General features: G+C 41.9%; 6 protein-coding genes and 1 non-coding gene across 15 annotated transcripts; 4 read left to right on the top strand and 3 right to left on the bottom strand.

Moving 5' to 3' along the window:
• The first annotated feature begins 11,915 nt into the window (after positions 1-11,915).
• On the top strand, positions 11,916-11,992 carry mir23a-2 (microRNA mir-23a-2). The gene has a single exon (NR_105288.1). It is a non-coding gene; the product is annotated as a microRNA mir-23a-2 (primary transcript).
• Positions 11,993-20,197: 8,205 nt separating this feature from the next.
• Positions 20,198-21,038, top strand: LOC101072733 (ATP synthase subunit g, mitochondrial-like). Its single transcript, XM_003975456.3, has 3 exons — positions 20,198-20,375; positions 20,626-20,786; positions 20,856-21,038. Exons 1-3 carry the CDS (start codon positions 20,213-20,215, stop codon positions 20,952-20,954), a joined length of 423 nt encoding a protein of 140 aa, XP_003975505.2. The 5' UTR covers positions 20,198-20,212; the 3' UTR covers positions 20,955-21,038.
• Positions 21,039-21,773: 735 nt separating this feature from the next.
• On the top strand, positions 21,774-28,296 carry plxdc2a (plexin domain containing 2a). Its single transcript, XM_029831333.1, has 15 exons — positions 21,774-21,952; positions 22,070-22,194; positions 23,071-23,270; positions 23,484-23,615; positions 23,820-23,889; positions 24,025-24,147; positions 24,249-24,367; positions 24,433-24,532; positions 24,634-24,729; positions 24,901-24,982; positions 25,470-25,530; positions 25,603-25,831; positions 27,019-27,054; positions 27,219-27,373; positions 27,536-28,296. The coding sequence occupies exons 2-15, from the start codon at positions 22,098-22,100 to the stop codon at positions 27,749-27,751; spliced, it is 1,716 nt and encodes a 571-aa protein (XP_029687193.1). The 5' UTR covers positions 21,774-21,952; positions 22,070-22,097; the 3' UTR covers positions 27,752-28,296.
• Positions 28,295-41,824, bottom strand: myripa (myosin VIIA and Rab interacting protein a). Of its 5 annotated transcripts, XM_029831329.1 has the most exons (19): positions 41,725-41,824; positions 41,084-41,128; positions 40,427-40,546; positions 39,237-39,405; positions 37,463-37,684; positions 37,018-37,154; positions 35,561-35,641; positions 35,108-35,205; positions 34,692-34,775; positions 34,404-34,526; positions 33,819-33,948; positions 33,246-33,730; positions 30,253-31,866; positions 29,840-29,896; positions 29,536-29,712; positions 29,293-29,454; positions 29,128-29,220; positions 28,989-29,049; positions 28,295-28,865 (listed from the first exon to the last, which is right to left on the bottom strand). In XM_029831329.1, exons 4-19 carry the CDS (start codon positions 39,344-39,346, stop codon positions 28,849-28,851), a joined length of 3,651 nt encoding a protein of 1,216 aa, XP_029687189.1. In that variant the 5' UTR covers positions 39,347-39,405; positions 40,427-40,546; positions 41,084-41,128; positions 41,725-41,824; the 3' UTR covers positions 28,295-28,848. The 5 variants fall into 5 exon arrangements, with proteins under 5 accessions (XP_029687189.1, XP_029687188.1, XP_029687190.1 ...); XM_029831328.1 differs by lacking the exons at positions 41,084-41,128; positions 41,725-41,824 and having other exon boundaries at positions 40,427-40,881; XM_029831330.1 differs by lacking the exons at positions 41,084-41,128; positions 41,725-41,824 and having other exon boundaries at positions 34,692-34,772; positions 40,427-40,881.
• A 5,470-nt stretch (positions 41,825-47,294) lies between these two features.
• Positions 47,295-49,308, top strand: ackr4a (atypical chemokine receptor 4a). The gene is made up of 2 exons (XM_029831666.1): positions 47,295-47,363; positions 48,108-49,308. The coding sequence occupies exon 2, from the start codon at positions 48,123-48,125 to the stop codon at positions 49,224-49,226; it is 1,104 nt and encodes a 367-aa protein (XP_029687526.1). The 5' UTR covers positions 47,295-47,363; positions 48,108-48,122; the 3' UTR covers positions 49,227-49,308.
• Positions 49,309-50,672: 1,364 nt separating this feature from the next.
• Positions 50,673-56,018, bottom strand: e2f5 (E2F transcription factor 5). The gene is made up of 8 exons (XM_011616206.2): positions 55,673-56,018; positions 54,387-54,496; positions 54,026-54,187; positions 53,538-53,646; positions 52,768-53,092; positions 51,781-51,918; positions 51,572-51,610; positions 50,673-51,485 (listed from the first exon to the last, which is right to left on the bottom strand). Exons 1-8 carry the CDS (start codon positions 55,799-55,801, stop codon positions 51,409-51,411), a joined length of 1,089 nt encoding a protein of 362 aa, XP_011614508.1. The 5' UTR covers positions 55,802-56,018; the 3' UTR covers positions 50,673-51,408.
• Positions 56,019-56,138: 120 nt separating this feature from the next.
• lrrcc1 (leucine rich repeat and coiled-coil centrosomal protein 1) lies at positions 56,139-66,967 on the bottom strand. Of its 5 annotated transcripts, none has more exons than XM_029831098.1 (20): positions 66,870-66,967; positions 66,581-66,748; positions 66,214-66,419; positions 65,994-66,059; positions 65,747-65,914; positions 65,151-65,317; positions 64,581-64,796; positions 64,012-64,250; positions 63,422-63,596; positions 62,646-62,794; positions 60,729-60,933; positions 60,352-60,491; positions 59,492-59,693; positions 58,767-58,952; positions 58,412-58,586; positions 57,815-57,978; positions 57,518-57,726; positions 57,116-57,253; positions 56,820-56,955; positions 56,139-56,423 (listed from the first exon to the last, which is right to left on the bottom strand). In XM_029831098.1, the coding sequence occupies exons 2-20, from the start codon at positions 66,622-66,624 to the stop codon at positions 56,313-56,315; spliced, it is 3,096 nt and encodes a 1,031-aa protein (XP_029686958.1). In that variant the 5' UTR covers positions 66,625-66,748; positions 66,870-66,967; the 3' UTR covers positions 56,139-56,312. The 5 variants fall into 5 exon arrangements, with proteins under 5 accessions (XP_029686958.1, XP_029686959.1, XP_029686957.1 ...); XM_029831099.1 differs by having other exon boundaries at positions 66,581-66,736; positions 66,870-66,954; XM_029831097.1 differs by having other exon boundaries at positions 66,581-66,967.
• Positions 66,968-68,937: the final 1,970 nt, after the last annotated feature.

Genomic DNA, 68,937 nt, shown 5'->3' with positions numbered 1-68,937 from the left:
ATGATGGCATGAGACACAAATCAATAGCCCAACATTTAATTTAATAATGATAATTTTTGTCTTCACTTAGTGATTAAAAGCACTTTTCTCTCTTTAAATCACTACACGTTGCCGAATTGGAGGAAGGAATTTGCCGCCTACGTCTGACCTTTCTGCCTTTTGCCAGTAACACACTATGGAAGCCTGATGTTCTCTGGCAGCAGCACACAGAGACAACAAAATAACCGCATTCTTTGAGTCAGCATGTTTGCAGAATATTAACGTTCTCGTAAACTTTGGTTTGCAGATCGGATCAGGAGGATTTATTAACCCTGCCATGCTTTAGGGAAGATTCCTCACATCCAGTTCATGTGCACTGCAGGCTACAAAACTAGCTTGAAAACAAGCTACCCGACAACAAGACTAAATGTGCATAAAAAAAAAACACCCATCGGCATATGTTCGTTGTTTCTGTACTCTTCTGTCCCATTTGGTTTGACTGATAATGACCTTCAAATAATGCAGTACACGTGTCCAGAGACAGTCTGCTTTTGTCAGCTTACTTGCAATGCATTTAAAAACGTCCCACATGTGGAACAAGTAGCTGTTTTGTCGACCATCTCATTCAAATAACTACAGTCTCTCCAGGACAGATGCAAAAGATTAAAGAAAGAAAAAATTACAAATGAAAGGGTCCACAACAGCAGTGAGAAATGGGTCGCGCCGCTCCGTTTTTTTGTTGTTGTTTTTTTCAAACTGGGGGCCTGCATGAGGAGAAATCAAGGATTTGAGGGCATTGTGGTCATCACACAGGTAACTGTATCCGCTTCTGTTGAGCAGAAGGAAGCCAAAACAATGAAGTGGCTCATGCACATCCTGGGAGCATCGAGGGTTAACACCTGCCACATTCACCTTGTGAGTGTAACAGTACACCAGAGCATGACCTGACGCTGACAGGTCAGGCTTAATTAAAAGGCATGATGCATCATGAGCATGAATGAAATGAGGGCTTGATATGACAGATAATATCAGACTCGCTCCCCTCATAGCCGATACAAAATCCACCGTGGATTAGAAAAGGGAATTTATTATTTCTGTATCTTATGAACGAGGATACGTTCGGAGTTAATTAGTCCAGCACCTGAAATGACCAAAAAAAGAGAGAGCTCGCAATAATGACCATCTATCGTCAACTTTTAAGTTTTATTTTCAGTAAAATAAGCATTTTTCAGTAAAATAGGCGTAAAACCTTCAGAGGTTTCAGTAAGATGAAAATCTCTTTGCTGGGAGATGTAACAGAGCAACTGTGTATTTTTGTCTGTCAAACGTTGACTCATAAATGTTAAAAAAAAAGAGCGAAACAGTTTTGTTCCACAATTAAACAGAAGGGGAAAACATATTAACACCTGCAGAATTATGTCTTTAACCGCATTAAATTCACTTTTTGATCCTTCAACCCCAATACAAGTCAGTGAAACATTCCTTGTTAATTGTGCTGTTGTTGCTGTAATTGTGTCTGGATTAGTCAGGATAAACCCTCAGTTGACTGGCTTGTGGGTGAAAATATGATGTTCGTATTTGTCATCGTTGCCTTTCCCTAAACGCTGGGAGAGGGATTACAAATGTAGTAGTCATAAACAGTAAATAGTGTGGTTTTCACCTGGATTCACCAAGTGGAGATTCCCAATTGGCCTTGTATCAGTTGTTCTGATACTAAGATTGATAGGCAGAACATAGTATTAGAGTGTGTCAGACTTGGAAGCTTGGTTCCAGTACTTGGTATGAACCTACTGGGCTGTGATGCTAGATAAATATTTAATCTTAATCGAATCAGGGCATCTGTGTATGCATGTGTCAACAGTGTGTTGCAAATGGTGTTAATAATTATTGACCAGCCCACTCATTTCCCAGTGAAGGTACCAGAGGCACATTTTGCATGTTTTTTCTGGTGGCACTCCTGCTACTTTAATTATTTGAGAGGGTGGGAGGGAGAATGCGTGGGCACTGGGGACTGTGATTTGGTACAACTTGATCTGGCTGGAGTGTTTACCCCTGATAGTAACAGCTGCATCGGCTACATGTGTGTAGCATCACATCACATCAGTGCGATGCTGTTCACAAAGAACCCGATGCTAAGGACAATCTGTATTTGTCCCAGGAGGCTTTTTATGCACGGGTGTTTAGTCACTTTAATCAAGTGTAAATCATGTCAATGCAGGCTAAGCTAAGTGGTAGATATTCTTACTGGGCCATTTCTGGGTGACTTTCAATGTCACAGACTACAACATAAGTCAATAGCGAGCTAGCAAGTTAGCAACAGAGCTGGTCTCGTCAATCATCCAAAAACAAACTCCAGTTCTCATCACATTCAGCTAGCTTATTCTGTTAAAGCTCCTCTGTTTATTGTCTATTGTTGCTCAACTTCCTGGTCGGGATTTCAATTCAGTTCAAGATGCTTTAATTTTCCCCAATGAGCAATTGAAGAATTTGGTGCAGCACATGTGTGGTACATCTCGTCCCAGTCTAGTCTGACTGGTCTGCTATCTAGGTTTGTTAGCGCGACTTAAACCTTCAGTCTCCGTCGAGCTGATACGTTAACATGCACTTTAGTTATTTCCTTCCACACTCCAAAAACATGGTTGAATTGGAGACTTGAACTTCCTGATAGGTGTGTGTACTTGTGTGGGGGATGGGGGGATGTGCACGTGCTTGTTTGTGTGCGTGTATGTGATTCTTGATCAACCAGATGTTTGTAGTGTGTCCAGCATCTGGAAATGTGAAAAATTAGAAAGATAGGGTTTAATTAATTTTGTATTCTTCCCGATGTTTGATCGTAATCGCTGCGGAACTGAACTGAACCCAAACGAGGGCTGAAAACACAATTTTATCTTTGTAGCTTTCCCCTGTTGAGCTCTCTGTCGTGTATCACCTGAGGTTGAGCCCGCATGAGAGGTTGACGTCAGAAATGATCCCAATCCCCAAGAATAAAAGAAGAACCCGGGATGAAGATGGATTCCAGCATTTGCGAGGACCACTGTAGTGCTGCTGCTGTTGCTGCCTCGGCTGAGCAGGAATAGACGGGTTATTGTGAGGATAACACTGGTGTGGATTATGAGACACTAAAACCCAACTTTTGAAACCACAAATATTCTAGTAAATACTTTTAGTTAAGTGGAGCAAGCCACTTGTGATTTAAGAAAAAAAAAAAAAACTCACCAACTCGATTCCTTTCCCATATAAAAGTCTTTCTAGTGCACCTAATGGAAATCATTTATAAAAAGACAGTTTTACAGGACAATTCGCCTGTATGAAAATAAACATTCCTGCAAGACTCTTTCTGCTTTTAATAAAGTGGAGCTAATAAGACTTTGGCAACAGACAGGATGTGGAAAATATAGTTTATTGAAGATTAAAAAGGTTTAAAAGCGAGTCCCGACGGCTCACGGTACCAGTCTGCCATTTAGCGCCGCGCATGTCGCGATCCGTCATGGCGGAAAACAGAAACAAAGAAAGAGGCATCGGCGGGATTCCTTCTGTTGCTTTGAGAGGAGTGACATTTTGGAACAAAGAGGCCAGTTATGAGAGCAGCTCTGTCTGCGACGGGCAGACTGACAGAGGCCAAATACTCCCGGCCAAATTAACCGCCCACGTAGGGTGGGGCCACCTCAGGATGATTCATTCATACCCTCACAGGAAAACAGGAACACACACACATGTGCAGACTCACACGCACACACACACACTATACAGTATATTCTGAGACTTTTAATATCTATAACGTGTTATTCTGGGAGGAATTATTTAATGGAAGGAAGAGGATTGTGAATAAATGAATTGTGCCGGTGCGCGCTGCATTCTTCTGTGGCACAACTGAAAGTTTTTCTGGAACGACCTGTCTGTTCTCTGGCGGCGTTGTTTTTACTTGCCGCATGGGCAGACCTCCAGTGCAAATACCTTCTCTTGTTTTTAAAATCCCTTTCCTTCGTCTATATTTCAGCATCAGTTCGGGGGAGTATGCAGTGCTGGTCAACCAACAGGTACGCGGATGGTACCAGTGCTGGTGTGGGGTTGGTGCTGGTGTTCGCTGAGCTTCCAGCAGCAGCGGCTTTGGAATGTCCACATGCACCTGTCATCCGTCAGGACTCGGAATGAGGAAGATGATAAGGTTGCTGCCAATGTGAGGAACGTTCGTGTAATTTGATAACTTTGTCAGCGATGGCCGAGGCCCAACCGAGCCTCCCAACATTATCACTTTTCTGTTTTTATCAACCATTTTGAACAGAATTGCGTCTGAAAATCAAGCAGCCGGCCGGAAAATGGCTCTTTATCTTGCAAAATAACCAAAATAGCTTTCCTTAATGGAGTACTAGTTTGTGTGGAAGGATACAGAACCCGATAGTGATCGCAGCGAGTCAGCTTCCTTCATTTCTTATTCTGTTTTAATTTCTGACCCGTCCTTTTGGTTCTGGGCCTGTTCCTGATCCAAGATGGAGCCTTTGCCTAACGACTGAGGTGAGCTTTTTATTTTTTTACGACTTGCTGCTCATCAGGGAGGCCAAAAAGGCTTGTGTGGATATAAAACTGATCACAAAGTAACAAAAGGGGAACACCTGCAGTGGCGATGACCCCTCCCTGGAGATGGACCAACTTACTGGTCGATATGGTTAATGGACATGAATGGTCTTTTGTTTTCATTTTATTGACGTAACATCTTCTTTATCTTTGTGGGATCACACAGGCACGCACACACACACACGCACACATACACACACACACACACACTTGCTTGGCAGTCCAATAAACACGTTCAAGACATCAAGACTGCCTCACCTTGGGCGTGTTTTATAGTTACAGAGGAAGAAAAGATGATCGCACAAGCGTGCGCTCATGTTCCCCGTCTGGAATATTCATTTCCAATCGCATCGTGCTGAGGATCCACTCGCTCATTGCAATCAGAACTATTCCCACTGATATTGAGGAGCGTTTACTACACGTGACACGGTATATTAGATCTCCACCATGGAAACCATAACAGAATTTGCTTATCAGCTCCAAACAGATTTCCAGTAACCTTCTTGTTGCATGGAAGTTCAGAGCACTAAAAAAAAAAGAAAGATTATGATGCCAGGAATAACCTGAATCATATTTTTCACTTATGGTGTCATAAAACCTGTCCGGTGGCGAGCAGCGTCCAGACGGCCTTTTGTTATAATAAAGTGAGATCAAATAAACAGCAGGCACAGAGGAATTGTGCCGGGACTCTGCACGTGTTCGGCTAACCCCGACCAGATGTAGGCATAGTGTATGATCACTGCATGGATTGTATACCCACTCAGACAGGAAAGAGATGGCAGCTGTTAGCCATCAGCGCGGCGGCGCAGGCGGGCCTTGAAAGTATAGGCCACAACCGTGCCCACTCACACACACACACACACACACACACACACACACGCACATGTTGCAAATGTGCAGCCGGATGTGTAGATACAGAGGAGCATGTGGAGGCATGAAGCAAACACCACCATGCTCGCCATTTAATCCCCTCTATCTGTAATTCCATGTTTAAAGTCACAGTCCACAGCGCCTACGAAAAATCGCACAAAAGCACCCGTTTGCCAAATAACGTAAACATCCTGGATTGATTGCGGCTCCCTTTCTATACTTGGATCTATTTCACCCTAAAATCAGAAGTTTCCTCACTCGTTCCTCGTGTTATTTAAGGAGAACTCTCTCTCTCTCTCTCTCTCTCTCTCTCTCTCTGTGTCTCTCTCTCATGCTGGGTGTGGTTTGTAAGAAAGCAAACTGGTGTGAATGATGTGGACTAGAGTCGTAGTCATAGCTCTGACTCTGTCCACACCCTTGAAGTTGAAAAGGAGTTTGGAGGAGGTGGAGCGACAGAGCGCTCGGAGCTGATTTTTTTTTTTCCTTTTTTCAGGCTACACGTCGACGCGCACGCTGTGACCTGTGTTGTCTTTTGTGCTGAACTCTGTGACTTTTGGATCTCATCAGTGTGAGCGTGCAGCGGCATCAGGGCTTCCTCCTGTTCCCTTTTATAAAGACATGCATGTGAGCCTCTGAGACGCTCATCTCTGCCTCACGCGAGTTTCAAAGGTGAGTGAAATTTGCACTGTTGGCTGAAATAGTGGGGAAAAATGAGAGATGGCAGGTTAAGGATGTTGAGGAAGGCTGTTACTTTATTGACTTTTTTTCTATGAGTTAAAGAGTTGGTGCTAGATTTCAGCTAATAGGTGAATATTGTGATTTGGTTGGTGTTGGACTACAACAAGTCAAGGGGTCACAGATTAATTAATTCCAGGACTCCTTTTTATATCATTTTTCAGTCTTAACTATGCGGCTCCTTTACATTTACAACAGTTTTTGAAACAGTGGGCACTTTTTGCCCGCTAAATCGAAGGGTTCGTATTCTTTGAACCCAGGTTCCGAATTCTGTCTCATATTTGAAGGTGTAAAGTTTTATGCGCGTAGCAGCTTCTGTTCATCTGTTGCATTCCTCCCTCCTCTTTAAAAAAAATGAGAAACCAACAATGACGCTTGGGCCTCGTGGTCTCTCTCTCCCACTTTCCCTCTTGTTTCTGTCTGGTTCTGGCTTCCTTCCTCCCTCCATACGTTCAAAGGCGTCGGAAGCAGACGTTCTCCCACATCTGACAGCCCAGACTCACAGCTGCCCAGTCGCCGCAGCAGATCTAACTGACGCTGTCCAGAAAAGTGGAGTGAAGGGGGGAGAAAAGCACCTGCTTTTGACCATATGTCAGACAGAAAACCAGACCAGACTTGGTTTAACTTCGCTGACAGGCTGCAACTCTCAACAAAGGAGCGGCAGGAGCAGAAGCGTGACCCTGACAAACTGCTTCTGAAATTAAAAAGACCGGAAGTGATAACAATATTCTGAATTAACCAATTTTTCCCCAGCTTTTTGAAAGAATTTTTTAACTTAAAAAATAATTAGATTTTTTTTTACCTTATAGCCACTAAGCTAGCCTTGATAGTGATAGTTAACTGCTTTATGGTTGATCAAACTGTGGGTCTACACCAGATTGGCTCCACAAGACTGAGTTAAATGGGACAGGACGTAGCTCAGACCTGCGAGCAGCCCTCTGTCCTGTAAACGACATTATGTTGGTTCTGGATCGGTCGAGGTGTCCGGAGACGATGTCCAGGCCTGGCTCATTTCAGTTTATTGAGTCTGACAACCAGAAGGAAGCACGGCTAAACGAAGAGGCCATTTTCCAGATTAGGGCGCTCGTAGCGACGACAAAAATAGAGACAGCGATATTTAATTCAAAAATAACTTTCGCCATTTTCAGCAACAATACTAAAGAAGCAGAGAACAGTGAGTGTAGTTTACATTTGACTCAAAGAACAGGAAAATAAAGGAGTTCAGGAAGGTTTCACTGGGAGGAAAAAAGGAGCAATGACGAAGAAAGATTGAAGAAAACTGACGCCATCAGGCGAGACGATGTGAGAGAAAGAGAGCGCCGAGCAAAAGACGGGAAGAAAACAAAGATGAAAGGCTGATTCCAGGCAGTGGCAGAGTGCTGGACGAATGTTTTCTTCTCCCCGGTTTTGTTTACAGGAAGTTCTTTTGGGAAGACAGATGGTTGCATTCACTGAAGAGCTTTTATTGCATTTTCCCAAAGCCTATAAACTCCCTATACCTCCATTTATGTGTGGGGAAACTTTGATTGGCACTGCTACCACTGCTGCAGCGGCGGCAGCGGCTCCTGTTGTGACTCAAGCGCGGTCTCGTCTTCAGTTGTCGGCTCGCACGCTCGCTGCTGGGCATGATTTGAAGACTTGTTGTCACCTCTTCTGCTGTCTGCCACCACTGTGCTTCAAAGATGTGGAACTCATTGTGTCTCTCCTGTGTGTAGCAGGAAACGCACCTCCAAGTCAAAAAGTAACTTCAGTCTGACATCTGGATTATTGATTATTTAGACTCCACAGCTGTAATTTTGGAGCGTATGAAATTAGATGGAAATGTTAACAGTTTTCAGCAAAAGATAATTAGGATTAGTGTTTTTAGTGGAACTTTCTGAGGCCTTTAATTACTCTCCGGCCATCCATTAACTGCAGCTTATTGCTAATCGGGGTCGCGAGGAGTCCTGCAGCCGGTCCCAGCAGGCTCCTTTTAACCGGCTTCGTAAAAATAATAAACAGTTTCACAGCTGAAATCTTTGCAAAATCTGTTTTATGACACCAGACTCACTGTTTTGTAATTCCCCCAATTATCTGGGATTCTAGGTTCAAACGTCTTGCTCGGGTTCGAGCATCGAAAGCCTTCATTTGATTATTCGGCGCAGGCCTGATCCAGGACCAAATGTCCAACCAGGATGTTTTAAAGGCCTGCAGATGCTTATGGCTCCAGGCAGAACGCAAAATAAAGTTAAGGACTTCTGAGGAGGTGTTTGGCCTCCAGACTTGCTGGGAAGTGGATCTGAGAGAGAGCTGCAGAAGTGATTTCGCTCCAGTGGCCAAACCACAGCAAAATTGGGCTCATTTTTATTGATTTATTTTACAGGCAAACTTAAGCCATGGTTCTTTTGGATTACTCTCACTTTGGTACACATAGAAGCTCAATCTGATTTACACTTTTACTGACAATTTACATGATTTTTGGAAATTAGATGTTAGTTCTATCTGGACTTTTGGATGTTGTAAATCTTTAATAGTTGCAAAAGAGAGAGAGACAGAGAGAGAGAGAGAGAGAGAGAGAGAGAGAGAGGAGCTGTGAAACATGGATTTCATTACTGTGTTCCATAGTTACTGGACGGGAATTTATCTGCTCTGGATGAAAGCTTGAAAAATATTAAAGACTAAAAGAGCTGTGTTTTTAACAACTGGTAATTTAAAAAAAAACATTTAAATTAATTAACACTAGCCATTTTTTATTTTTCCCAAATTGTATAACATACCAAAGCAATGCAAACTTTGGGTATATGCTACACGTCTCCGTGGATTACGTGAATATTGAAAGATGTGTTTTGGCATGAAGGGGGAAAAATGTCTGGGGTGTCATCACGTGAACAACAAAGCCCAAACTGTGATCGCGTGGATTATGGAGTATCGGCTTGATTTCAAACACATGTGGCAAAGGTCCCATCAAGGCTTCCTGTCTGATTTTGAGAATTCCGAATTCTCCTTAGTTTAGTCCATTGTCTTTGCCTCTGCCTCCTCCTCGAATCCCCACTCAAGCTCCACAATGAGGTGGCGCCGCACACGAGTTCTTCTCGCATAGCTCTGCACGTCAGGAGAGAAGTGGTAAAACATATCCCCTGGTTTATTTGCGGTGCCTGTTAGTCAGCACAGAAGGTCAAACCAGGACGGGGCAGGCATTTGCAAACTCCAGACAGACCTTAACCAATCATGTGTGCCCTTGGCTTCGTCCCAGAATAAAGAAATGTGTCTGGCCAGAATACAGCAGGGCTGAAAATGGCAAAATCACGGGGTGATCACAAGAGAACAATTCTGGCTGATAAAGAGAGAGAAAAAAGGTAGTGAGGAGGAGCGAGGGCGCGCTGGAGTGTCAGGTTAACGCGCTCCAGAATGAGGAGGCAGCTGCGGATGTTTGGGTGCTACAGAAATGGATGTGCTTTGATGCAGGCTTTTACTGCCTGTTACGGTGAAACACAGAATCCCCTGCTAGAACATTAGGCAGGTGTGTTGAGAAAGCATAAAAAGTGCTGCAATTCTCAAAAAAAACCTTATGCTTCAGAATTGTGTGTGTGTGTGCGTGCGTGCGTGCGTACGTGTGTGTGTGTGTGTGTGTGTGTGTGTGTGTTCCTACTTCCTGCTGTTGTTTGGGTAGCCTGGAGCTCAGCCAGCTTAATTGTTGTGCATGTACTGTCAAACATGGGTAGCCTCGGGTGAGGGGGGGTTTGAGTTTTTTTTTTTCAAACCCCTTTGAGATTTTTGGGTCTGTTCTTTAGTCCATTCGAAAAATCCCCCTTAGGTCCCTGCAGAGGAATTTTGTCGCGTTGGCCCGCCCTAGCATATGTCAGGACTGCATTAGCACTCATCATTATCCAAAAGGACTACTTTAGGTTGGCAGCTGATGGGGAGCGTGAGAGGAGGTGGGAGCATTGATGATGACATGCAGATAGCGTGCTATGAAGTTACCCTGAGTGGTTCTCGAATTCAAGCGCAGGAAAAAAAGGGCTAAGCGTAGGCTTTTTTTTCTGCTCAGACACAGGAGGTCACAAATGTTTGAGATAAACATGACAAACACCACAAGCTGAAGCACAGAGGCTTTCATGTTGTGTGTAGATGATTTGGCCACCAGGGGAAAGCAGAAAAGGGTGTGCGTTTCTCGTCAGAACATTAAACATTAACATTAAATCCAGAGGGATAACATCCATAGCCAACTATTAATCCCCATTCACCAGTTTATTTCAGACTCTGACGATGATAAATATCCCTTTGCATGCAGCCTGACACTGTAATTTCACAACTTTTACCCAAAAATGGTGAGCCAAAACATGACTTGACTTGAAGGAACAATGTACACAACAATTAGAAGTCAATTATTTATTCATAGCAGTGAGAGCACTTTGGTGTTCTTTTTTTTCTTTGACCACTGGATAGTGATTACCGGTATAGCAGCTTTACAACAGGTTTTAAAATAAACATTGTGAGCAAATGTTATTTTTTTCCTCTGACAAGCTACTGGAATAGAGGGAGAAAGGCATAGCCTAAAGACGTGTGAGATCACGGCGGCTACAGATAGACTATCTAACTCTGCTCAAACACACAAGTGGATTTAAGTGACGGTCTATAATATTATTGCAACATTTCCAACCAGAGGCAACTGCATATCAGTCTCAGAGGAAGAGGGAGCCTGTTGTTTACTTTGGATTTGTTAGTCATATTTTCTCTTCCTTCAAACACCGTCATGAGATAAATATTTGTCAAGGCCAGTCACATCCACCCACCTCCTGCTACTGGGCTTCAGGATAAGAAAGAAGCAAAGGTAACTCAATCAAATGTGCATATTTTAATATGATTTGCGCATGACATGATGTGCTTGTGCCGTATTAAAGATTAGGATTTTGTTTTTACTCGGTTGCTGCTAAACGTCCTCCTCATTCTTGTTCTTCCTGCCATTGGTCCTTCAGGTTTGAAGGTTTTTGTCTTCTATGTTTTTTGATTCAAATGCAGGTAGCCCCTCAGCAGAGTTCCAGCCTGAATTTGTCCTCCCCAAATGCTCCTCGGCACTGAAAGTTTTCAGGATAGAAGCATTTAAAGCTTGAAATACACAGACAAAACCACTCAGAAGAGTTAAATGAGATACGGAGTTATCAAACACTGACATTGTTAGAATATTTGACCCCCAACCACCAGGTTGTGATTCAGCCTGTTCTTGGCAACTGTTTGCACCTGCAGGCCAAACCCAGCATGTGAAGTGCGCTTCCTGAAATGCTTTTAGCTAAAACTCCTCCTGCTCTGCCCTCAGATTGCCTGGTTTGCCCGTGCGGGACTGAAGAAATGTGAGACGTGAGCCTGTCGCCACCGTGAGCCCAATCGATCACTGACAGAACGGCGCGGCGCGACACACCTGCGTGTGCTCATGCGTGCCGAGTCTGTGCCTTCAATTGTGTTTGTACAGGTGTGCCAGCAAAAGAAAAGGCTCCACACGTGATGCGGGTTCACGTGTTAGCAGAGACGGTGTGTGTATTCCCCATAATTACAATGTGATGAGGGGAGTAAACGCTCGGCTACTCCGATGTGCACTCAGATAGACACCTGCTGCTAACACGTTTTTTTTCCCTCCCTCAACTCAACCTTCCCTCATTATCACATCTTTCCCTCTAGGTATTTACTCTGTTTTTTTTCTGCCTCCCTCCCACGCCCATTCCCTCCCCCAGCCCCTACCGCCTCTCGTCCCCGCCTGCCCAGTCAGGGCGCAGAATGGTGGATTTAGCTGGAGGGATTCCTGGCAGAGTGATTTGGCTGTGATGTAATGTAAATCACATTGCCAGGGATTTCCAACCAGCTGGAGCTGAATCCGTCAGGCCCCAACACCTGAAGACCCACTCTAGCTGAGGTCACCACGCCAGAGCCCGCCGTCTGCTGCTGGACAGATTACGCCCTCATTAATTTCTCTGCCATTAAGTTCAGGTTACAACAAGGTGTTTGGACATTTCATCACAGAATCTGCATTAAAATCCAAATGACTTCTCTTCTTTATCAAGTTTAGTTAAACAGCTCTTGCAAGAAAGAGTTAGCTCTTCCATTCAAAAGAAAAGGTTGCGTTTTAATTGTGTATTTTAAAATAATATTCATTTTTCTTATTGACAGCTTACTCGCTGGTGTGTGCGTCATCTGAGCGTCTGTCCTGTGTTTGATAGAGGGGCAGGACTTGGCTCGCTCCGTGAACAGTTCAGTCAAACCGGTGTGTTCACAGTGGCTAAGTTCCGCTCCTCACAAGCTTTACCAGCGTCCAACATCAAGGAGTCAAGGGTTCGTTATTCAGTCACGTGCGAATGGTCCATCAATCCATTTTTGTTTCCTCCTCTGTACGTTCCAAAGGCTGGAATCACTGGGTGAGAGGCCAAAGACACCCTTGGAGCCCCAGAGCTTCATTTAAAGAGCGTCACACTGCGGATTATTCCCATTACCTTCTCCCAATATGCGCAGCGCTTGGTTGGAAGCAGCTGGTACAGATACAGATGACAATTATAATAACTACATGTCAACAAAGCATATGTTTCCTGTCAAAGCACTCAGGATAATAGTGGAGCACAAATCTGTAATCTCTTCAGTAACAGTGTGTGTGGGTCTGTATGTGTGTTTGTGTGTATCTCTGCATATGTATATGCGTAAGGCTGTAAATGTGTGCGACTGTATATGTATCGCTGCGTGGGGGTGGGAGGGGAGGGTCTTTTCCTTTTTTTGGTGTTTTTATTCACTGTGAGGCCCTTTGTGCTAATTCAATGTATTAATGGCCATATGAATAAAGTTTGAATTGATTGGGAGTCAAGTTGTTGCATTAGATTAGATCATTTTTGACTGTACTGGTAATGTACTACGGTACTGTTGTTGAATCATTTAGGAGTCATTTAGGAAAGCATTTTCTGGAGAGAGAAACAAGAGAAGACACCACGAGGGAGGGGGAAGGAGGGGGGTAGGGAGGACTTCCTTATCCAGGAAGGAAGTGGAGGAAATGTCCTATCAGGAAGCACGAGGCAATAGATTCCTGAGTTCATTTACTGTCTGGGTGGTCATAAAAGAAACGGTAATGACTGTCTGTATCCGCGTGTGTGTGTGTGTGTGTGTGTGTGTGTGTGTGTGTGTGTGTGTGTGTGTGTGTGTGTGTGTGTGTGTGTGTGTGTGTGTAAAGAGAGAGAGAGAGAGAGTTGTTTTACTATATTCATTGTTTCTAGATATGGTGTGTTTTCAATTGCCACACAGTTAAAATTGCAAATTACTTTTAGCCACTTTTTTTATTTTATTAGTTGTGATTTTTCCCCTCTTTCCCCTCCCCTCCCCTCATTCTTATTTTAAAAAACGTATTTCAACACTCCAACCTTAATTTAGAACAAGCAGCACTTTAAAACGATAGAGTTATACTCTTTCATATTATGTCTTAACCTAATTTATTTTCAATTTTTTGTTGTTTTTTTATTTTAATCTTGTTTTATTAATAAATACCATAACCTGTGCATCAAGAAGTCAACATCTCTTCAAATCAACAAACTGTTTAAAAGAATAAGCCTGTGGTTCAGTTGTTCTTTAAAATTTCTTTAAAATTGAAACATTCAACTCAACATTGTTTTCTTACAACAAACTCGTTACAGTGCCGTTACTCTCTTATGTGTTGCTTTTGTGATAGTAGAAACTGTTTGGTTGGTGATCCGGGGTCAACCAGGTTAACCGGGTCACTGGTGCCGCTGATTGGGCTGCAGTAACTCCGCTCTTTTCTGCCCCCTGTGGTAAATGTGAGGTGGTGCAGGTGTCTGGGCTCAACCTCCTGTGCCTACTGAGCTGAAAACAGTTGGATGTCAGACACTGGCTCAGTTCAGCAGGAACCGGAGTTAGGCCTTCTAGAAACAGCGTCCATTGCTTTAACGTGCTGGCCAGTGATTCGTGTTTGCCACAATATTGGAACATCCTAGTTTTTGCATCTGCGCAAGGGTTTATCAGTGTTTTTCCAGCTGCAGTCATCATCAGATTTCCTGTTCTGAAAGCCTGCCACTGTTTTTCCACCAAACCTCATCAAGGCCATTCTCCAAATAAAGGAAGCTAATCGTCCTATAATCAGAACAGTGGTTGCACAGAAGTCATCTAAATGCGGGGCACATCCTCTCTGAACTGTAAAATCCTGTGATGGAGGAAATCTGCTTCTGTAGGTTTGGTAATATGAAAAGATCACAGGAGCAGAGTTTTTCCAGCTGTATGTTCTACTGCACAAAGCATTAGAGAGGACCACGGGGGGTGTTTAAAACAGCAATTAATATAAAATGAAAATCAGTGGCTAAAACACCAGCAAAGTCACTGAATGACATCACACACATACACACACACACACGCACACACATATATATATGTATATATTCGGTATACATGCAGAGTTATATTACTTTTTAATCATCTATGTGCAATATTTGCCAAGTTTTTATTGTTTTTACAATGTTGTTGGTGGTATATTTCTTAGCTGTTCTTCTTATGACTCTTCCATAAGAATCATTTGAGCTGTTAAACAAACTATATAAGGATTAAACAAAACAGATGCTTTGGAGTGGATGTTTGCTTTGTATTCAGAGGTTTCAGCCTGCTCAAGTGCATCAGGGAAGACTCCATTTGCATATCTGACTGAGATTTTACAGCTATAAAGACCAGATAAGGAGGAGAGATGGAGCTACCCGGGCGTCACCAGCAGCAAACTCCGAAGACACAAAGCAAATTCATGACTCTGCCCCGAGTCTCATTGAAAAATCGGTTATGATTTTTTTTTTAATGTGGAAATGAATAAACAAACAAAGAGAATAAATTTAAAAAATGGAATGTGTTTTCTGTCCCCCCTCGGTCTTGTTATAAATCCAAAGACGTGATTAAATAAACGATTCAGCAATGACAGCGCAGTCTAGTGGCCATAGTATGCAACTGCAAATGTTCCTTTGCCTCAACGGCCCCATCCACAGTTTGTTCATGAACTAAGTGATTCATTGGAAGAGATTTCAGTCGTGTTGATATAAACCTCAAAATCCCAAGTCTCCGCCATCGTTGCAATTTTTGCTGCTTGCTCTGAAATTTTTTTGGTGTGTTTTGCAAAAGCAGTTGCGTAAATCTGTTCTCCTGAGGTATTAAACAAGTATAGAACCATTCTAGCAGGAGCACAATTATTTGTGTGCTCACACAACTCTGAAAGAGCCACATCAACAGATGATCACATTGTCATCACAGTGGTTTTGTTTAAAGAATGTGCACATTTTTATTCCCATTCAATTGAAGAGAGCTAATGTGATACTCAGTTACTAGTGTATATTAGCCACAATGCAATATACAATATACAAGATTCTGGTAATTTTAGACCCAGGAATTCAAACATGTTTGTCTTCAGCAACCACTGAGCAGCTGGAATGATTGGCGCAGAACCAGCTTTTTCTCCTCATATTTCCATGGAAGAAATTCAAGCAAACACAAATAAGCACAAATGATTAGACTTAGCAAAATGATCTAAAACCAAATGTGATCTCAGTGGGAACATATAAAACGCTTTCAGCCAGGCGGCTCTTTTCAACAAAGAAAGCGACATTCATCACATGACAAAAGAAGTCTGTAAATACTGATTAAGAAAACCCAAACCATGTTTTGGGTCTTCACAGGAGAGCGACATTGTTCCTCAGTGGGCAGCATTTTACCCTTCTGTCATCCAGGAGTCATCCATCATTTAGCCAGACGCCCTCCATCCTCTTCACATTGAACACCTTCACAGTGTATGTTCCCGATTATTTCTTAGTTTTTCAAAGATACATAGACTTTTATTTTTATTCATGATTTGATTTGATTTTGTACTGTTTGTGCTGTCATAGAATTAGAGCTCATGGACAGGGCTGGTAATGGTGACTGCAACCGTTGTGGGTCAGGACCTCATCGCTTCCTCCGTGCAACAGAAAGGAGAGATGATGATTTGATCCAAAATGACAGACGGCAACCATCAACGAAGTCAGAAACATATCAGCCTGCACAGATGGCAGCTCAACTAGGAAACAGCTACTTGTGAATGAGGGTCCGGGGAAGGATGAGGTTCAGCCGCTGGCTGGGAAAGATGCTTCTGAAGACTGAAATGCATTTCGAGGCATCACAAGTGTGTTGGTAGCTTTGAGTGAATAGACCTCGAGGCCGGCATGACTGCACAATTCTGTTTTTGAAGTTTTCCTCCATAGAGATGGCGGAGGCCTAGACAGGTGCTAGATGAGCCATCTACCAGAAACAGCTGCTTGAAGCAAACATAGACGGTATTGTTGAATTCTAAGTAGAAAGAATCATTGTTGAGTGGAGGAGTTTGTGTTGCAGGGTTCATGCCTTCAACTGCTCCTGCCTCCACACAACAGAAAATTACTTACCAGCAAGCGAGAACAGGTTTTTCTCAACATATTTACCTGCCAGGAAAGGAATCATCTGTCCGGCTGCCACCAACGCTGGTGATGCTCAGCTGAGGGAACCAAAAGAAGCAAAGTGGATGACAGGATTAAGAGAGAGAGTGCGCTATATGTAAGTAAATCTGAATTTCTTTGAAAGCTTTTGATGCTGAATTTTTGTGTCTATCTTTTTTTACATAAATACAAAATATTAAAATATATAAAATATAATATTAAAAAATAAACAAATCCAGTCACTATAGCATATTTGCTTCTGTCCTCTTCTTTATTTGTTTCATCCATCATACAAACAACCACTGTGTTAAAAGATAAAATTGTCTGTGATAATAGAATTGTCATGTCTGATATTTTGCTTCCAAATCCACAAAAGCCTTTGCTCCGCTCAGTAAAGGCTTCCTCCAGGCTCTAAATGACGGTGTTAATCATTTTAGTGATTTAGCCCTGTGTTTTATACATCATTCATCCAGGGGCATCAGCCTGATTAAACAAAGCTTCTCACCATTTCAAGAATGGGATGATACAACAGATGCAACAGATTAAACAGTCCAGTTTACCCCTGTCATTCTATGAGGCCCTTAGGCATCTTATGTCATTCACATATTATCATTTTTCAAGCTGAATACTGGAGTATTCAAAGCCAAAGTCATTATTGGGTTTATTTTCCTCTGGTTTTCAGCAGCCACAGAACCAAATCAGCTTTGCTGAAGGTTGCTACATAAATCAAGTTATAATTATTATTAATTTGTAGTTGATGGTAGATGTCGTATATTTGCTGTCACTTCCTTTATTCTTCCTTACTTCTTTACTTCCTTTACTTTTTTTTCTGTTAGGAGGTTTATCAATGTTTTCTTTTTCTTTTTATTATAATTTCATTATTATTCTCTAGTAGTCTTAATAGCTGAAGTTGAGCAGCTGTAGAATCAGTCAATTTAAATCATATGAGGGATGCATTTGTATTTAATCCATACTGTATATAAAGTAGTCGGTGTCACAATTGTACCTTTGCTCTAAATTAAACATATACACGTTCACATTTTCCAAATGTAGTATTACATAGTTTGTTTAATTTGATGGGAAACCCATGCAGAAGCTGTTTCTGCCTTCTCTCCTGTGGTCTCATTATTCCAATACTGCAAAGGTGTTTTCTGTTCTGACCTCCAGGTATAAAAAGAACCTTCATCTCACAACACCAACGTCAAAGACTGCATAATTTACTGAACTATTATGGACTTGGTTGGTACATGTAAACAAAATATGAACACACTTAATACTAGTGATAAAAAATAGAACCAAACCTTGGTCTTTGGGGGAGTAACAAGAGAACTTTGTTTTACCAGTAATGTAACTGGGATTGCAGTTTTATCATCTCATATCATATGGATCTTGTCTATTTATAAAAACCATTGTACTAAATTTTTCAGCACTCTTAGTTTGAGGGGGGGGGAAAGAGCCTATTTTATTGTTAAGAGCATGAACTGGAAACATGTTTTGACCATTGGACAGAGATTTGGAAGGAGAAGCAGCTCAAACACTATGCTGGATGGTTAAGACGCTAAAGTTAAAGTTGTTAAAGATGCAAGAAGGCTGCAGTCGATCCAGCAGAGTGAGGAAAGAATGTTGAAGCTGAATTTCTCCTAAGTACAATTCTCTTTGTACCAATAAGCTGTTACAACTGTCAAATAGTTGGACCCTCAGCAAAAGTGTGTCACGTTTTAGCTCCCGAGTTTCCAGAGTCCCAGGAGTAAATATCCAGCTCTCCATCCAACGGGTCGGAGGTTCAGAGTCACTCTGTTAGTCAGACCTACCAGAGGAAATACTGACATACTGAGGCTTCTCTAAGCTGTTGGTAAGAAGGTCTGTCCAACCTCAGACCATCTTCGTCCAGCTCACCCTGCTTCCTTTGACAAGACCTCAATCAGCGGAGAGAAAACTGAGCATCTGCATCAAAGAGGAGCTCTTCTCTGATGCTTTACTGCAACTGCAAATGTTAGGTTAAAAAAACTGAAGCTGATAAAAAAAATTGAAGCTAAGCCCTCAAGCTAATAGAGATCAAGATAGAGAGGAGAGCATAGAAAGTGAACAAGAATGTCAATGCCGTGACAGCGAGGGGACACTTTTATTTCCTAACTCTTACAATCCTTGCAGGAAGCTGGAGCTGCCTAATACTAATAACAGGCATTAAATAAAAATTTAGAAGTAATAGATGAAACGTTGAAGTTAAGTCAATACTGGACGCTGCTAATCAATCAAGTTCTAAAAGTAAGGGAAAGTGAAGTGAAAAGCAGGTCAATTGGTGGAGAGATAAATGTAACTGGGATAGGATTTCTTATGCTCAAGCACTACAGAGCATCAGAAGAACTATTAGGTTTACATAATAAATAATGGGAAGTGGGCTGAATGGAAAGAGGCACTGTTCATTGTTATTATAAACCAGGGAAGGAAGCATCAAATCCACTAGAGCCCAGTAGTTTTGACTTTAAAGCAGAAAATACAATGGAGAGAATGATTACAGAAAGAATCATCTATTGTGTTGAAAGCAGAACAACTCATCCAGGCATGTACCTTGCCTTCACCCATACGTGTACCCTCCCTATGAGGAACATCATGCACATTGTAAAAAACAAAACTACAAGAAGGTGTCAAGGTGGTTGAGAATCCTTGACCATTGGGGGGGGTTGTGTTCTCTGTACTGTATACAAAAGTAAACCAGAGTTCTTGAGCGGGAAAAAGTATGCTAATATTCAAGATTTGAGGACAACTGAGCAGGGTCAAGTCAAAATTTCTGGGTGTGTGGTGGAACTTATAACTTACTTGGGGAGAACATAATAAAAGGATAAATAGAGGATATGAAGAAATAAAAATATTGAATGTGATCAGATGTTTAGGAGGGCTGGGATGGGGGAGTAAGCAGAGCTGCAATCAAAAATATCTTTGTGCCAGTGATCAGGTTTGTGAATGGATGTGTTGTTGATGGATCAGCATCAACAACACATCTTCTGTGTCTGCTCTAAAGGGGGAAATTTAAACCTTCAAGATCATTCTACAGAAGACCATCCTACATTTCGAGCACTTGTCCCAACTTTTACAGGGAGAAAGCAATAACCTCAAAAGCTTTGTTTGGATCAATAGGAAAGCGGTTAAGAGATGTGTTTATTAGATGTGATTATTATCTATAACACCTCCTTGGCTGTTTACTCCTTTGTTTATTGACCATTTGATGTGTTAAATTATTGCAATTTCCATGGCTTTACAGTGGACGGAGGTGAGTCGAATACAAATCAACATATGCACAGATTTTGCATTACAAAATTTAATACAGACCCAAAAACTTGAACATCACAACATTTATCATTACAAGCATCCAATATGTCTCTGTAATCACTATCTGCATTTTTTTTTTATGTTGGCAATGTAAGACAACCTGCTCTACTCTTTCCTGGCTAAGTGAAATAAGGGAATTGGGAAGGAAAATGTTAAATTAAAAAAATATTATATCCACTGGGTTTTAATTGCATTGTCTGAGAACAGTACAGTTTGGGATTTCCATTCTTTTCCATGATCTTTTTTTGGGAAGTAGTATGATTCCGACTGTAAGCTCCGCTCCAGCCCAGTAGATGGCGGTACTGCACCTTGAATACACCGCTTGGGTGCCCGGCATTAAAGCGGAAAAACAAGAAGAAGGACACACGCTTCGTCCACTTCCGGTGTCCTGGTTGACTGTCAACATGGCTCAGGCAGTCCAGAAACTTGTTTCTAAAGTACCAGCATTGATTGGAAGTACGTCAATTTGCCTTCCTCATGGGTTTTATTCGTAGTTTTAGCTCTGGAATAAATAATGCAATAATTTAGTACCGGTTTGGTCATTTTAGCTTATTAGCATCTGAATAACTTGACACCCAGGTGTTCTTATACGCGTTATAGCACCAAGTGATTCACTTAAAAGATTTTTAGTATTTCAAAACTTTGTTAAGATAATATTTCAAGTTCGAACGTTTTTGTTTCTAAGAGCTATCTCAATTGTTTGCAGGCGCTGTCACATACTCCAAACCCAGACTAGCAACCTTCTGGCACTATGCTCGGGTCGAGCTCGTCCCACCGTCCCCATCTGAGATTTCCAAGGCCATCGAGGCCGCATCTGGTCTTGTCAAGAGCTACCAAGCTGGGCGCCTGGGACAAACCACAGTCAAGGTGAGATGCGTTTATATTACCAAAAATGTTATGTGTTCTGAACCACATGACCCATTTCCTTTTCTTTAGGATGCCTTGAGGAATGGACTTGTAACCACCGAGGTGCTCATGTGGTTCTACATCGGAGAGTGCATCGGCAAAGGCGGCATTATTGGATATGACGTCTAAATGCTGGTTTCTTTCTTAATTTGCCCTTGTGATTGTCATATTTTCAGACGCCAGTTGCAGACAAATAAAAATATCTCTGTTGAATGCGTGTCTTTGTCAAAAATGTTGATCTACCCTTATTAATTCTTACAAAACATTAACAGGTGAAACCATTAATGGATGGCTTGTAAAAAGTGAAAGTGGGTTTTGTAAATGTTGCAAAAACAGCATTTTCCAGATATCTGGTGAATTCTTGTGTCACAAGTCCTGGTTCCTTTTCCATTATGGACTGAATAAGTAGTAGTTTGCTCAAATATTAGGCTGCATCATAGTCTGACCAACAAAACTGCTGTTGGAGTCCTGCAGGGTGCATATTGCAATCTTCTGGTTTTAACTTAAGTCAGGGTTCTAGTGAGCAGCAAAAGAAGCTATACCTTTAACCCTCATGTTAAAGACGTTTAACATGAAGTTAAAAGTGACTATAGTCATTATTACAGGCCAACATGATTGAATCTATATCGATAATAATGGTCTTTCCAAGCCATTTAAAGAGAGCTTAAGTATTTTTTTTTCTGATTGTTTTCTCTTTTTTTTAAATCTCCAGCATAGTCCTGAACTTCAACCCCCAAGTGTTGTCTCTTCCTGCTTTTCTCAAATTTACGGTCAATGTCGCCATCTAGTGGCAATAAACAAACGAGCTAAACAGGTCTAATACGGTAAACATTTAAAAACTATTTTCTATGCTATAGCATCATATCAGAGAAATTCTTTTTTGGAATAACATATATTTGCCATTAGTACACCCCATGCATCCATATTATTTATCTACTCCAACACCATATATTCCCTCCTTTCGTGGTTTGTGTACAGTTTGACTAATTCCGGCAGCACTTGAAGGCAGCAGCGGAGACAGCCCGTAACATCCAGACAGAGCGGACACATGGACACATGGACGGTCTATGGAAAGTTTCACATCAGGACCAACAGTGCAAGAAGTCTTAATTTAATCTGCATAAATGGTTCGTTTAAAGACTTCAGTTTTCCTTCCTTCCATTTTTTGATGTTGGACCAGCTGTAACATTAAGATTGCGCAGAACTATTTTGCGCTAATTAACTCTTGTTCCTTCGTACCGAAGATGCACAACGAACTAAACGAGAGGAAGGATGGTTGTGACACTGAAAAAGACTGTAAATATATTCACGGGCTTGGCCCTTCTTTTCCAGTTTCATCTAAATTGTATGAAGCTAAAGTCTGCTTACGGTAAGTCATAAATAGTGCTTAAGCAAGATGATCGTAAATAACCAACTATTAGGGAAGAAAAATGAAGTGAAATTCAGGTTTGAAATTTAAAAAATATTGATTATTTTACTATTATCACGTTATTGTGTTTTACAAACTGTTTTTTGTGGTCATTCATCCATTCGCTCACATTAGCATTATGCGTTTATAGTTTCTAAATCACTGCTTGTATTTTCTACGAACATTTTTAGTTTTATGCTTTAGATTTGTGTGCAAAATTAAATGATATTATTTTCGTTTCTTCCTCCAGCCACTAGGGGGAGTTTTATATTTTAACCGTTAGAGATTAAAACAATTTGACAAAATCTGCTTGAGGAAGCTGGTTTGTTTTTCAGATTGTTTTGGACAAAGATCTCACAAAGTCACACTTTTCCAGTGTCGATATAAATGTTCTTCCAGCTCCGTCCTCCCGACTTCTGCACCACACACGAAACCCGCCCACTTCCCACATCACACCTACACACAGGTGGATCCTGCAGCCACAGGACCAACATGTGACAGATTTACAGACACAACACCCACCGCTGCCCCTTCTCACATGTCTCCTGGAGCTGCTGGTGTGAGGAATGTGAAATATTCTTTCGCCCTCTGCTGTGAAGAGTAAAGTTAGGATCCTCTGTTGTCATTGGGAGGATGGAATGACATCATATGTTTGCTATATGGTCACACAATCCCCAGTTTGTTTGTGTCCTGCAAGGAAAATATGCACGAGTTTAGTTGTTAATATTTAAGACGTCATCGTCTTGTGTTGTGTACAGATGTATTAATTTTTAGGTTTTTGAATATACTCATTGATGTATGACTGAATGGAAAATATACTTCTGCTTGGTTTTTCAGGTGTGTACCTCACTGACTCACAGGAGCTGTCTTCTCCAGAGGGGCCATCAAATGTGGGTCACAAACCCATAGAAAAGGCCCGGTGGCCATTGAGGAACAGGTCTGAGGCTCCCAGGGGACCTGCACATAAGAGGGGCCCCGACAAAGAGCAGCATCATCCAGAGGAGCAGAAAACAAATCACATACCTACACAGACTGTGGTAATACTTAAAATGCATAGTTCTCATTCATGATATTTCAGGATTTTCTTAAGGTAATAAAAATATTAGAATTATAATTGTTTTTTAATTATTATGTTTAGCAATGTGAGTTTTATAAAGCAGGGTTTTTGTTGCGTGAACCAGATAATCAGCTCCTCGGTGTGTTGCTTCTTATTTTCTCCACCTCCACCTTGCTTTCTTATTCTTGCACAGGATATTGATCACACCTACTACACATCTAAGATCTACGGTCCTGGAGATGCTGCCAGTAAGGAGCTGTGGGTGAAGAGGGACGATATGTGGAAGGTGTGTTCTTTTCTGTCCAGCAGCTACAGACAAACCGAGGTAGGAATCTGCCAACCACTCACACTAGTAAATAAAGATTTACATTAACTTTGAGTCCACGTGACAAAGATGTTATATTAAAGGGATGATCACTGGAAAGCATTTCAGCAGACAAAGCAGTAACAACTGTGAAATTTGTGCATTTTTTTTCCCTGTGTATGAATGTGACCTGTCCTCTTTTCCCTTTTTGCTTCTTATTTGCAGAGAGTGACTCTTTCCTTTGAATTCCCCTTCTATGGTCACATACTGAAAGAAGTCACAGTGGCAGCAGGAGGTTGGTCCTAATGTAAAAATACGAGCTGCAGATTTGCTTGTGAACAGTTTCTGGCTATTTAAAACACTGACATTTTGTTGGACCCGTTGCACGGCGACATGAACATTGTGAATCGCGGCACGTTTTGTCTGACAGGCTTCATTTACACCGGAGATGTGATCCACCAGATGCTAACAGCCACCCAGTACATCGCACCTTTAATGGCAAACTTCGATCTGCATCTGTCTGAAAACTCTAATGTGCTTTACTCTGATAATGGTGAGAGAGACAAACAAATCTGCCCTCTGTGTCCTATTGTCATTTAAAAAGTACAAACGTATATGTGTGCATGTCTGTGTTTATGTGTTTATACTGTCCAGGCACTGCACTGGTGGTTCAGTGGAACAGGGTTGTCTTACATGACAACATCCGCGTGGGTACTTTCACCTTTCAGGCCGTTCTGCACAGCGACGGGCGCATTGTATTCGCATACAAACAGGTGACTCCTCTTTTCCTCTTCATCATTTTCTTTGGAACGGTGTTGATTGCAGTTGGTTGGTTTAGATCCCCGTGGACATCGCTGTCATCAACACAGAGATGCATCCAGTCAAAGTGGGCCTAGCGGACGCTTTTGTGGTGCTTCATGAGCTTGAGCAGATCCCCGGTCAGTGACTGTGACTCTGGTGTTATTGTATAGTTATTGTTAAATCACTGATCTAGGATCTTCCCCCCCACTCCCCCTGCGTCTTTTCTCGCGTGCCCCAGATGTTCGGCGGAGAACCATTTTTGAATATCACAAAGTCGACATCATTAAGTCAAGAATCTGCAATTACACAGTGGTGGAGATGGTTCCTCTCCCAAGTGAGTGACCCGACACACACTCTTCCTTTATTATCTTGGTTGGAGCTCTGCAGAAAATGAGCTTGCGTTCAAAACAAAGGGGCAGCAGATGGCCTGTGTAATGCATTAAAGTTAATTTAGCTAATCCTTCTCCTCCTCCTCCTCAGCCTTTACCTTTTTCCTTCCTCTCAGCATGTCTCCAGTTTACCAGCTGTGGTCCATGTGTCACCGCTCAGATCGGCTTTAACTGCAGCTGGTGTAGTCGTCTTCAGAGGTAACGAGGAACAATAACCGCATGCACAAACACTCTAAAGAGAGAATATGTCTGGCCCAAGAACGTAGAATGAGGTTTACTTTAATTTACTAGAACCTGTGACAAGATCTACTTACTGTTGGGGACTTCTCCCATCAACATGCTGCATTCACAGCATTATTTCCATTTTTGGTGTGTGTGTAGCAATATGAGAGGATTTTAGAGCACATGATTTTGTCATCACCACACTAACATTTACTCCATTTTGCAGTTAAATTATGCATTTAAAACCTTTTAAAATAAATTATTCCCATGTTTGCTAAAAAGAAAATAAAGCATTACAGTTCTGTGTTTTCCACAGTCATCAACTCCCTTTGGCCTGATAACACGAGTGTTTCGCAGATACAATGGCAGATCCTTATTTCAGTCCATGATAGGCAACAACAAATAAAAAGAGTTGGTGAAACTAGACTTTTATGGCTCCACTCTTCCCTCTCTGTTCCCACAGATGCTCCAGCGGGATCGATCGTAACCGTCAGGATTGGGTCGACCTCGGCTGCCTGGAGGAGGTTCACATCGCCGTGATTCACTCCTAACGCATCCGCCTGCAAAGAAGAGCTTACCGGTGTTTGTTTCCCCAGAAAAGGGATCCCCTGTGTCTCCGCACAGCTGACGTCACAAATGCCGCGTCACGCCACCTCGGGCTCACCACCCCTTCGGTTACTCCGACCGCAACCCAGCAGAGGACTTCCAGTCTGGCCTCCACCCCCTTCAGCAAAGCATCCGCTCACACCAGACTCTGGACACACAGCAGCACTGAGGGAAGAGTCATAGCCACCCTGAGGCCTCCTGCTGGAAGAACAGCAGATGGTATGATCAGGAATGCTCCAGAAGCAGCTGTAGGGGGAAGGCGACAGATTGCTGATCAGCAGCAGCACGTGTATGGCTACCACCATGCGGAATTAAGAGCTGTAGCTGACTAAGGTGCGCACGCAGTGAGTTGTGTAAAGACTGACAGTGAGGGGGTCAACTGGTCAGCTATTTCCCAGGCCACTGTGAGCTCCTTGCTGAGTGCATACAGTCTCATGTTAAATACTGCATAGTGTCCTCAGCCGCTGAACAGTCACTCAATGTACAGTGGCCTGCTAAATTTGGGCAGTCCTGATCAAAATATCTGTAAATATGAAGAGTTTAGCAAGTAGAGGAAGCCTTATTTTTCCTTGTTTTTGCATTTTCAAAACAATAGAAAAGGACCCACAATAAAAGGTTGTCCTTCCTGCAAAGTTGGTACTCAGTAGTGCCCCCTGTGGTCAGTATCGAAGCTCGTTAACACCTTTTTGTAGCCAGTCAGGAGTCTTTGACTTCTTCTTTGAGGCATTATGCCCTCATTATTCTTCATAATAGTCTTTCTGATCTTTGGGATTCCTGGGCCACCTCGCACTGCTGTTTGAGGCGGATCCACAGATTTTGAATGATGGTCAGGTCAGGAGGCTGTGAGGGGCCGCGGAAAAACCTTCAGCATTTGCTCTCGAGGTCGCCCATCGCGTTGAAACCATTTCATTTTCAACTTCAGCTTTTTTGATGCCATTTTCTGCAACATAACCCCCAAAGCATCATGGGTCTAACCCACGCTGCTTGGACGGGTGCTTTTTTTCCCTGTGTCCTTTGTTCTCCTTACACGACTTTGCTCTTTGGGACAAAGAGTCCTGTTTTAATCTCAACTCTGATGACTCTTCCATGCGCAGGTGTTGTAGTCAACAGAGGTTCTGAATCACTTTACTTTACAGTCTGATGTGGACAGAAACAGGCAATTATGAACTTTACTATTTCAATTCTGAGCCACACCAGTGTGCTGTAACTGTTTATTCTGTGTTGCTGTTTAACACACCTGTAATAGTTTAATGAGAAGTGAAGGTAAAATTATATATTTCCTGGTAAATTTGAAGAATTTTATGACATGTTGTTGATATGAGTGTCTAATTGTTTATTGACAGTATTTGAGAGTAAACCACATCTGTGTTTTGTCATTTCAGTGACTTATCTCTTTTCTTTTGCAGATGGCACAAAAATGTCCTTGCACTCCAATGAAACATGTAAGTCGCCCCTTCCCTTTGGCCAAACTTCCCTTTGAATTTGAAGTTGAATCAACTATTGGAACAGATCCGGCCTAAATGCATCCCTCACTTTTGATTTTGTCATCTCATTTAATGTTGGAAAAATTGTGGCTGATCGGAGTCTTTTCAAATGTCTTCTATAGCAGAAGAACAGGCGGCAGGACAGAGAAACAAGCGGCATCCTTTCGGTTTACTGGCAGGCATTGTCATGGTGACGGTGATCGTGATGGTGGCGTTCTTCACGTCGGTCTACATATACAACCATCCCACCTCCAGTATCAGCCTCTTCTTTATAGAGGTCAGTCATTCGAGCCCACCTTCATCCTCTTTTGTCAAAGATGTTTATAAAGTAACATTTATTTATCTCCACTGTGCAATTTAACAAACACGTTTAGCACTCCCAAACACACGAGAGAGAATTCTGGGATGTTACACTGCATTTGTCATTCTCCCCACTCAGCGGAGGCCGAACCGCTGGCCAGTGCTGAAGTTCAGGCGCCGCGGGGACTGTTCAACTTATACTGACGTGGAGTCTCTCAGTCAGGACAGAGACACGATGGTGATCATAGACCCCAAACAGTCCTTTGTGATGTCAGACCGCAGAGAGAGCGAACAGAAAGAAGGATTCATCGTTCCTGATCAGAGGGAGCGCTTCCTGGTTGCAGACGCCATCTGATCAAAAACTACATATCCCACAAGGCTTTGGGGCAGAGTTGCAAGGAGTTCTCCGAACACACAAACTTGTTCAATTCTTTGTGAGGAAAACCTCAGACATTCTCAAGGGAACTACAGAATATTTCTGCAATATTTTGATCTTAACTGGATGAACTGATATTATGGTTTTGTCCTTCTTTTTTTGCTAAAGTCACAGGTTTACGACACCTGCGGTGTCTCACAGGAGACCCTGTTTGTTGAACATTTCTCTCAAACTGTTGTTTTTTTCTGCCCTGCTGGTACTTGTTGTTTTTACACCTTCATGAGGAGGAATGTCATATTGGAGTGTCGTTTCCTCATTTCCAGCACACCAACTAAATTCTTCACATTGCACCAGCTGTTTTGTGAAAGGCTGCTGGGGTTTAGAACAAAGTGGAGCACAATTTATACACTTCACTTTAATAGCATACTTTCTTAAGCTAATGAATAAAGATAATATGCTAATGAATAAAGATATGAATAAATATATTACGCTACAACATAACAGATATATGCACATCCCGTGTCAGAAAAATACAGATTTTTATTTATTTTATAATACAATTGCTACAACTGTGTAATCTAACTAAGGGAAACTAATTTCCATTAATTCTAGTTACACCTTAATGTTAATGTTAAATCAAATGACTAAAGGCCACTGTGAGCTCCTTGCTGAGTGCATACAGTCTCATGTTAAATACTGCATAGTGTCCTCAGCCGCTGAACAGTCACTTAATGTACAGTGGCCTGCTAAATTTGGGCAGTCCTGATCAAAATATCTGTAAATATGAAGAGAAAGAAATTTGAAAGAAACTTGAGCTGTGTGATGATCATTTTAACAAGAAAGGATTTGGAAATTAAAATGTGTCCTCTCTTTCTTACATATAAAAGATTTTCAAAAGTGTTTAAGCTGTTCCACAAAGTCAGGACAACACATGGTGCTTTACCAAAGTATTTCAGGCATATTGAGCTTTAAAATGAACTGAAGGCAAACAGTTTTTGAATGAAGACCAGACGGAGGTGGGGGGTCAAGGCACTTATGTGTTGGAACAAGGACGGACATTCTGGGCATATAATGTTTCAGGTCTTCTTTGACTCTGTAAAATAATCAAATGTGACAGAAAAAAGATCAATTTAGAGGCGAGAGTAAATTAAAGCTTTTAAAAAAAAGATTCTTTATTGGGTTGAATGCAGTTATACTGTATGAATATGTTTCTGACCTCTTGCGGGCGGTGCAGGTAATCGCCTCCTCTGCTGCCTAGAAGAGTTCAGGGTGACAGGCTGCAAAAAAAGGTTTTTCAATTCACTTTTTACTGCGCAAGATACATGATACTTGTGATATGTTAGAGGGTAGAGCACCATAACCGGACTTGTCCTCGTCTTAGTGACATGTGTGTCCACATTCAGGCCCGCGTTCTTCAGAGCAGCAATCCTGGCAGAGATGTTGGAAACCTATAGCGCAAAAAACACACTGGACTGATGCTGCACACTCATGTTTAAATGAGCTTAAAGATCAGAACTCACCTGTAGATCGGACTGATGGACTTTGGCGGCTGCCGATGCCACCTGCTCCTCCAGGAAGGACAGCTCCATGTCAGATGTAGTGCTGCTGATGGCCCTGGCGCATTCTTCCAGGTCGCTAAGCTCCGCCTCCAGACCGTACGCTGTGCCGGCTGCCACGTACACCTAAACCATAAAGATCATCGCCAACATCAGAGGCCAAATACCTCCATGGTCATGATTGAGGGGAAAAAAAGGTGATCTTACGTTCTCCTCCAGCCTGGAGAACTGTTGATCCAGTTTTTGGGGGTCAGTGTTGGGGGGCAGCGAAATGCTGGAGAGCCTAGGGTCTCCCCCCTCCACTCCCTGCAGCAGCTCTTCAGTAGCATTAAGCACCTTCAGGACTTCAGTGGTGATGCTGCGCAGAGACACTGCAGAATATCTCTGCACCACATACAATAGGGTGGACCCAATAAATAAATATCATCTTCAATTATTTCATTTAGGCATAAAAATGAGACCTTCAGGAACAGGAAAGGAACAGCCAGGTTCAGGAACAGCCAAGTTTTACCTGCTCTAGAAGAGTGGAAAGCAATTGTACAGATGAGTAAAGCTCAATTTCAGAAACCTACAACACAAAGAGAGAATAATGCGCAGAAGAGAACAGAGCAGATGTAACAGAGAGCGTTAGTGAGTTAGAACGCCGGGCCAGCTGGGTTAGAAGTGGCACGAGCTGGAGAAAACAGTGTGAGCAACAAAAATGAAGCAGTGAGACAGAGAAGTCTGTCCAAGCTCAGTTTGTTGACAATTATTCATTCTTTAAATGTATCAGTGAACAGGTAAACCAACTATAATCATCTTAATAGAACCTTAAAAAGACCCAAACTTCTCACTGAACTAAACGTAGCTCATAGCCTCAACTGTGATTCCTGGCATCATGGTCAAATCCGCGATGCATTTTCATGCATTTTCATATTGTCTTACCAGCTGAATCTCCTGTGGCGTGAGTGGACCCTCCGGGACAGATGTGTCCTCAACCACAGCTGCATTTTCTTTTTTGTCTTCCTCAAGGCTTTCATCTGTTCTTTCGTTCTCTCTGACCACTCCCACTGTCCCATCTCGATCTTCTTTGACGGTCACAACTGCAGCATCCTCTTGTCTTGAAAGCATCACCTCTCCTCGCTGTGACTCCGTTTCCTCATTTTTGTTTCCAGATGGAGGACTTGCTCCAACGGTCTCCGTGACCGTTTCCATGACAGCTGACTCTGCTCTCAAACCCTCAGACGTACTTTCACTCCCTTCCTTCATCTTTCCATCCAGTTCTTGGTTTGTTTTGTCCTTTTCCGGAGCTTCTGCGTTGACTTCCCCTCCCTGCATGTCTTCCAAAGTCATCGTTAACATGCTGTTGATCATCCTATCGAACTCTTCATCCTCCTCATTGCTCTCCTCTCCCCCTCCTCTTGTTTCTGGGCTTTCCTCCATCTCCTTTACTGTCAGGGGCTCTGTTTCTATGTTTTCATCCCCAGGCTCAATGTAACCACTCTTCTCCTCTTCTTCTTCCTTTTTATCAGTTCTTTGGCTGTCTAAAGAGTCCCATGTTTCTTTTTCACCACTGTTTTCGATTTCATCCCTTAAATCGAACATTTTCACATCCAGATCTCCAAATGATTCTCTCCTCTCCCAGTTTGGTCTGGTCGGGCCCTTCACGTCTCCTTCGCCCTTCTCAACGTCCTGCTCGTCCTCAGTGGACGAAAAGCGAGAGGTCCTGACTAAACTGGACAGATGAGCCGCTCGGGCGGCCTTCTCTGTTTGAAATGTCCAGAGCGACTCTTCCTCCACCTCCCCCATCTCCTCACCTCCACCCGCTCCGTCCAGCTCCTCATCCGTGGAGGAGAACAGCGTGGCGTTGGCCTGATGGGCTAATTTGCAGACTTTCACAGCCAGCTCCTCCTGCTCGCCATCGTCCTCTTCCTGGACGCCGACTCTGTCCAGCTCGTCCTCTGTGGAGGAGAACTGACTTGCCCTGACTTCTTTCTCCAACTGGCAGATTTTTAAAGAGAGGGCCACTGTCTTGTTGTTCTGCCGCTCTTCATCCTCGCCCTCCTCCCATTCTCCCTCACTCAGTCCAGTTTTGTCCAGGTCGTCGTCCGTTGACGAGAAGTACGTGAACCTGGCATGTGCTACGAGCCGGCACAATCTGTCTTTCACTGCATCTTCATCCTCTTCCTCATCTTCCATTCTCCCTTCATCCAGCTCTATCCCCCAAGACTGCTCATCTTCTTCACCTCTGTCCTCACTCTCCTGACTCTCTCTCCTCATCTGCACATCACTACAATCTCTCACTACCTCTTTGTCTCCTTCTTTTTCTTCTTCTTCCACTACTTCTTCTCTGTCTTCATCTTCTTCCTCACCAGTTGAAGACTCAGCGTAGTGGCCTGCTAGCTGTTGCCGTGCTACAGTGCGTTCCTGATTCCTCTGATTGGCTGTTACATCGCTGTCCAAGTCCAAAAGATCAGCGTTTTTGGCAGCTGCAGTCAAAGTGTCATCGGCCAAGGCATCAGAATCAAATACGATCTGATCGATTTCTTTTCTGTTATCCTGTAACAAATTAGAACAGATTGTTTTATACATCATGGAGAATATGTTATAGATTATCCACCTTCTGACATTTGATTTGACAACAAATCATTTATTTGATTTTGCACTAATTAGGGCCCGAGCATTAATATTTTGATGCCTCGCCATAAAACAGGAAGTGGACATCACTTGGGACATGTCTTGTTTGATCAGGGCCAAAGGTCATGTGTGATTGTGGTCTGGACCTAAACAAATTCAGTTATATTCAGTTATTGATATAGCACTACCTGCTGGTGATAGGGGATGTCATGTCCATAGTGTGATAGCCTGCTCAAAGGATGTTGAGCTCAAAACTGGGTGAGGACCTTGATGACGCTCTGTTGCAGAAATTGCTAGTTTTCATCAGAAGGCGTGGCCATGACGACGTGGAGAATATCATTGGCTCGCCATTAATGAAAAAGTGCATATATTTTCCTATCTCTTCATAAGTTTGACCATGTTTGGCCCGAACCTGGGTAATTTTCAATATTTGCTTAATGTTACAGCGCCCCCTAGATAAATTCAACAAAGCATTTGACCTATGCATGTGACAACTTGGTACACATGCGCAGCATCCAAAGACCTACGAAAAAGCTGCAGGGGGCTACCCAATGTCACGGACCAGATGAGAACCCAAATGCGACACCAGAGTTTGGCTGAACACCGCTTTATTGTCAGAAACAGACAACAGACGGGATTTACCGAGGAGCGAGCAGAATAGAGTAGTCAAGATCGAGATCGGGCAGAAGGCAGACAGGGTTTACCGGGGAACAGGCAAGGTCGGAACCCGGCAGGCAGTCAAACAGGAATACGCTGGAAAGTCATCAGGAACGAATAACGATCTGGCAGGGAGCAGGTGTGCCTCCGGGGATTAAGAAGAGTGCTCATTAGAGTCCTGATGCACAACAGGTGTGCGGGGCGAGGCATGATTGCCCGCAGCTGTGACACCCAATTGTCATAAAATTGCTCTGTAGGATGCCCTACAGATTCAGAAGTAGCATTTTTTGCTTGATTCACTTGCAATTGATTGCAGCTGATTTTCTTTCTCCATTTGCTCACTATGGCGACTCGAGTTTGAACGTCCGGCATCCAGAGACCACATCTCACCCTCACTGATGGGTGTGGGGAGATCTATCAATGCTGCTATAGCAGCTTTAAATACCCAATTAAATTGAACAAATTACACTGTTTGTCCCTGAAAATCAAGGTCATCATGACAACACAGACATTTTGGCAACTGATTTATATTTTTTTCAGCTCTACATGAGTTGTCAATTTCTTCCTAATCTGCTGTGAAGTTCACCCAAAACAACCTTACAGCAAAGACTACTGCAGTATTGTAGAATATAAATATTTCTTACTGGCAGAGAAGAAGGTGCTAACTTTTCCTCCTCTTCCTTCTGCTCGGCAGCCACCTCTCGCTCATCTTCCTCCACATTTAGGTTCACATCTACAGTGCTGTTGCTGCAGGATGGTGACGTTTGTGTGATCTCTGCCGACACCTTCTTTAAAAGAGCCAGCAAAGGTTCGTGGGAGGTCCAGTTCCCCTCAGAGTCTCTGACCGCCTCGCCTCCGCTGCCTCGCTGGGACGGCATCCAGTCGGAGCCAGTAGAGTCTGCGATTGCTTGATGGATCTCCTGCAGTGTGTCGGTCCAGGAGGTGTTGGGCTCAGCTTCGGTGTCGGGGGTTGAGCCCTGGCTTTCCTGGGTGGACAGCGCGGCCGGCTCCCTCTCCAAAGTGCTGGAGATCAGACTCTTCCTTCTGTTTATCAGGCCGGGATGTGACATCTTGGCACTCTGGAGGGCAAGCCAGTTCCCATCTGAGCTCTTTAGCACTGAGGACACACCTACACACACACACACACACACACTCTAGTAAAACCTGAAGTAGCCATAGATAGCGCAGTAAATATTGTGAAGTGTTGCTGATCTCACCAGTTTCATCCAGCCAGTCTACACTCTTCCAGGTGGAAAGAGCTGAGCTGACACCTTCCTTATAGAATGGCTGGTCTCCGATCAGACTCAAAGCCTCATTGTCCAACAGAGAGAAGGCCGAATGTGATCTCTGAGCAGAGGTATTAATGACCCGCGTTAATCATTTGAAACCAGCAAACGTCAGCAAATAGCAATAAAATCTTCTGAATGGGCAAAGAAATCAAAAACACACTTCTACCAGACTAGCAACATTTATCATTGGTGGCTGCCTAATCCTGCTTTCAATTAAAATGAAGTTAAATAAAGTTAATTTTAATCTCACACTTCCTTATCAGAGATCTTTCTAATTTGTGAAAAAAAAAGTTTTGACATTGAAGCCTTCAATCTGAATCGAGCTATAGATAAATAGAATAAAAGGATAAATTAAAAGAAATTGGAAAAACATGCACTATTAAATATGTCTGTCTCTGTTTTCTGTCTAGAAATTAGAAGTTTCCATTTTGAGTGTACCCTCAGGTGCGGGTGCTCCAGTATTACTGTTGCTATTACAGGTGTTGTAAAGCGGACTGAGACGATGTCTTTTACCCAGAGGTTCTGTTTTGGAGATGCTTCATCACAAACCAGCTGATGGTCGGTTCTGCGCTCACTCAACAGTTCCTGGTCATATTCCTCCCTCATGTCAGCCAAGGTTTTCTTCCTGTTGATGATCTGAGAGGAACAGAGTTGTGGTTTACACCCAGAGCTGCGTCAGCCATGCGCTCCACACAGGAGGTTCAAATAGGGCAGCAGATGCTGGATTTTGGCGTGCCATCAAAATCAACCTAATTCTGCACATCTGCCACTCGGTCAGATGGCAATTCAGGCGTTTCTGACCTTTTCCACAATCGTTTTAGCCAGTTCCTCCACAAGCTCTCCTCTGTGCTCCCGCAGATACAGCGCCTCATTCTGCTTCTCCTGCTGAACACACACATCGAACAACACTTTTTCAGCAAAAGTTACACACATTCTAAACACAGATTTGTTTTAGCTGATATCATAATTTCTCGCTTTTCTAAAGTGCTTTTGATGTTAAATGGCAGCCACAACTGGCACCTTAATTGTGGTTTTGTGTATTGCTGCATCTGATTTGCATCTTTTTCTAGTTATTTCAGCCATGTGACTTATTAAATAATGATGTTCTGCAGTCATCACAGCTTTTATCACCATGTTAAAAATCAAATGGACCATTTGAAATGAGTTAGAGATATAAACAAAAGTATCCTTTGTGAGCCATGACGAGCATAAATAACCTGGCTGCTGGCGGCGACCTCGGCCTTGGAAATGGCCTCGTCTATGGCCTCCTCGGCCACCCGCAAAGCCACAGAGAGCGTCTCTGCCATGCTGTGCTCTGGACACACACACACAAAGCAGAAACACACTCTTTGCTATCCTGAACAGAGAAAGCAGGTAGGCCAACAGCACCTGCTGCTTATCATTCAACTTCAAGGTCACTTTAAATGCATCAACTCAGCAGAGAGAAAATATTGAATAAATCTGAAATATTTTTATTGGACACGTGTTTCAGTCACTTGCCCTAAAAAAACTGTACTTTATTAGAAGGCAAAAAGGACAAATAATAGAATAAATACTTCTAGTTGCTGAATATTTTGGAGATCAAATACTTGATCTTTCAAATTATAACCAGCAAATTCAATAACAAATCATAATGAGAATCAGCGATGGACTCAAAACTATCTTCAAACCTTCAGTTTGTCTGTAGAAGGCTGAGTCACTCCCACAGATGCTGCCCTCATTGCAGACGCTCTCCTCATAGGTGCTGCCCTCTGTGCATGAACACACACGCACACACACCAACACATATTTGTAAATGGAATGATTGACAGAGGAAGTACAGATTTCAGTCAATAAGTTGTTTTTTGTCCATCCAGCTCCACGCCCTGAGCTCTCGTCGCATCTTGTAAATTTAGGCAACAATGTCGCCATTTACGGTTGCATAAGTGCATTAGCGCGGCCACGTCTTTGGCATTACCGAGCGACCTGATCTGTGCGCGGCAGGCCCTGGCTTCACAGGCAAAGCAGAGCACGTGGGGCCGCAGGCAATCATTTTAACAGACTCCGGGGACTTGGATCACGTTATATCAACTGGATTACTTTTAAAAGTCAGACAGTGAAAATCCTATAGGCAAGCATTAGTTTAATGTAAGAGATTATGTGAATTAAGCAGAAATCTATTGTTCCCACTGTGTTTCTATGAGAAGACATCTGTGTGTCAGGACACATTTGGCCACAGCACATGGACATGAGACTCACGGCCAGCTGCCTCTCATGCAGTGACTAAAAGTCAGAGCAACCCCGAAGGCATCGCAGAGTGATATACCCGAGTACGCGAAGCACGATGCTACAATCCTGGCAGTGCTAAAAATGGTATATAGAGGAGCTGCAAAGGGACTAAAAATCAGGCTCGATGAAAGTGTACAAAGGTGTTCAAAGAGCACAACAGTTCGACCCTTTTTTGTGGTGCCATGTTGTTTCTGTCAAAAAAAAGTACAGCTGGAAAAACACTTTCTTTCTCCTCTTGTTTTTTTTTTATTCCTGATTTCACCTTCTTGGTTCCTTGTTACCCATCGGGAAGGATGCATTCACGGGGTGGGGTCGGGAGCCGATGCCTTTACAGTCGATGTTCATCCTGTTGGCCCAGCCGACATTACTCTTCGGTATGAGTTATCAGAGTTTTTTCTGTGATGCAGATCCGATATGTCGGCTGAATAAACATTGCTGTTCATCCAGGGCAGGTCTGTCATATTCAAATTAAAATGCATCACCCTGTGTGTGTGTGCGTGTGTGAGAAAGAGAGAGCGAGAGAGGGATAGGAGAGGAATTGGAAAGAGAGCTTGTGAAGCAGAAAGAGATGATGAGTGGTGGTCAGATGGAGTCTTAACTCCCACGGGGGGGTCGTCCGCCTGCAACCTCCCCGACCACAAACACTCATAATCCCTCGTCTGTTCGCTCAGATCAGAGACTCTGACCTCTTGGATGGACATAAACTCTCTCCGTCCGAGAGCAGATGAGCACGCTGGAGCATGTGCTGCTGCATGGAAAGTGATATTTAAAGAGGTGAATTACATCAGCACGGCTGGCTCTAGCAGAACCGAGCACCAAATGAGGTGGATTCAGCTAAAGAAACGTTTAAAAGCTTTACCTGTTAGCTCTGAAAGCGCGCTGTGCTCCACCAGGTGCTTCCGATAGAGGGTCTTCAGCACTTTGGCGCTCCCAAACCTCTTAAAGCGCTTCCTCACGTTATTGTAGAACCACTCCAGCGTCTGTGTCTTCAGCAACCTGAGAGAGGCTCCAATATATCATTGCTATTTATTCATTTTTACTTCGCAGCTTTCAAGCATTCATGCAAGCGCTGCATAGTCAGACGAGACAGACGAGAAACCAGAAAAAAAGGTCAGTCGTTGAAAAGGTCACCGAAAAAAAGGAAAAAAGAATCTAAATTACATTAATAAGACTTATCAGTTTCACCAAAAGTTCTTTGTGAGGGTGTAATAATACCTAAATCCATCACCTGTTGATGGACGTCCTAAACTTGCCCACACAGACACGCACGCACGCACGTACACACACACACACACAGACTTTACCTGCTCTTCTGGCAGGCTGAGCACAGCCAGCTTCTCTCCTGCTTGTTGTAGGCGCGGCAGGCCTTGCAGACGTTGTAGCGGCAGTCGTGGCACTGGCGCTTGGGGTTGAGCAGGAACGTGAAGGGTGAGCAGCAGCGGATGCAGCAGCGCTGGTTGAAGCAGCGTTGCCGTGACAGCAGGAGGCAGCGACTGCCCTCTTCATCCAGCTCCTGCCTCAGTTCACTGTGGGGAGGGAGGCAGGGAGGTTTAGAGGGTGTGTGTGTGTGTGCGCGTGTGTATGAGAATAACACGCTTTCTCTCCTGTGCATCAAACTAAACCTGGGATTCAAATAAGACGATTCTACCAAGGACAAAAACTGCTCACAAAGGCTCACCTGGTCTCACTGATCCTCTGACCCTCTTTCACCAAAATGGAGCAGAAATTAAAGCCGTTTAACAAAGTCGGTCATTTCAGAACAGCGAGTAGTGGCAGTGGCATAATGTAAATGATGGCAGGAGAGATACACTCCTAAATGTCAAATGATAACAGAGCATTTGAACATTGATCTAAAGCCCCCTCCTGCTGTGCTCCTAAAGGTTAAAGGAGGAAGCTGTCATGAATAATACATTCCGGCATTTCTTCAGCAGCAGCACTTTTTTTTTTCCTTTTCTGCTCCAGAGTTTCAACATAATGTGCGTAGGTTTTCAGTTTTATCCTACTTAATTTTTAATCGCCTAAATTTGTCACATTGAGGAACTTTGGCTACAATTGTGATTGAGTAACTCGCACCACATGATTGACATAATCACAAATTTACTGTTACATGGTTTCATTTATTTTTAATTGGGACAAAACAAAGCAGTTCAAATGTCCACACAAATATGTAATTACGCATCCTGTACTTGTATTGTTGATTTTAGATCTTAAAGTTGCTGAAGGAGCACAAAGGAGGGACAAGGTTCTAATTTAAAAAAAAAAAAAAATAGTTGAAGTTTTGGTTACAGTAACCCTGTTAAGCATGTTGTCGTGGATACCTTGATTGAAATGTAAGTATATTTTCACATGTAGCATCATGCAGCATCCAAAAAAATCCCAGCGGCCTTCAGCTGAGAGGTAAGGTCGACCCTGAATAAGTTGCCAGCTAAGATAGCCGAGATACAAAGACATTCGTACCTAAGATCAATTTACCAACCTCCTAAATGAAAGTCTTTGAAGTATGGAAGGAAGCTGAGGTAGCCACAGAGAACCCACACAGACAACGATAAGGGGACAACATCTAAACTCCCCCAGGCCCCCAGGGAGAACCTTCTGTGATGTATTAGTATTAAAAGTATTAATGGGGGAGACAGTAAATGAAAGTGATAACGTCAAGGGAAAATGCTAATAAAAGCTGAGTTATGACATGAAATGAAAAGAAAATCAGTTCTTTCTTTGTATTCAAACAAACTGTGATCGGGCTGTTTTGGAAGCTGGTTCGAACAGAAAAGGGAAGGGAGGCTACTTCCTGTTTGTTTTTAACACTGCAGAGGCAGGATGGGAGCTGTCTCCAGTAGTCTGCACAGGCACTCTAAACACTCACCGAAACATGAACACATGTCCTGCTGCAAGTGGACAAGTATCATGTAGCTGGAAAATGAAAGATGAGATGTTCTCTGGAACATTTAGGTGTTAAAGCAGGAACAATGGCTGCACCCGTGATCAGTTCTACCTGCTTGTCATCACTTTTACACCAATGGAACTCATTCTGTGGCCTAAACCCCTGCGGAATTATTAACAAATGTCATTAGATCTAACCTGAGACGCGCCTCCTCTTTCTTGCGGAGCTTCATGTCCCTCTGTACCACCTGCAGCACATGCTCCGCCTCGTTGTCGGACAGTCCCGACAGATCTAATTTACGGCCCATTCCCGAAGCTTCTGGCTGTGTCTCAATCCCCCGATGGATCAATCAGTCGTTCGTTCCATCTAAAGAGCACAAAAAATAAACATTAGCAGAATTATTAAAACGGTTATGCTATTTTATTATGTGGAACTGCAAACTTGCACATGTAGAAATAAATCAAATTCAGAATGGTGTTAACAAGGCTTAATGATAAAGATTTTTAAAATTTAACGGATCACTACAGCAGCACCTCTGTATATAGCGTCTCCATAACATGTCCTCACACTCCCAAATCTGATTAACAAATCTGTGTGTATGGTGTTAACTTTCAATTAAAGTCTCCCCATAAATGATTAATGTTAAATGAATCCTGCTTTTTTATTCAAAAAAAAGAACATTTATGTGTGCTTCATGAGTACCGATAATTGTTTATTACTTGTTTATTACGTCACTGGCACAGTTTCTCTTTCAACCTGCTCATGACATTTAATATATTTGATTTCAAATTTTTGAATTTCAAGTCACAAGAACATGTGAGGTCAAAGGTCATTGGCTGTGCGCCAAATATTACATAAACCAACGTTGAGGACTTTTGAAAGTATTATCAATAATTATATTATATGAAATCTGTAAGGCTTGTGCACTCAACGGTGCTACCCAATTTTTTCTTTTTCTTTATTTTTTCCATTAGTTACGCATGTGCCATTATAGTAACACATAGCCATGAAACTACAAAGAACAACAGCTTACATATAAATATTGATGGCGAGTTTGAAGTTATATTTTGCAGGTTTCTAACAGCAGTAAAATCAAAGCAACAACTTGTTCCAGACCAGCCTGTAGGTCTTAACGCTTACTGAAGCTTAAACATGCCCCAAACGTCTCAGACCATTTATACAAGTAATTCAGGGGCCTTAACGGAGAGCTGGATTTATTTGTTCTGCATTAGCATTCCTGAAGTCCAAATCTCTCTCATGCCACTAATGATTATCTCATGACAGGACGGGGCAACAGCGGACGGTTTGCGCGTCTTTTATTTCCACTAATATTCTCCAGACGCGCAGGCGCGACACATCAATAGGAAAAATTTATAATAAAACTCACAGATTTCGGGATGTTGGTGTCGCGAAGGGAAACTGCCCACGTTCACAGCTGGACGGGCACGGAGCCAAAAACACGTCGTTCGGGTCGCTGAAATCTCGGTTCCAGAAAGTCGTCGAGATTCTTTAAAATAAAAAATAAAAAAAAGATCTGTCTGAAAATATCCGAGCGTTTGTCTGAGTGGAGAGAAGTTTCCCCCCCTGCAGTTTCGGACCGAGCAGCGAGCCCTCGTCCAGGACTAAACCGGGATCAATCCTGATCCGGGTCAACTTCCACTGTTTCCCTGCTGCGCACAAGAGATTAGCGGTAGAGGTGATGAAGTGTGGGAATAGAAGATTATAGCCTGAAACTCGCTGTGTGTGAGAGAGAGAGCTGTCAAATTAAATAAACTACTCAGTGAAATTTCCTATTTAATTGGCGTGACACCAAGCAGGAAGCCTTTCTGGGTGCATGAGCTCCTGTCTGCTCCTGCAGTTTCAGCTGGGTCTGGTGAAAAGTTCAATTTCTTCCCAGTAGCAGGACTGGTTCCCATTAAAAACACTATCCAAAATATTTCTTTTGTAGTAAAAACTATAACAGCCAAAGTTCTATAACAGCCAAAGATAAACACATGGAAGGAGCTATAAAACATAGAATTAAGGGTCTTTTAAGCCATATTACCTCCTCTCTTCTCTTTTTAGGAAGCTTCATGTGCCGCTGTACCACCTGCAGCACATACAAGGTTTTAATGGACCCCAACATCATTGCAGTAGAAACAGGAAGCAAAGGTTTTGCTGTTTGATTGTCATCAGTAGCTTAAACGCTACTCTGTTCCATTCAACACTGCGTAAACAACCACCAACACTCGATGGCACTTGATTGGAATCTGACACAACTGTAAGCATTTACTTCAACAACTGATATATAACAATTACTGAACATTTGACCGATTAAACTGCAGCCACAAATGAATATGAAGACATGGAAGGTCAAAGGTCATGGGCTATGTGGCATATAGTACATAAAAACAGTTTACAGGACTTTTATGTACTGATTGCTCCATCGATAACCAAATATCCAAAAATATATTGATATTTTTAGAAATGTCAGCTCTAAATATTATTATAATATATGCAGAGTTTGAAGGCAAATGTTCCCACAGGTTAGATGTTTTATTGGTAAAAGAAGAAAGAAAACAAAAGGTTCTGAGTATAGGAGAGCCTTTGAGGATGGCCCATTCCACCACATGAATCCCTCATATTCTTTATAGCTGGATAATGACACCATCCACCGCGTGAGGTTTTGTTGTTTTTGAGTTTCACCTTGTCCTGTTGCGTGGCTTGTTTTCACGAAGCTTCCCCATTTTTGCCGGTGTGGTGAAAATCGTTCTTTGCTGTAAATCGTGTTGTTGCCAACGGGCAGACAGACTCACGTTGCTCCACGCAGGCTGTCATGCTGTTGCGTCACGGCCGATTTACCGGCCTCAGTGTTTCTGATTTCACCAAGTGTGTTTTAAAGCAGAGGTGTCTTCTTCTTGCTTCCTATTGGTCGATGGATGGTTGCCATCAGAATATAAGGTGGTCTTGTTGGGTTCTGAACCTGAACTTGCTCAGCCATGGTCAGAGGTCTGCTGCTGCTCCTGTTGCTCCTGCAGGTTTCCCTGCTCATCACTCGCACCAGTGCCATTGCTCTGCAGAAAGATGGACGTCAGCTGTCAGACGATCTGGTAAGAAGAGCTACTTCCGGTCAGCAGGCGCTCTGGTGATCACCCTCAGGCGGTTTCTGCTGATGATGACACTCGGTTTCGTTGTTTCTTTGCTGTAGGGGGAAATTAAAAGACCATCACAGAAGCCGGCTTGTTCTTCAAATTGTCTGTGCTGGTGTCCTGAAGGTCCTGGAACATATGGGCTTTTAAGGGAAAAGGTAATCCACTTTCCATCATTAATGCTGTGTTGGTAATTCACATGTCTCAGAGACTCAAACTCACAGCCTCTCTCTCTCTCTCTCTCCCTCTCTGTCTGTCTCTCTCTCCTCTTAGCCCGATAAGCCCGACCCATTATCCAAACTCTTGGCCAAGCAAAACACATTAACCTGATGGAAATTACCAGTTTTCCAGCTTCTGCAGAACAGCCATCCTACACGTATCACTCAGCGTCTATATGCTGTCTTTTTCACTTATGAAGCTTTTAAGAGTCACTTCACATGCAAAATAAAAGTTTGTATTTCACAGATCTTGTTTTGATTGATTTTTTTAATCAGCATCTAAATGGGACCAGTAACGCCCAAGAGTTGCACGATGGAAAATTGTAATAAATTAAAATTCTAAATTAATAAAATAAATCAACGGAAATTATTATTATTATTATTATTATTATTATTATTATTATTATTATTATTATTATTATTATTATTGTTATCATCGTCGTCGGCGTCGTCGGGAAAAGAGGCAAAAATGCAATGAGGAAAACTCTAAAACACCAAGTCTGTTGACGTAGAGAAACATTTTTTTCGCCTCCAGAAAAGAAAAATCAAAGCAGATTATTTTCGTGGTGAGTGTGAAAGGGGAAACTCCTCATCTGGTCGATTCTACCGGAGGCTGGAGGGAAAATAAAAACTGGAAAATAAACAGTAGGGCTGTGTCATATTGTCATTCTTTCCACATCTCATTCGCAAGAGAGAAAACTCCACCTCAGATGACGCACTAGTGCACAATTCTACTGCTCTGTCACAACAGAGACAGAATAATACTCCTCGATCACGGCGATGTAGGTTCCGGAAGCTGTGGGATCTTTAAATAATGGTTGGTGCTAAGGTAGAAAACATTAAACACTTACATTTGTTTCCACCTGATTGTGCAAAAAATGTTTAGAATGTTGTATTTAGTCTCAAACAGTGGTCTCTCGACTGAGCGCGTCATTATTCTGGGTGCCAATTCCAACTGCGAGGGTTTAAAAAAGCTCCAGCTGATCTCAAGGCTGTCCACAAGATGCCTTAAGGCCAAGATCTGAAGAGGAGGACAGTAGTAAATCATCCCAGCAAGCCCCATTTACACTACATTTTCAGACATCCACCACAAAATTCCCGTTAAAAACACTATCCAAAATATTTCTTTTGTAGTAAAAAAAAACAAAAAAACCCTCTTGAATGGAATTTTCGTGTTCTATAGCAGTCAAAGATAAACACATGGAAGGAGCTATAAAACATAGAATTAAGGGTCTTTTAAGCCATATTACCTCCTCTCTTCTCTTTTTAGGAAGCTTCATGTGCCGCTGTACCACCTGCAGCACATACAAGGTTTTAATGGACCCCAATATCATTGCAGTAGAAACAGGAAGCAAAGGTTTTGCTGTTTGATTGTCATCAGTAGCTTAAACGCTACTCTGTTCCATTCAACACTGCGTAAACAACCACCAACACTCGATGGCACTTGATTGGAATCTGACACAACTGTAAGCATTTACTTCAACAACTGATATATAACAATTACTGAACATTGGACCGATTAAACTGCAGCCACAAATGAATATGAAGACATGGAAGGTCATGGGCTATGTGGCATATAGTACATAAAAACAGTTTGCTCCATCGATAACCAAATATCCAAAAATATATTGATATTTTTAGAAATGTCAGCTCTAAATATTATTATTATATATGCAGAGTTTGAAGGCAAATGTTCCCACAGGTTAGATGTTTTATTGGTAAAGAAGAAAGAAAACAAAAGGTTCTGAGTATAGGAGAGCCTTTGAGGATGGCCCATTCCACCACATGAATCCCTCATATTCTTTATAGCTGGATAATGACACCATCCACCGCGTGAGGTTTTGTTGTTTTTGAGTTTCACCTTGTCCTGTTGCGTGGCTTGTTTTCACGAAGCTTCCCCACTTTTGCCGGTGTGGTGAAAATCGTTCTTTGCTGTAAATCGTGTTGTTGCCAACGGGCAGACAGACTCACGTTGCTCCACGCAGGCTGTCATGCTGTTGCGTCACGGCCGATTTACCGGCCTCGGTGTTTCTGATTTCACCAAGTGTGTTTTAAAGCAGAGGTGTCTTCTTCTTGCTTCCTATTGGTCGATGGATGGTTGCCATCAGAATATAAGGTGGTTGGGTTGGGTTCTGAACCTGAACTTGCTCAGCCATGGTCAGAGGTCTGCTGCTGCTCCTGTTGCTCCTGCAGGTTTCCCTGCTCATCACTCGCACCAGTGCCATTGCTCTGCAGAAAGATGGACGTCAGCTGTCAGACGATCTGGTAAGAAGAGCTACTTCCGGTCAGCAGGCGCTCTGGTGATCACCCTCAGGCGGTTTCTGCTGATGATGACACTCGGTTTCGTTGTTTCTTTGTTGTAGGGGAAAACTAAAAGACCATCACAGAAGCCGGTTTGTTCTTCAAATTGTCTGTGCTGGTGTCCTGAAGGTCCTGGAGGAAATGGGCCTTTTGTGGTAAAGGTAATCCACTTTCCATCAGTAATGCTGTGTTGGTAATTCACATGTCTCAGAGACTCAAACTCACAGCCTCTCTCTCTCTCTCTCCCTCTCTGTCTGTCTCTCTCTCCTCTTAGCCCAATGAGCCCGACCCATCACCCGAACTCTTGGCCAAGCAAAACACATTAACCTGATGGAAATTGCCAGTTTTCCAGCTTCTGCAGAACACGTATCACTCAGCGTCTATATGCTGTCTTTTTCACTTATGAAGCTTTTAAGAGTCACTTCACATGCAAAATAAAAGTTTGTATTTCACAGATCTTGTTTTGATTGATTTTTTTAATCAGCATCTAAATGGGACCAGTATCCTTTTCCAGAAAAGAAAAATCAAAGCAGATTATTTTCGTGGGTTGAAGTGTGAAAGGGGAAACTCCTCATCTGGTCGATTCTACCGGAGGCTGGAGGGAAAATAAAAACTGGAAAATAAACAGTAGGGCTGTGTCATGTTGTCATTCTTTCCACATCTCATTCGCAAGAGAGAGAACGCCACCTCAGATGATGCACTAGTGCACAATTCTACTGCTCTGTCACAACAGAGACAGAATAATACTCCTCGATCACGGCGATGTAGGTTCCGGAAGCTGTGAGATCTTTAAATATTGGTTGGTGCTAAGGTAGAAAACATTAAACACTTACATTTGTTTCCACCTGATTGTGCAAAAAATGTTTAGAATGTTGTATTTAGTCTCAAACAGTGGTCTCTCGACTGAGCGCGTCATTATTCTGGGTGCCAATTCCAACTGCGAGGGTTTAAAAAAGCTCCAGCTGATCTCAAGGCTGTCCACAAGATCTGAAGAGGAGGACAGTAGTAAATCATCCCAGCAAGCCCCATTTACACTACATTTTCATACATCCACATAGAGAAAAGCGTTCTGTGCACCAATATGCTGTAATACACATGTCAAAACACTATAGTTGGCAGCAATGAGCACAGGTTGCTCAGAATGCTGATTTCCAGATTTTTTTTTTAAGAAGAGCGGGTAGCTGAGCCTTGAGCCATCAGGCCTCCCTGCTGTGAAACCAGCTCTAGGTGTGTCTTCAACATGTGGTCCTGCCTACAAATTACATTATTATGAAAGCGTAGACAGATGAGACAAAGAGTCTGTTTCTTCACACATGCTGTCATACAGTTGCGTCACAGTGATTTACCAGCTTCGGTGTTGCCATCAAACTACAGTAAACATGAAAAAAGATGAGCATTTGCTGAGATATGTCTTCAGTGCCAGACTGTTACTGAATAGTAACACACTGTGATTTAATTAACTGTAAATTGTAAACAACTTTTGAATTTGAAAGCAAGTCATGTGATTTATCATTCTGACAAAAGTTTGACTCCAAAATAAAATAAAGATAAGGACTAAAAGGCTAATTAACATTTTGGTTAAGGTAGCTTATTAGCATTCATTAAGATGAAATAATAATAGTGGTTATGGTGGTTATGGCAACAGTAGATTGGATTCTCACCAGGCATTTTCAGATAACTAATTTATGAGCCTATTCAGCATAAATTTGATCAGCTGAACATTGTCAACTTCAAATCCACCTTTTTGCATTTTCCAGTGTAGTGTGCCACCGAACCAGTGGATTATATTGGACTTGAATATTTCTTTGTTACACATGTCGGTTTGGGTTCAGTCAAAGATCTCTGGTTGAGCTTTTTAGCCATATTAGTCCATCAGCCAAAGGAGGAACACTTAAGCCTTTCATTTAGAAGGAGGACTTGATGAAGTTCAGGCAACCAGAAGGGAATAGAACATGTTTTCTCAATGATGGTGTACTTTATAAAAGCTGCCCAAACCCTGACTGTATGTTGATATACTTCAGGACACTAAGATGAATGGATGGATGGATGGATGGATGGATGGATGGATGGATGGATGGATGGATGGATGGATGGATGGATGGATGGATGGATGGATGGATGGATGGATGGATGGATGGATGGATCATGAAACCTCTGAGGTCTTTAGTCCCATTGAGTCTCATGTTTTCTAGAGAAAAATCCCTCCTGCCGTCCTTCTCACTCCTCTCCTTCTGTCTCTTCTATGATTGTCCCCATCCATCCCTCCCTCTCCTTACCTGTCCCTCCTTCTCTCCATCTCTCTCTCTCTGTCCCTTTCCTTTTCTCCTTCCTTATCCAACCCTTTCATCCCTCTCTCTCCTTCCCTCTCTCCTTCTGATTCATACCGTATTTCCAATCCACTCTCTCCTTGCACCTCTCTGCCTATTTCCCTCTATCAACATCCCTCTATTCCTATCACTCTCTCCTTCCCTCTTTCTCCTCTCTCCTTCCATCCCTTCCTCTCCTACCCTCTTTCCTTCCATCCCACTCTTTCCTTCCTGCTCTCCCTATCTCCTTCAGTCTCACCCTTCCTCTCTCTCCTTCCCTCTGTCCCTCCCATTTCTCACTGTCCTTCCCTCTCTCCTCCTCTCTCCATACAGCAAACCTTTGATTTCTGGATTTGGCTGCAGAGGAGACGGTAAGAACTCTTCCTCATGCTTCCTCAAGTCCAAACTTGCAGCATTGTTTATGTGTTCATATTCACAAGAATTCTTTAATCCTTTACTGAACCTGGTTTTGGAGTGTTAATCTCTGAAAGATTTAGTTCATTAGGTAGTAGTGACAGCACCCCAGCAGCTTTTGTTGAGCAGTTTCACCAGCTGCTGGAAAAAGAAAGCGTTGTCTCAGACACGTCCGGTGGTCAGATGAGAGGATATGACTAAGAACATGATTAAACTGCTGATTTAAAGATCTGGGCCGTCTGCTGTTCAGCTGGGAGCGCTTTACACAACCTGAAATTAAAACCGGCAGTTCAGTTCTATTTATTTTCAGTTCATTTTCATAAAAAAAGTTTCCCTTTCAAATAATTTAATGACCTGACCTTTGTCCTCTCTGGTTTACCACAGAGAGGCTCACTGAGACTTAAAAGGTCCAACAGCACCACAGTTAAAGATCTGGAAAAGAATGTGAACAGCAACAGATTTTATCACTGCTTGCTACATTCTGTGATCTGGAAACAATTAGTGGGCCATGTTGTTGAATCTTTTTTTTAATGCTTTGTTGTTTTTGTTATTTCATGTCAGATCCGTGTTTGGTTTATACAACTTTTAATCAAAATAATGGAATGCTAAAATTCTTACGTTCGCATTAGCCTGTATTGTTGTGGAAACAAAGAGAAAATATTAAAAATTCATAATAAGTCAATGTAAAATGTCCTCCACAGTGTTTCCTAATAATCATGGATGTCTCAGAGGAGCTGGACTACTATTACCACGACAACATCAGCATCAACTTCACCTATGACGACTACCCTACCATCTGCGAGAAGGCAGAGGTCCGCTCCTTTGCAGCCCTCTTCCTCCCCGTCATATATACCGTGTGTGTGATTGTAGGACTGGCCGGTAACGCCGTAGTTGTGGCCGTGTATGCCTACCTCAAACGCCTCAAAACCATGACGGATGCTTTTCTGACCCACCTGGCAGTGGCCGACCTGCTGCTGCTCTTCACGCTGCCTTTCTGGGCCGCTGACGCGGCAAGAGGCTGGGAGCTCGGTGCAGTGGTGTGCAAGATTGTCTCATCCTGCTACACAGTCAACTTCACCTGCTGCATGCTGCTGCTGGCCTGCATCAGCGTGGATCGCCACCTGGCTGTAGCCAGGATGCGGGGCGAGAGCCGAGGGCAGCTGCTGCAGAGGGTGTTCACCAGGAGACACTGCTGGAAGGTGTGCTTCGTTGTCTGGGCGTTGGCGTTCATCCTCGGCCTTCCTGATTTAATCCTATCAGAGGTCAGATGGGCCTCCAACAGGAGTGTCTGCTTGGCAGTTTACCCTCCATCGATGTATAGTGGTGGGAAAGCTGGCCTGGAGATAATGGAAGTGCTGCTGGGATTCCTGATTCCCCTCTTGGTTATGGTCATCTCTTACTGGAAAATGGGCCAGGCCCTGAGAGGCCTTCCTGTTGAGAGCAGGAGCAAGAAGTGGAAGGTTCTAAGGGTGCTGCTGACCGTGGTGGGGGTGTTTGTGGTGACTCAACTGCCTTATAACGTGCTGAAAGTCTACAGGGCCATGGACTCCGTCTACACCTTAGTGACCCACTGTGGGACCAGTAAAGTATTGGATCAGGCTGCTCAGGTGACTGAGAGCTTGGCCCTGTGTCACTGCTGCCTCAACCCCATCCTCTATGCCTTCGTCGGAGCCTCCTTCAAGCAGCAAATGGTGAAAGTGGTCAAGCAGCTGGGCCAGAAGAGAAGAAAGAGGAGGCCAAACCCTGCAGAGGAGGAAGGGATGGAAATGTCATTTAACAGCCACAATGGGTCTCAGGAGACAGACACCTTCTCAGTCTGAGTTTCCACACAAAATGTGGATGGATGGATGGATGGATGGATGGATGGATGGATGGAGGGATGGAGGGATGGATGGATGGATGGATGGATGGATGGATGGATGGATGGATGGGGGGATGGAGGGAGGGAGGGAGGGAGGGATGGACAAGGTTTGTTGTTGCTGTAAGACTGGATTTGTCACCTAAAACCATGTGACACAGATCCAGGAAGTAAGTAGCCAGAGGAACGGTTTGTTCTTCAAATGAAATTTTCAGTATTTTTTTTTGTATAGTTCCAACATAAAGAGAAAGGATTTAGACCAGCTGCACTTTGGCTCAGTTCGGAGCGTCACCCATCTTCTGGTAGTTGAATCCGAGCAGAATGTTTAACAAACACAACTCTAGCAGCAAATCTGCAGGATGCTTTATGTGATTACATTTGGATGTTGTGTTTATCCACACTGAAGTGTAGGGACATCCGACACAGCTGCCAAACATGAAGAAAGAAAGAATTTTAATTGTACCATAACTGAAAACATTCTGAATCTGGTTAAAATTTTGGATCTGCATAAAAATGTTGTAAATATAAAGATATTTTAAAAATAAAGTCTTTTTTACTACACTTGAATGATCGCTTCACACTGTGCTTCATTTTGGGCAGGGGACCAGAAACAACTCACACAGGCATGAGGAGAATGTACAAAACAACAAAAAAAAGAATTGTATGCCAGGACGAAGAGATTGTGTTATCATTTTCAGTTTAACCCATGTGGACTTAATCATGCTGCTTCTGGCAACCTTTATTTTCTCTCCAATTGAACATTCAAGGGAGGAATTTTCCTTCCTTGAGGGAAAAGCAGAGTTCCCTCAACACATAAGGTGAAAGCTGCTCCTCAGATGGAGAAAACAACTATCTACAGTATGTGTTGTTTACGAGGATGATGTTTGGATGACACTTATGAAAGTTACTGTTACAGCCTGAACTGATGTTGATCATTTTAACAGGCCTTCGGAAAGAAAAAAGGCTCAACAGATGAATATTCAATCAACCACAATCCAAATGTTCTATCGCAAAGGTTTGAACCTGTTTTAAGCATCAGGTGGTTTCCTGGAGCGACGCTGGCGTTCTCGTTCAGGTCCAGGTGCCGTCTCACGTGGAGATTATCGTGTGGTATTGGAGCAAAACATGGATTAAAATCATGATCAAGGGAAGAAATTCACAAGCTGTGGTCCTTGTTTTCCATTAAAGAAAAACATGCATGTTCAGAGTAAATCAATTTATTTAAAAAAAAAACTGATGTGCAAATAAACAACAAAACATGATGTCTTGCAGACAAATCAAAACTATAAAAGGTACAAAAAAAACATTATGATCTTAACATCCGACATTTCAAAAAGAAATATGGCTAATTCATTTAAAAACAAAACACAATTGGGGGGGATTCAAAATGTGCTTTTTTGGAGAAAAAAAATTAAATGTCTTTCTTAATTTTAGTAAACATTTTAGTGATTCAGAATTCAAAATAAATTCTCGCTAACAAAATGCTCCAAAGAGGCCTAAAATGGCAGTATCCAAATAATTTAGAAAGCAAAGTTCACCATCTCAGGAGAGAAACGTAACCAACTTCTTAAATACGATGGTTCATTTTCTAAAGCATAACAATGAAATTCCTTTTTTTTTTTTTTTGAAAAATATTCATTCAATGCAATGAACCTTGCTTCTTTACTCTGAACTAGATTCCAAAACCCTGTATAAAAGTTAGAGAGAAGCCAATACTGAACTGTGTGTCAGCTAAAGTAAAAGCGCTGACACCAAAATAACTGCTGATGGCTTCAGTTCTACGTTTCCACCTCGTGTGGAAAAATACAACGGCGTATATGTGTGAAAGTGCAGTTGGAGAAAAGAGACTGTCTGGATTATTCCAACTCCTCTTTGCTCTGGAATGTGTCAGCCATTTTACCAATAAATAAACAAAAGCTCAACAGAAAGTCATCCGCAGCATACATAGATAATGTAAAGATGCAAAAATGCAGATAAATGAGCAGTTTCATTGTCTCAGTTTAGCATCGGCTGAGGGCTAAAGGCCAAAGAAAACAGGCAGATGTTGGTTTGTGTTGTTTCTGAGAGGTTATCAGCCTTTTTATAAGTAAACTTTGTACTTCTCCAAATAAAAAAGGGGGCAGTCTTTGGAGTATCTTCAGGCGTCAGTAGTTGAGGATTTGTACGTCAAACAGGTCACACACTCCCTCGTTGTCATCTAAGTTGAAGCTGTAGTCTATACCTGTGTAAGGAGGGAAACGGGTGATCAAGATGTAATTTAGAGAAAATGAAGAAATAAATGACTGAAATAGATTTTCAGGTTCTCACAATCTGTGGACATTAGTTCTTCAATCAGGTCAACGGGACCTAAAGATCAAAAACAACATGTTCGGAACTCTGAGCTACAACAAAGTGACTCCGTTGAAAATATACAAAAGAGGGCAGGAAAAATATTTCAGTCGCAAATGCAGTTTTAGAGCTCAGAAACCATCGGTGCAGTCTAGAGAAACTAGCAGCAGGTTGCACGGGCAGCTCACCCTCTTGGTCTTCCTTCAAATGGTCTCCTGCAGAGTTGAGCCTCAGAAAGCTGCTCATGTCCAATTCAGACTGGAACTCTGGACCTGCCAGGTCCACCTGCAGCTGCTCCGACAATGCAACACCCTGACTTTCGTATTCTGCCGGGAATGTAAACGAAAGAAGGCTGATCGTTAAAGTCCCATTTACAGAGGTAAACGGCTGCCTTTATTGTCTGTGACAATATACTCAAGAAGGCTGAAGGTTACGGGGTGCAACACTCCTTGAATAAATAGGTGTTTTAAGATTCAGCAACATTTTTAACAGAAAGCAGAACCATCAGCATCCGCTAAACGTTAGTCCGTTCCGTGTGTTTGACCCAGCGGTCTGATTAAAACCCCAACAAACTGTCTCCACACCTCAGAGAGAAGAATGTATTGAGGAACAGATCAGAGGATGGCTACAAAAATTCTGCCACAGGCAAGGTTTCCAAGAGCCCAGCGGCCTCCGTCATTCAGAAAGGGAAGAGACGGAAGGTCCTAAGACTCAGCATTATTACTGGAGGAAACCTGCTCATCAGCAAAGCAAAGTGGTGGCAGCACATTTTCGTGGGGGCGTTTGTCAGCAGCTTAAACAAGAAGACTGGTCAGAGATGATGGAAACCTGAATGGGGCAAAAGTTGTGGGCTGAAGGTCCTTCACTCTGTGGACGTCCCTAAATGTGGCTCAGCCAGAGACCTGACTTGAACCCAATCAGATGCTTGTGGAGAAACCTAAATATGGCTGTGCCCATTGTCTGTGACAATATACTCAGGAAGACTGAAGGTTGTTGTTGCTTCTAAGGGCTAAGAAAAGCAACTGATGTCCTCTCGTTATTTTTGGGCACTGATGAGATAATATAGAGATATTATTTTAAAAATATAAACACAAAATGTTAAAAAACAACAATAACTCTTATCATTATCAAAGGAAGTAATACTGGTTAAACAGAGGAAAAGCCCCCATCTTTACCGGTCTGTGCATCTGGAGGGGTGGATGAAGGAGTCAGCAGGTCATCATGCTCTGGTAGCACCATCTGGTGGTCTGAGCAGAGAGAGTCCTGGCTCCAGTAGGAGGACATGGAGGTGGAAGTGGAGGTGGAGTGACCAGATGATGAGAGAGGGAACCTCTGCAGGCTAGCAGGAGTACTGGGTGGAGTTGGACAGATGATCTCAGTAGGTGGCACAGGGAAGACCACTGGCACTGAAGAGTCCGAATCCCTGTTGATGAGCAGGACCTGGATGGGAGAAAAGTGGCTGCGCAGGTTCACCTGGTACTTCTTCTGACCGCTCTGACCCTAAAAACATCAATGTAGAGATAGATTTACCGCCACCTGCACAGTTTTGCAAGACATTAAAGCATCACAGGCCTAAAAATGGATCGACTGCTTGTGAAGAGCTGCAAATGTGCAACAGGCAATGGTCTGTTCTGAAGCTAGGGCACATGTGGTGCTCATTTGGTTCTCCGCTAGATGACCTTCACCACAATCTCCCCTGCAACCTGAAAACTAATTTATTATTATTCAATATGTACCTACTTAAATAACTCACCTCAAGATATTTTTAAAACTCTCTATTAATCCCTATTAACATGCTAAACTAAATCACATCAAAACGATCTCTGTTTCTTGACTTAGTTTCATCATTAACACATTTAGGTGAGCAATTTTGTGTTTTATGAATAGGTGCTTGTATCTGTATATTCTCATTTATATATACTGTTCTTAAGAATCCATCACGGACCTTTTCTGGTAAAGGTACTTCCAGCTGGGTTCCAGCAGGAGCCAGTACAGCTAAGAGAGTTTCACCTCTGAAAGCATTGCAAATGTCTTCATGCGTCACAAATCTGTAAGTGCCGAAGCAGAATTCAGGAAAACATGGGATAGCATTAAAGATAAGAATGAAGGAAAACCAGTAAAACAAGAATGTCGGCTTTGTGTCAAGAGTAGCCTGGTTGTGATATGACCTCCACAAATAGCAATTATACATAATCCTTTGGCTGTGTTCTCTGTACAGTAAGAAACTGGGACTTCTAGGTCCAAGTTGGGAGTGTTTTCACTCTCAAATTCATGATTCACCCTCAAAACAAAAAATTAAAAACTGCAAGGATGAAGCACACTTAAAACTACATAATGCAGGTAATATCTCATTGCAAGGTTTTCATTATTATACTAAAACAGGGGGAAAAAAACACTAATTTCAATCTTGTTTTTAGCAACATTAAAGGATATGTGGTGCTGTTAGGATCATGGCTGAGGAACTTGATGTTCTCCTCCAGCCAAGCCTTCTGGTTGTCCAGCTCTTTCTCCCGGGCCTCCAGTTCAGAGTTTTGGGCCTTTAAATGCTGCACTTGCTCCATCACCTCCCGGGTTCGGTTGTGTGAGTTCTCCCCTCTGATGATAAAGAATGACAAAAGTCACACAACAGGTTACATGTAAGAACAGCTTGTACTAGGTTGTAAAATGTACATGGTACAGTAAATTTGATGCTGATACCAAACGACAGCTGAGCCAAAGGCTTAAACTGAGGCTACTTTAAATGGTAGATCAAAATCACTTAAAGAAAAATAAAACGTCATAAAAACTGCCAAACCTCCACTGGATTATGTTCTTGTTCTTCTTCTCAATCAATCCCACTCCTTCTAACACGTTGGTAATGTCATAGATCCTCCTCTTCTGCCCCACTGCCAAACTGCTTGCAGCCTGCAAAGTTAAACATTTCTATAAAGGGTCTTAATCTGACAATCAAAATGACAAGACACGTGCCCATGCACAAACTGAATTCCTCATTAGTACATGGCAAAAAAGCTGCCATTAGAAACACCAAATTCAGGTTTGGGTGCCTTTAACGGCGGGGGATAGACAGTTATACAATGCCAAAGAATGAAGGGGGAGAAGAGGGTCGGAGTTTGCTGTGTCAACATCACGCTAGACACCTGAGAGGAGAGGGAAATAAAAAAGACAGGAGGATTGGATACTTTAGTAACTAAAGTTTAGTTAGATCTGGCAAAGACGTGTCTCAAGTATCTTAAAATTAAGACTAGATGGTAAGAAATAACTGTTTTTATTATTTCATAATTATTCTTTGGCCCGCTTTGAATCTCAAGTTTTCTTATTGCTTGTTACTTCTGTGCAAAATTTAATATACATTTGGTAGAAATGACCAAAAAAATTCCTCTATTCAAAAATATCAAGTCCACATTGTCAGATGGCCAAATTATAAAGTGGCAGAAATTTAAATCAGCACAAACGTCTTATTTGAAGTATCAAAGGAAGTAAGGGAAACGCCTTAAATTCATTTAATAACATAGGTTATATTATATTTACAAGTTCTTAATGGAAGGATCCCTAGTTTTGTAAACGTATTTAATAACACAAATGCGGCAAACACTAGAAAAGTCGAACTTTGATAATCATATCGGTAATTTGACCTAAACACGATGCCATGAACACACAATATAATATATATATATGTAAATATATGGATATATTAATCATCCTTACGGCTCAAGCTTAGCAAGTTTATTAATTGTAAATATACAAAGTTTACCAGCGTTCGTTCAAAGAGAACCTCAACCTTATGTACCAATAAATTATGTTTCTAAACACCGACATCAAATAGATAACTTCACATCTGTTCTACAAAACTAGAGAAGCTTCAAAAATATAAGTTTATCCTGCTAAAGACGCAGCTACACCACGGACGGGCTAATGGCGGCTAAGCTAGTCCACCTGTACCACAAATCAATGCACCTGACTGGGCGCATTTGTGACTGACAGCCCTTTGTTCACAGCGGCTCTGGGGCAGAGTGGCAGTAAAGAACACCACTAAATACCGAGAAAGCAGCAAAACCCCACAATAGGGGCCGTTTCACTGACCACTTTTAAATCCAGGACGCCATCCTCGGCTTGTTGAAGCAGACGGACGAACTTCATGGTGAGGACCCCCAAACTTTTCTCGTGCCGACTCGGTGCTGCGCGTAGAGTCACCGGTGTCCCAAAATCCATCTTCTACCTCTTTATTCCCCTGGAAAGTCTGTGTTTAACTACGAATAAGCATTTCTTCTACACATTCTTCATAACGCGTCGGTTACTCCAGCCAGTCCGTAGTTGTGACTACGGTACTTATTTTAAAGAGTTTGTTAAATCAACATTGCGTTTAGTCAAGTTACCACGGCAACCCTTGTCCGGCTCGTGCCCTCCCCGGTAAAGAAGCCCCGCCTCTATTAAACAGTGACCACGCCCATTTAAACCCCGACAAATGTTTCATATGAATGTAAGATATTAAATTGACTCATTATCTTGTATACTTTATACCATCTGATTGGAACTGCCTTCTTATCTCCAGTGTCCCTAAAGTCTTTATTTTTCTATTTATTCCTTATTTTTAAATAAAAAGAAATGGGCTGAAATGAAAATGTACATGCTACAGCAAATAATAACTTGATCTTTTTAAGAACAATGACGTAGAGATAATAAGGGTATACATTGTCATTCACGTAAAGGCATATTTCTGCTGTTAAAAGTCTTTTAGTACATTTGTGAGACGTTTCATTTTCTCTTCCATAATTTTCTTGCTGTTTTGCGTCTCTTCAAGTAGTTGACGCATCTCCTCCTCCACTTCAATCACCTAGAAAAACACACAAACTTTGTATGAACTACAGAAAAAGACACATTCATGGTTCCCAGAAACAAAATATTCAGATTAAATGAATTTAGCGTTTAAAATGTATTGTTAACATGAATTAAAATGGACCATGTTCAACAAGAAATAGGTGTCCTAAAGACAATGATTTACCACATAAAAATGTAAAACAATTAATTACAGATACATTACACAATCAAAACAGTTGATTTTATGAGTCATTTAAAAATTGACAATGTTTATTGGTTTATTTGAAATGTCACTTAAATTAATCTGTCCACACACATATTAGGTTTTTTGTTTATTTTTGGCAAATATATGCAGCTAATCTGTCTCTTGACTTGGAAGGAGAACTGAACTGTAAAAATGTAAAAAGGTCACCTTGTGATTAGCTCGTTCAATCTCTTCCTGTTTCTGCTTTGCCAGTTGAAGCAGGTCGGCCTGATGCGCAGCCTGAACCGATTCCAGCTGCTGATGAAATGCATCATCCACAGAACGCAACCTTTCTACTGCAGCTCTTCAAGAAAAGCAGAAAATATACCTAATATTATATTGATCAAGAAAGTTATTGTTTTATTGAGATTTTAAAAGATTTCTCAATTTTGTTGTGGTGGGATCTGTATTTATATCATTTTGGAGGAAGAGGAGGGATAATTCCATGTGAGTCTGTATCATACTTATGCGCTTCTGTTGCTTTGTGTCTTTCCTCCAGAAGCCGATGCTCCTTTTCATCAAAGTTCTCTTTCATGCGCTTCACCTGACTCTCCAGCAGGGTGAGCAGGTCTGCCTTCTCCTGCCACTTTTTACTGGAATCCCTGTTACACAAAGAAAATAAACACCTACTTAAAAAGCAACCACAAGGTAATGAAACATAAGCAATAACTAAGACTTGGCTGTATTTTGGACCTTACATTATTCAGATTTTTTTACACAATAGGATGATGCCAAATATACTTCAGAGATTTTAGATGCATGAATGCACGTGGATGATTTGGATTAATTAGCCAGTTTAGTAGTCTGAAAAAATGACATTAAATCTGTATGAATCTGACATTTCATCTACAGGGCAAAGGACTTACCTGTAAGCCCTTTTCACTTCCTCCAGCTCTGCATGCATGTCTTCCAGCTGCTGTTTCAGATCCTCCTTGCGTAGACTCAGGTGATCCCACTGCGCCCTCAGCTCAGCCTGCTGAGCTTTCTGGTCCTCCAGCTGCTGTTGGAGCTTCTTCTGGGCCTGAGCTGCTTCCTCGGCTATCTTGCGAATTTGATCATCACGTTCTTGCAAAGCCTTGGCCGATGAAAGTTTTTAAACAAGACAGACTTTTTTGTGAGACTAAAAGTAAATAAAAAGGGGAGGTTACAGTTTGAATATTTACCTCTTTGAGTTTACGGATAGTTTCCGTCTGATCATCAACAATTTTGCTTTTGATTTTAAGGGCATCAGTGTTTCTCTCATTCTGTTTCTTTTGATCCTCCAACTCGGTGCTCAACACCTCTATCCTTGCCTCCAGACGTCCACGATCCTGAGCCAGGGACACTCCTAATACACATGAATATATATCAAAATACTAATTAATTTACAACACTATTACATATTAATAATTTAGTGTTCCAGAAATTCTGAATAAACCTGGATTATAATGCTTTAGTGGCTAAAATATACTCAACCATTCAGATATTAATTTGAAAAGCATCGTACCCATGATTATGTACAGTCATGGATAAAGAAAAAGAATTAATTTGTCTGACTTGTTTCTCAAAATGAGCACTAGGCACTGTTTACTTGCCCCCCTCAAATGACCAGCACCCCATCATTGACACAATTCCATACCATCTCCTAGATGGTGCCTGTACAATAAAAGTTCCAAAATGCTGTTAAGCTGTCAGTGACTTTACCAAGACATATTCTACACTGAAACTAATTCTTGCTGTTCAGATTGTCTAACACTGATTCACTTCTTCCAGTCTCCCACCTTGCTGGGCGAGCTCCTGGCTCCAGAGTTTCCTCTCCTCCTTCAGGCCATCCAACACCGACTCTTGAGCTGTAAGCTTTGATAAAAGTTGTGCTTTTTCTTTCCGGAGTAACTCCAGCTGCAGGCTGAGGCGCCGGTCCTGCTCCACTTCTGCTTCCAGGGAGAGCAGACGTCTCTGGCAGAGGAACAAACAACACTATACTCAATTACCACCTCATACGAGCAGTGAATAAAAAGCAGCTGAATCCAGTCATTTTGTCTCAAAGGTGTCTCAGAAATGTTTATTCTGGGAAAATGATTATATTTTAAGGAATCTATCTTTTTTTCTTTACAATCTTTTTCACCTGTACTATACCTTCAGGGCAGTCACAGCTTCTTTTTTGCATTTGATAAGCTCTGAAATGTGCTTCTTCTGTTCTTTGACCATGGTGGTGAGTTCCTGCACCAGAGAGCCAGATTTCTTCTCCTTCTGCTGAGAATGGATGAGGACTCCTTTGAGGTCCTGCAGCTCAGACGTCAATCGATCGCAAGTCTCTTTCACCTTAACACCATTAAGAGGACGAGGCAGAGAAGTCAAGCATCTAAAGAACCGCCTGGCTTGAAGTCTTTATCAAATAAAGCACATTTATGGTCAGACAGAAATGGTTGGAGGGTTTAAAAGTAAAAAAAAAAAACACCCCGAAGAGTTTTACAGGAGGAAGGTTTGAACGAAAAATAAATAAAACCAAGTGGTCGGAACCTGTCTATGGAGAAGCAATCAGGATGAGATTAGATTTTGTTCAGAGGCTGAATAATATCCATAATAAGAGTACAGATGAACTCAATCAAATCCAGTCTTTTGTGCAGTGTCTTTCCTATGGTAATCACCTGTCATAGTCCACAGTAATAACGCTAATTCAATCTCAGCTTTGACCATCAAGCTGAAAAAAAGGTAACCAGGTTGAGTTAATTTACAGTTTAATCGTTTCCCTTTGTGCTACACAAAGCGATCATCTATGTGAAGAATGCAGAGTATAATACAGGACAAGACTGGAGTGATTAAAGTTCATCTGTATGGCAGATGTGCTCATTATAGCAGACCTCGGAGAAGCGAGCAGCCTCGATGGTGAGTGCCATGCGGAACTCGTCCTCTAAAGCAGCGTACTGTTTTCTGCCTTCAGCCACTTTCTCCTGCAGCTCTGCCTCCCTCTGGGCATGTCTCCGTTCCGCAGATGCAACTTCTTTTGCAACCGCATCAAGAAAATCAGCCCCGCCAGGCTGTAACCGCACACCCAACTGTTTTCTGTTAAAAGAGAAATGAACCCATAACCATGGATTTTCCTTTTTACATGCTTAAAAAGCTACTGATTTACCAACTAAGGGTATCAAGCCCAAGAGTTAGGCTGTGCCCTTCTTCAAAAGCTGTTGACACTTGGCTGTCATTAAGTCATTAAGCCACAAAAGAAATAATATTTCCATCTTTAATTTAATTGTGACAGGTTTCAAAAGGACCAACCACTTGAAAATAACAATTGAATAGGATTTTCCCCAATGTCTTTGTTGAAACAATAGCTAACAAAGACATAGAACTGGGTTCTCCTCTCCTTACTTCATCTGTTCCAATTACTTCATGATTTAATAAGGCCCTTTCATAGATGATGATTTTTTTTATCATCTGTGAAAGTTTAATACAAGACTATCAAATCAAACATTTATTTTCTATAATCTGTGGTGCTCAATTCCATTTTGCCCTTTCTTTCAACACTGGCGCTGCACTGGCAGGGAAGGAACACAAGACGATGTCATACTTCAAATGATGCCATTTACTAACTTTATACAGGCTTGGAATTGCATTTTTGCACACAGTGACAAGGTAAAAATTCTAATTATTCCATCCAAATCTGCTTTTAAAGCCAATTCACTTTGGAACACTGATAGGTAAACGCTCAGAAAGGGTATACCTGTGTTCTTCTTCTCTGGAGACCAGCAGTTCATGCATCTGTTGGAGTTTGTCTTTATATTGCTGGACTGAGAATCTGTGGATATCCAACTCCCTCTTCAGAGCTGCTGCCTTGTTCTCAAGCTCCTGGTGGCGCCTTGACTGCGTGAAGTCAGGACACATTTCACGTCTGCTATTGATATTTACTTCCAGAGCTGAATGAACCAGAACAGTGAATCTTTTATCTGTATTTACCAGAATCCTGAATCTTTTATCTATGTTTATTCACTCTGCACGAGATTACATGCCAGTGAATGTTTTATATTTGTACGCAATGAACCCTCCTCTGCTTTTTTTATTTACACATTGAACTGAAGCATAATAAATCAGCCACAGCACCTCCTCATCCTGCTGGCGAGACCTGATTGCATCTCCTTGGGAGATTCTTTCCTCCAGCCTTCGCATTGTGCCCTTGTGTTGTTCCTCTTTGCTGCAGGCCTGATCCAGCTGCTGGGTGAGGGACTGACACCTCCCCTCCAGCTCTTCAACACGAATATGCAGGTTGGAGCGCTCCGAGCGCTCCTTCAACAATAGTTCTTTCAGCCTGAAAAAGACCACCATATGGCAACAGTATAAAAAAATGGCAGGAGTAAAAAGTACAATGTCTATTTCTATTATTTGCAAAAACTACATTTCTAAACCACACTACCAATGATGTGTTGTGGTAAGTGGTAGTTTACTTTGGAATCATAAAACTATAAAGAAAACATGAGGACATAGAAGATAAATGGTAGAAATTAATTGTGTATATTTTTAGTTAACCTTAATTTCACCATTTTGTCCCTTGAGATTAGATGTTTGTTTTTTTTTTTTTTACAAAGAAGCTCCTGGTCAAGAGACTGACTGGTGCATGACAAAAACTGAGAATACGTAATCACTAAATAAGCACCTGCAGTAATTCCCTTCATGTTTTTGCTACTAATAAGTTCGGTACGATCTCTTGTGATGACTGAGACAGTCAATAGTAACGCCTGTTCTCAGCAGCATTACAAAGTGACAGGTAAGACTAATTCATGTCATACGGCTGACATATGCTTGTCAGCGCTCTCTAATTGGACCCATTATGCAGATTTATCGATGCAGTTTGAGTTGAGAGAACAAATGGACAAAAACCTCAGTCTGCACATCCACACAAATGTTCATCACTCACAGGCCAGCAGTCGTGTGTGTGTAGGACGGATAAGACTATTTTAATCACAGATGATTAAAGCCACTGTAATTGAAATACCAGCAGGTGCCCACAGGTGAGATCTATCCATACTAAACTGTTGTGCTGTAAGTTCACTGAAGGCACATTGTGGTGCATTGAGGTGGCCCCTAGAATCTCTAAAAGTAGAATTGGGGGCTGGGCATTTAGCTATCAGGCCCAAATGTTGTGGAACCAGCTCTCCGTCCAGGTATGGGAGGCTGACTCCCTCTTACTTGTAAGATTAGACTTAAAACCTTCCTCTTTGAAAAAGCTTATAGTAGGGTAATTCTGTAGTTCCAGTTATTATTCTAGTTAAACTAATAATTGTATGTATAGGCTCAGGGTCGTCTAATTATTAGGTTAACAACTTAGATATGCTGCTATAGACTGGGGGTGCAGCGGTACAGAAACATGATCACCTGCCAGGCTTCTGTCACCCATTCATGGCCTCTCCTCTTATAGGTCAGGGATGATGTCATTAATACATTTTCTTGTGTAGTTTTTCTGCTTCTCTCCCCCTCCTCTGCCTCTCTCTGTATCCATCTACAGGTATCATCAACTTCATAGCTGTGCACTGACCTGCCGACCTCTGACCCACTCAACTCTTACATTGACAGCTTGTTGTAATTAATGTATTTCCCTGATCTCTACCTATTCTCGCTTCTACCTGTCCTCCCCCTTCTCCTCCCTCTCTGCCCAGCCATGAGCCTGGTCCTGCTCAAGGTTTCTTCTTATTAAAGTGGAGCTTTTCCTTTGCCACTTTTGCTAATTGGGGGTCAGGCAAGCTGTAAAGCACCTAGAGACAATTTTTGTTGTGACAGACGCTATATAAATAAAGATTGATTTGATAGGCCAAATTTCACAAGAAGCTACAGGGTCTTTAATGGTGGACTTGGTACTCCAGATAGATGAGCAAAGCCTGCTTTCAGGAGACAACACTGGTTGACAGCCCATTTAATAGTAAGATAACAGTAAGATAATAAGATCCACAAGGGATTTATTATGATATCTACTTTCAAAACCACTTGTTTTGCTCGTCACCTTGTCAATCAATCCTTTCCTCTTACCTGTCAGTGGCATGAAGGGCAACATTTTGGATATCTTTTTCTTCATCCATCCTTGTCTGCAAACATTTCAGCTCCTCTGTCAATGTTCTCACAGCTTGCTCAGCCTTCCAACGCCTCTCTTTTTCCTGATCCCGCTCTTCAACGATAGTCTGAGTCAGATACACATGAAAACAAAAAATGAAAGAAAGAATTGAGTTCCTTTGAATATGGTTAAAATAAAACTATAAAAGGTTCTTGTGGAAAAACAAATAAAATTCAGAGCCCAATTGCAGCTTCAGCAGTCCCACTTCAATATGATAAAACGAATCTATAAAGTCACATGAACACCATAAATTGAGACAAGTAAATAGATGTTTGAATACAAGATCTGAAAACCGTTAAAAATGAATATAACCATTAGAAAGATTCAATATGGCATCTGTATAATAGAATAGGTTGTTTGTTTACTCTAATCTCTTTTTAATTGCCTAACAAATGGAGGAGTCATGGGTGTTCTTAATTTCTGTTACTTCCATGTATGTTATTAAATTTAGGCTGGCAGCAAATTATTTCAAACCAACTAAAAAAATCATTATGAATAACGTGACTTTGTCCTTGATAATAGATTTGTGTAATAAAAGGCACATGAATAACAATACTGTATCACAGGCAGAGAAAATTTATACTTCTATGTATACTACTATGAGACAGAGACGTAACCTTTTCCATAGTACATCAATTTTTTAAATATCTATGCTGCCATTTAGTTGGCAGATGACCTATACAGTCTGAAGTACCCTGTAGGTTTCCTCATTCTCAGTGGACTTGGTTTTCACATCAACAGAGGTTTTTGTAGATCTGAAAGGGGCCCTCCTCGTGGGTTGTGCTGTCTTCACAGACCCTGCACCACTAGCTTTTCCCTGGGCTCCAATGGGCACCTTTGAATTTCTCTGTTTGTGATTCTCTGAATCACTATGAAGAGGGGGAAAAAAAACAGAAACACAAATACTAAATTAGAGCTTACATTGTTTAGAAATAGCCCTTCTGGTAATGTATGGCTGAACAGAGGTTAAAATGAGCAATTCTGTTTTTAAATGTAGGCAAAGTTCTACAAACTTTGAATTATATTGTGAGGTTAATACTCAACTACTTATACTTAATACAAATTACTTTGCCTTTGATTAAGACATGTAAAGGGCCTTACTAAGCAAAATTACAGCATCTCACTGGTAGCTGATGAAGAAAGTTGTGGGTGGAAACCATAGAAGGATTGTAATTAATCACGGTGGAGAGCTGACAAGTGTACCGTAATTTGTAACATAGAAATGTGTAGGAGCTTAATAGTTTTTACTAGACTCATCTCACAGTAAAAAAGTATATACCGTACTTTTCAAGTACCGGTAGCCACGTACAGGTACAGAAATACCTGTCTGACCTCCGGTCCTTGGTTTCCTTGAGGGATACTTTAGATGAGATGCTGTTAGGGTGTTTATGGATCCTGGAGCGTCTTCGATTTTCCTTCCCGCTGTCACACTCACTCTCCGACGTGCGATCTGTATCCCTCTTGGCTCTCCGTCCTTTCACCACAGCATGAGTACAGCTACTAGATGTGTCATCTGCAGGGGCCTGTGTGAACAAAACAGAAATATTCACAAAAGAAATTCCTGGGAGTGAACTGAATACCGTATTAAAATGTAAATAAGAACTGAATAAACTATATGGTGCTTTAGGCTATTACTTTGTACCAGGGAGCCTGTTTTGCAGTGGAATATTACAGTTGTTTATGAGCATTTTACAGTTTTCCCATGCTTTTAGTTCACCCATCTTAACTTGCTGCAATTGTGTATTAGCAGTTTAAAATGCATCGATGATTACAAAGATTAATAAAAATGTGAAATACAATATGAAAACCTTAATATAACTAATTAAAACCTGTGAGCAATCTTAACTATGTACCTTCTTGATGAGCTGGGACACCCGTTGCTCCAGTTTTTTTATGCGTTCTTCATTAACAGGGACTGCTGGATTGGTAAAACTGGAACAAAAGGGCTGGAAGCTCTGGTGCTCTCGTTGTTTGACTGCATTATCAACTGCTTCAGTGACATTTGGCTGATTAAAACGGGTCAGCATGTTGTTGATGTGGGGATTTTTGAGACAGCCATCCCCTTTGACCTGCAAATGAAACTTAAATTACCTTTCTTTTTTCCTACAATGGGAGTACCGTGGGAGTGGCGGTGGCCACATGGGTTTGTTGCCACTGCTGCACAAAAATACATTTCCGATTATAGAAATACTGCAGGTTAAAAACAAAAGCAAATGATATTAATAATGAATAAATTCTAAACATGCTGACAATCCACTTTAAGAAATAATAATTTTTCTGTGACATAATGACTGGAACAAATTAAAATAAAACAAAAATGGTGTGATATTTTGAAAATGTAATTGCCAAGAAGCTCATTAATGGTGATCAAAATGTCTGAGTCACTTAAAATGATTAGATAAAAAACAATAAATAAAAAATACCACTTCAGTGTGACTAGTATCTGAGGATAGCAGGAGGTCCACATAGTCGTCTAAACCGGGGACATCACAGGGACTCAATAGACCTTGATGAGATGGATTTCCCAGTCGGTCCAAATCATCCAGAGCAGAGATCTGTGGCAAGGACTGCATAACAATCTCCCGGTAACCTGGCACAAGACATACAGTAAATTAAAAAGCCTGGAGATCTGTGCAGATGTCCAATAACTCAATTTGTCAGGTCATTAGTACATAAGCTGCATTCCACTCACACCGAGTGTGACGATATTTGAAGTTAAATTTATACGAAGACCTCCTCCTGTTTGCTTTTTGATTCCTATAGATGTTATTGACTCCCATAATGAGGTGGTAGCGCTGCATATTATGTATTCTGACAGCAAAGGTGGTAAGGAGTGCTGGTTTTTTCAGTGTTGTTTTAAGTAAGCTCGCAAGGAATTTGAACACATGCTATGATAATAAAACCTAATGATTTTGGTTCACGATAATCAAGTACACTGATTACAATTGCACATAGAGTTGATTGTCCAAAACTCTGTATTTTTATACTCTGACTAAATGTAGGAAGTTCAAGTTCATACCTGATAACCTGCAAACAGGGTTATCGCTGTCATATTGGCTCAGAATAACCTCTCGTAAACTTTGCAATCCCGGCAGGCACTGAAGAAGGTGATCAATGCTATCCAGGTGGTTGCCTTGGAGACTGATGTGCTTCAGCTTGTACTCACGTCCATGAAGATGCAACAAGCCTTATCAACAGCAACAGCACGTCACTTTTCGTTGCTTTTTTTAACCCCCCCCCCATCTTTCATCTGTAATTTAGCTCACCAGTAATGTTGTTTATCTGATTGTAGGACAAGTTTAATCTTGATAGGTTGACAAGGCCATTCAATCCTGAGTTAGTGAGGAAACACAAATAAATGTTATGGATCATAGAACAATGACAGTAGGGACCCAGGCAAGACTATTACTATTTAATTAAGAGTTATTGCTTGTGAGACACCATAAAATCCAAAACACTTGCCATCCGTGCTGACTAAAGACTCACCTTCAACTTTAGTTATTAGGTTGCAAGATAAATTTAAAGTCCTCAGTGAAGTCAGAGTACTTAAACCCTCAATCTGGGAGATTTTATTCGAGGAGAGGTCTAAGTGCCGCAGGTGCCAAGCCGAAGTCAAGCCCTCAATTCTTGGGATGTGATTGCAGTGCAAATTGAGAGATGTTACAGTGGGACTCAGGGCGACCTCGAGCAAACTGGACAGAGAGCAAAAGGATCAACCAACAGTCGTTTAATACTAAATCTGAAAGGTTCGTGTTTTGACTTTGAATTAGTTAGAAACAAAATAACAACACCCCCCTTTATGTCTTGGAAGCTTACCCACAACACGGAACAGGTTGGTTCACTTTAATATTACCTTGTTATTTTCTTGTCAATAAGACTCAGCTCCTTGTCTCCCATAACGACGCCCAGTTTACGTCGCGTTATTTATCGGGGCTTCCTAGGCAGCAATGAAGCCCATATTCTAACACAACGACGTTATATGCCGCTGTCTCCGTGTCATTTCACTGTTCTGAGAATTAGCCTGGAATTAGCCACACGGGAAAAGTTTGTTTGCGAATCATGCTAGCGACCGACCACAAGTATTTTAGAAGAAAGTGTAGAATTTAAATTTACAAAAAGAAAACAATGAACAATTCCCATACCATCATTTCTTAGAGCCGAAGAAAATTTAAACATTATTTTTCTTCGGTATAGTTAAACTAACCGCTCGAGAGGCTGAACTTCCTGTTTAAGTGACGTTGTTCACAGACGACTTCCGGTAAATCTCAAGTTCCTCTGTTTTTCATACATACATACATACATACATACATACATACATACATACAAACAAACAAACAAACAAACCCAGAAATTACACCATTTCGTTTTGCATGTTATGTTTTTAATTGGTCCTATTCAAAAATACAAACTATAGAATTACTAGTTATAAACTGGTTAAGATATAATACAGCATCAATCTGAACCACCACGTTGAGTTAATCACAAACCACAAACTCAGATTTTAATAGTGCATACAGAAATGAAAAATCATGAAAAAATGTATACATACAGAACCTACAAGCATAAAATAATAAACAAGTAAATACATATTGAAGAGAAATGGGAAAAAAAACAAGAAACAAGATTATTTGAAGGGAAAGAAGAAGGGATTTAGTAGGAAAGAAAGAAGAGGGATTTGGTGCATAAAGACTGACAGCAGAAAGCAATTTGATAAAGGTTACAAGGGACCACCCCTTAACATAAAACCTATAATCTCAATTAATTCAGTTTTTGTAATTTAATCAAGATATCACATCCATAAGACACAATGATGAATAGAAAAGAGGAAATAAAAGTAAGAATATCTAACATGTCAAATATTACTGTAAATATATAGACTTTTTGATATTTGTGGTATTTATCAGCTACCAGCAACACTGGGGTAGATGTCTGACAGACAGGCTGTACAGAAATGAATCCTGTACAGTACCTTGAACTATAACCATGAGACGAGCACAAGATGAGCTTGTATGGGTTATATTAAAAGCAGCACCTTAGCGTGCCATGGAAGGCCAACAGCAGGTCACCCTCCCAGGCAGCCTTGATTACAGAGGTAGATGAGGGGTTATATATTTTCACATATGAGGGGGCGGGCAAGAAAGAAACCCACTCCATCATCGATGTGGGAGTTGGCAGAGTCTACTTTTTAAAAAAATCATGAAAAAAGATTAGGAGGTAGAAATTGCAATTCAACTTGATCCAAAAAAAGGCATTTACAGATGAGATGCATACATATCCTTTTTTTAAAGCTCCAATTTTTCTCGAGTAAAAAAAAAACAAACAAATGTTATGTCATGTTAACAAAACAGCAGCTGCAGCTAAAAATTTAAGGCCTAATCGTCAGCTCAATTTTATCCTGTTTAAATGTCGATTGTCCTGAACAGGAAAAAATAAATGTCTTTCAGGGGTGCTTAATTTTCTTAAGTTCAGCTGTGAAAGTTTACTAGTGTTCATAAACTAAATATGGTGCAGCAGGCAGACTACATTTATGCAAATGTGCAAACACAATTATTCCATGTGCAGGCTGCACGGATTTCACAGATTACAGTGTTTACAATTCTTTCTGGCTCATCTCTCCAGCTCTCGTCATAGCTGTCTGCATTTATGATACCTCCTGTCTGGCTCTCTGCTCATACCTTTATGATTTATTCTACGTGATGTGTAAAATTGTAGTGAAGTGTAACAACTAAAAAAACCTCAATTTATATTGCTGTAGGTGTCTTATCATAAATTTCACGTTTACATCTCTTAGAACTCATTCAAAGGTCAGTTTTGAAGCATTGTTACTGGAGCCCTCGCCACAAGATAGCATATGTTTAAATGAAGCTTGACCTTGAGTACAAATGGCTGCTTTTAACATAATTTCCCTTCAGATATTATTCATAAAAGGTCTGACATTATCAACATAAGCTATAATTGCGCATCACTGAAGTGACGAAATGCATTCTAAAGATCCCGACCCCATTACACTCTGAATTCTTGCAGCATGTATGGAAGAGTGATTGATTCGGCTGCACCTGAACTGAACATTGTCCACATTGGAGGGGACAGATAAATGATCATTGCACTTGCCTGCGAGCCAACAGTGATGGAGCCTCCTTCACATGGAGCCAAGGGCCATCCAACCTGTAGAAATGATGATCTAGTGCTAAAAACTGGCTGAATTACAAC

The sequence above is a fragment of the Takifugu rubripes genome, chromosome 22 (genome assembly GCF_901000725.2).
Source record: "Takifugu rubripes chromosome 22, fTakRub1.2, whole genome shotgun sequence".
Taxonomy (NCBI): Eukaryota; Metazoa; Chordata; class Actinopteri; order Tetraodontiformes; family Tetraodontidae; genus Takifugu; species Takifugu rubripes.
Note: the sequence above shows the minus strand (reverse complement) of the source record. Positions and strands in the feature narration are given on the sequence as shown.

What these genes read in the sequence shown, in the direction of transcription:
- LOC101072733 (XM_003975456.3), top strand. Translation starts at nt 20,213, where the DNA reads ATGGCGGTACTGCACCTTGAATACACCGCTTGGGTGCCCGGCATTAAA. An exon ending in AGTACCAGCATTGATTGGAA is followed by an intron (nt 20,376 to 20,625) that starts GTACGTCAATTT and finishes AATTGTTTGCAG; the next exon opens with GCGCTGTCACATACTCCAAA. An exon ending in TGGGACAAACCACAGTCAAG is followed by an intron (nt 20,787 to 20,855) that starts GTGAGATGCGTT and finishes CCTTTTCTTTAG; the next exon opens with GATGCCTTGAGGAATGGACT.
- plxdc2a (XM_029831333.1), top strand. Translation starts at nt 22,098, where the DNA reads ATGGTTGTGACACTGAAAAAGACTGTAAATATATTCACGGGCTTGGCC. An exon ending in TGAGCTTGAGCAGATCCCCG is followed by an intron (nt 24,533 to 24,633) that starts GTCAGTGACTGT and finishes CGCGTGCCCCAG; the next exon opens with ATGTTCGGCGGAGAACCATT. An exon ending in ACCTCGGCTGCCTGGAGGAG is followed by an intron (nt 25,531 to 25,602) that starts GTTCACATCGCC and finishes TTGTTTCCCCAG; the next exon opens with AAAAGGGATCCCCTGTGTCT.
- myripa (XM_029831329.1), bottom strand. Translation starts at nt 39,346, where the DNA reads ATGGGCCGTAAATTAGATCTGTCGGGACTGTCCGACAACGAGGCGGAG. An exon ending in TCAGCCTGCCAGAAGAGCAG is followed by an intron (nt 37,155 to 37,462) that starts GTAAAGTCTGTG and finishes AGCCTCTCTCAG; the next exon opens with GTTGCTGAAGACACAGACGC. An exon ending in AGACTGGCTGGATGAAACTG is followed by an intron (nt 33,731 to 33,818) that starts GTGAGATCAGCA and finishes GTGTGTGTGTAG; the next exon opens with GTGTGTCCTCAGTGCTAAAG.
- ackr4a (XM_029831666.1), top strand. Translation starts at nt 48,123, where the DNA reads ATGGATGTCTCAGAGGAGCTGGACTACTATTACCACGACAACATCAGC.
- e2f5 (XM_011616206.2), bottom strand. Translation starts at nt 55,801, where the DNA reads ATGGATTTTGGGACACCGGTGACTCTACGCGCAGCACCGAGTCGGCAC. An exon ending in GCGTCCTGGATTTAAAAGTG is followed by an intron (nt 54,497 to 55,672) that starts GTCAGTGAAACG and finishes TTAACTTTGCAG; the next exon opens with GCTGCAAGCAGTTTGGCAGT. An exon ending in CCCTCCAGATGCACAGACCG is followed by an intron (nt 51,919 to 52,767) that starts GTAAAGATGGGG and finishes CATTCCCGGCAG; the next exon opens with AATACGAAAGTCAGGGTGTT.
- lrrcc1 (XM_029831097.1), bottom strand. Translation starts at nt 66,624, where the DNA reads ATGGGAGACAAGGAGCTGAGTCTTATTGACAAGAAAATAACAAG. An exon ending in ATTGACAAGAAAATAACAAG is followed by an intron (nt 66,420 to 66,580) that starts GTAATATTAAAG and finishes CTCTCTGTCCAG; the next exon opens with TTTGCTCGAGGTCGCCCTGA. An exon ending in AGAATGAGGAAACCTACAGG is followed by an intron (nt 62,795 to 63,421) that starts GTACTTCAGACT and finishes TATCTGACTCAG; the next exon opens with ACTATCGTTGAAGAGCGGGA.